Below are 72,089 nucleotides of genomic sequence, written 5' to 3'. Positions count from 1 at the left end.
AATAACACGAATCATTTCTAATTCCCATATCTTACTTTCGCCGTCTTCCAAATATTGCTTTCCTCGCCGATTATGCGGAGAACCTCCATAGTCAGTATCAGACCACCTAATTTTAAATATTCCGTCATCACATCTAAAAACTGAGATTCTATTCATATCTGATTTTACCGCTGTCTATGATTTATTTACGTTCAATACTGTGCTCCAAACGTATAGCCTTAGAAATATTTACATCTATTTATGATTGGTTTGTTACCAGTTGACTTGTTATGGCCAATAAGGCCCTGTTTTCCTGTGCTAGTCTGCTTTCTTTGCCTTCCTTGCTTCGTCCGATTTGTGTTATTTTGCTTTCATGTTAGCAGAACTACTTCCAAGTCTCCGATTTTGATGTTAACCTTCTCCCTATTCTCATGTCTGGTACCCCTCATTATTTTCGTCTTTCTCGAGTTGACTCTCAACCCATAGTGTGTTCGTATTAGACTGTTCATTCCATTTACCAAGTCCTGTAACTGTTTAGTAGTTTCACTGAGGATACAGTGTTTTAAGGTAATCTTATCATTGACATTCTCTCACCCTAAATGCTAATCCTACACCTGAGCTTTTACTTCAGTCATTGCTTCTTGAACAGTAGGAGCGGAGGACTACATTCCTGTCTTATACTCTATCTAAGCCGACCACTTCATTTAAGGGTTTTCATTCCTAATTTCCCTTCTTAATTTTTGTATATAGATAGTACCCGCATTTCCCATAGGTTACACCTATTTTTCTTATAATTTCTAATCTCTTACACAATTTTACATATATTTCCGAACACCTTTTAAAGGTCGACAAATACTACGAGCATGTCTTGGTTTTGCTTACGTCTTCTTACAATCACCAATCGAAAGTTTTATCTTTGCTCTCTTACGCCTTTCCTTTTCTAGAGCCAAAATGATATTCAAACAAGAGGTCCGCAATCTAATTTCCATTCTTTGATATCTTAATCTTATCAACAAACTAGATACATAAGATTTTATATGCTTGTGCACTTTTCTCGGAATTTGGTATCTTTGAGACATTGTTGATAATATTTCTCTGAGAGTATGAAGGCACGTTTCCGAACTCACAGATTTTACATGTCAACGGGAATAGTCTTTTTGGTTGCCATTTCCATCAGTCACTTTCGAAATTGCAGTGAAGTCTTATACGTCTACTCTGCTTTATTTCATCTCAAGTCTTCCAAAGCTCATTTATTTATGTCTCTGATACTGGATCTCCAATGCCTTTGATATCGCCTCCCATTACTTCTTGTATCACGTCAGTAGCGTCTTCTAGAGGTCTTCTAAGTATTCTTTCCACATATGCGCTTCTTCAGTTTTTTCAAGTATTTCTTTCTCTTTGGCTTCCTTGGACTTCCTATATATTGAATTCTTAAGTGACTAATATTTCTGTATTTCATACGTCTTCTAACGTTTTAGTTCTCTCTTACCTCGTCAATAAGTTCGTGTTCCTCGTAGCTCTTTGTTGTGGTACTCTGTCACACTATATATGTCCACTGAGAACTTCCAAAGTTCATCATTCCGCAGTATGAAGTATCCCAGGTCTTTTACACTGATTCCACTTTATGACTACCTTAAGCTTAGGTGTGCTCTAAATCCGTGTCTGCTCTTGGGTAAGCGTTACAATCCAATATATGATATCTGAATCTTTTTGTGATGCTATTCAGTTTCATTCATCCCATGTGCCCAGGTGATTTCCAGATACACATCATCCTCTTTTGATTTATGAACAGTGTATTCGCTACTACTAGTTGAAATTTATTGCAAAACTAAATTAGAACTTGTCCTCTCTCTTTCTTACTAAGTAGGCCGTATTCTCGCATGTAATTTTCCACTTGTACGCCTACTGCAGCGTTCCAGTCAACCATGATTACCAGATTTTCACTTTCCGTTACATACCGAATTACATTTTTATTTTCCCATATATATTCTCTGGTATTTTCAACTTATGCTTGTGAAGCATTTTTTGAAATGAGTTTTTGCCTTTGGCTTACACCATACAAACACATCATACAGAAAAAATACAGGTGTAGATTGAAAGTTAGTGTTAGAATATTTGCTTGTTTGCACACTAAAACACACGCACACACCCACCGACCAACACCCCCCCCCCTCCCCACACACACACACATTCTAACCAAAACATATCGTAAAATCAGATACTATCAAACATTTTTTGGAGTCATTGTAATGTTAGTCTTACCTTCGGTTATTCTAACCAACATTATATCTTTACATCGCATGGAAAGGCTATGATTTTGTGTTGCTGGTAAAGTATCAGCAGTTTGGTAACGGGTGATCAAGCGAGTTGCCTAGGCACTGAATTTGTATGAAATTCCGTGGAATAGAGGACTGAGGAATATATTGTTGCGCTCTTCTTGCCTTTATATCTTGTTGTCTCCTCCCATTCACTTTGTAAGTCTTCTATCATGCATCTGTGACGAACATATCGGTATTCCGTAATTGGGATCACAGTCCATTTGGTACGACCAGTTACAGAAACTTCATTGGCTAAGTGTTAGACAGCTTCATTGCCAGTGAACCCACAGAGTGATCTGATCCAACGTCAAACAGATGCTAAAATACTTAAGTATTCTCTTCTTGTTCTTATTCCTCTCTAGGATTAGGTCTTATCACCAGTTTCGGCCCCACCAGCTATTTCTCGGCCTTCCCACATTCCTCCTTACAATAGGATGGTATTGCATTACAGTAGAGTCTCGATAGTTCGGGGCGAACGGGACTGGAACCACCTCGAACTATCGAAAACTCGGACTATAGAATTTTAAATTGCAAAAAGAAATATTATGATATTGTAAGTAATACAGGTCAAAATATGAACTTTATTAAAATAAAAGTATTTACACATGCATTTGCATCGGCAGGATAACGATAATTATTTATTTAGATCTGTAATAGTGAAGCGTCCTTTGTTTGGCGTAGCTGCAACGTTTCCTAGCGGCAATGTCACGCCACCGTCTCAGGAGTAGGAGGTCAGTTGGCGTCGCCTCAGGCTGTTGTTCCACGTAGCATATGGCGGGCTTGAGAGCAGCATAGCCATCGGTGTGACTCATCATCGGTGCAGCCTCTGCCTCGTCATCCTCGTCACTCTCACACTGCGATGGAATGTTAACCGTGTCAGTTATAAAAGAGTCTGTCACTTCCAACTGTTCGTCCGAATTTAACGACTCGCCTACTTCCACCGCTTCTGCCTCTTCACACCCTGGCAATCTTCTGGTTAAATTACACAATGGTTGATCGTCCTCATCTGCTAAATCTTCAGTTTCTGTGTCTGGCATACTTTCCTGTCGAATTTTCCTCCATGACTTAGAAATTGTGTCTTACTTTATTTCGCTCCAAGATTCGCTAATCCAGTACACGACGTCCTTCAAAGTCACTTTCTTCAAAGCTCCTACAATGCTTTCGTCGTCTTCGGAATGCAGGATTGACTGTAGCAATCGTCGTCGATACTTTTCTTTTAGACATCCAGAACGCCCTGATCCATGGGCTGAACGGGACAGTTAACGTTTGGTGGGAAAAACAAGGCACGGATACCGTCGCACTACAGTTCTCCTGCACTTAGTTGTGAGAACGCATTATCCATGAGCTTTACATGGCAGTCCCCTTTCTTTTAAAAAATTCTTGCAGTCAGGTACAAATGGGTTTAAAAACCAGTTCTTGAAGATTTCGTGATTCATCCAGGCATTATTCTGATGTGTATAGACAACCGGAAGAGCTGAGAAGGATACATTCTTGAATGCTCTTGGCTTGGCAGACTTCCCAATCACAACTAGTTTTAGTTTGTGGTTTCCAGTTGCATTAGAAGCTGCCATAACTGTGAGCCGCTCTTTGCTGTTTTTGTGCCCGGGAGCACTTTTCTCTTCACAAGAAGCAAGTGTTCTCGCTGGTACCATTTTAAAGTTTAGCCCAGTTTCGTCACAGTTATATATTTGTTCATTAGACAAATTTTCGTCAGTTATGATTTTTTTAAACTCGACGAAAAATTTTGAAACGGCCTGAGCGTCACCACAGAGTTTTTCTCCACATACGTCTAGTTGACGCACTCCATACCTCTTCTTCCACTTGTCGAGCCAGGCTACACTAGCGGCGAAATCGTCATCTCCTTCCTGCGCTGGTTTCTGAAAAACAAAGCTTTTTCTTACAAGATTGGGCCGGAATTCGGAGAACCCTTCTGTCTTTGTTGGGTAAACCACATGAACAATGCCTCACTTGTTTTTTCGAAGTCTGACTTCTTTATACTTCTTCGACTGAGAGATTGGTGTGAGCATTCCTGTGAAGAAAACTGCCCCAATTTAAGTCGGTTTCTTCGCCAGTTACCAACAGTAACTTCACCGACACCAAATTCGAGAGGGAAGTTTTTTAATGTTTCTCCTTTGTCAAGTCGTCTTAGTGCTTCTAATTTTAGATGCAAAGGCACAATTTTCCTCTTTTTTGTTATAGCACTCATCTTTGTAAAGTGTTCAACGGAACACACAGTCAGCAAACAAAACGGCACACAACACTGTGCAGTGCAGGTACTGGGAACTACAGCAGCCTATGAACTCCCCACCTTTGATCGGTAGCAGCCGGCAGCAGTCGGGGTATTTCGTGCCATACTGACAACAGATGTTCGTGCAACAAGGGCAGCGAGCTAATCGTCGGTGTTGATTGCATTGTTGTCTGCTCTGTCACTGAGCTGTACTCTCCCTATCTATCTTTTGCAATGATGTTTTCATTATTTATCATGTCAGTAAAAAAAAGAAAGTAGATCGTTATCGGATTATTGCAAACTCGAATTATCAAAACTCTACTGTATTTGTGGAGGGACTTTTTGAGGCGAATCTTTCCAAGCCCGCTTTTGTTGGATTTTTTTTTCAGCTAATGGCTGTACTCCCGGTCTTTACTTATTGCTTCATATGCTATTCTGTCTTCTTATGCAGCACTTCACTGATATGAGGAACATCATTTTTGATGTTCCAAATTGTCGCATGTCTCGTCCAACATTCTCTCATTGTATACTGCATAGAACCATGACTTCACGAAAATTCATTTGGGTTTCTCGTATTAATTTGGATTTCTCGTATTAATTTTCTTATTTATGTCGTTTTCGGCTTCGTAAGTTTTGACACAATTATAGGTACTGATACTGGAAATGAGACGTTTGTTCCATTAATATGTAAGTGGCGATTATTTTGGTCGGTATGTGTACTTTCCTAAAAAGCCCGTCCGCTTTGTTTTAGTTGTCGATATCTTAAGGTTATAATTAAGGGTTACTTAGATTAATCTATGTACCGCTATGTGTAAAAATGGTTCAAATGGCTCGGAGCACTATGGGACTTAACATCTATGGTCATCAGTCCCCTAGAACTTAGAACTACTTAAACCTAACTAACCTAAGGACATCACACACATCCATGCCTGAGGCAGGATTCGAACCTGCGACTGTAGCATTCGCGTGGCTCCGGACTGAGCGCCTAGAACCGTTAGACCACCGCGGTCGGCGGTTGTTTTTAACTGCCTGATCAATCTATACGCTGTTTCCTGACTACCACGATTGTCATGTTCAACTCTACTTATTTTTATCCTTGTTTATAATACTTACCCCTAGCTTCCTCAGTCTCTATCAGCATTAACTCCCTATTAGTTTTTTTTCTTTTCTATGACTTCTTCTGTTTCTCCATTCCAAATTTTAAGTCTTTTTTTCCTATTAATTTCGAATTTTTTCAATACTACACCTCTAGTGACCTGTATTATAGTATTTGTGATGTTTGCGCATTCTGCAATATATATATATATATATATATATATATATATATATATATATATATATATATATATATATATACTGGTATGTATGTCACCCTTGATGTTAGATTTATTCTAGTATTGTGCAAGTAAAGAACAGGGGTGTTTTCTCTAACGGACTATGTGTATTTATATCTATCTGTCCTATTAAAAAAAATTATTATTTTCTTTCAGTTCATTAAAGGAACAAAAGCTCACTGTGTCATTCCATTGTCCAATGTCAATAACGGTATGTTGTCAATCAACTGGTGGAAAGTTTCTTTTGCTGTTTTGGCATTCAGGTCTGCTGTCAAGATGAGATGGTCAGTGCGGTTTATTTTTTTCAGAAATATCTGTAGTTCATCGTACTACTTATCTGTTTATTCCTTCTTTCCCTCCTTTAGCACTTAGGAACCAGTAACTGTTAGATGTCGTCTATCAGATTACAGTTGCACTCTGATGATCCATTTCATGATTCCTTCATTTCCTAGTGCATACTGTCTCATATTATTCTCCCATTTTCTTCTGTCACTACTCGCTCTGTACCATGTGCTCTTCATTCACGTGCTACTGTACCATGTAACAAGAGGAAATCTTCCACATATTTAGTACCCTTCAACTTATTTCTGGTTTCTGTATTCACTGCTATATTGGTATTATAGACGCTGAGTATTTTGTTAAGCTCAGACTCATCGTCCCCAGCCCCTGTACGTTTCATATACGAGTTTAGTCATCTAACATTACCGCTAGATATATTTCGTAAACCACATCAAATACTGACGAATCGATTCCACAGACCGAACGTGAGGAGAGGGGCTAGTGTAGTTGGTTAATACAAAACATTAAAAAAAAATGCACGGAAGTATGTTTTTTAACACAAACCTACGTTTTTTTTCAATGGAACCCCGTTAGTTTTGTTAGCACATCTGAAGATATAAACAAATACGTAATCAGTGCCTTTTTTGCATTGTAAAATGTTAATTACATCCTGAGATATTGTATCCTAAAGCTGACGCTTGAGTACCACTCCTCCGCTGTTCGATCGTGTGTATCAGAGAGCACCGAATTACGTAGGGATCCAAAGTTAACGGTGGTGGACCTTAGGTACAGAAGAGACTGGAACAGCACATTACGTCCACATGCTAACACCTTTTTATTGGTCTTTTTCACTGACGCACATGTACATTACCATGAGGGGTGAGGTTCACGTTCGACGGGCGTTTCATAGGACGTGGAGGACGCATAAATTGGCCAGCCCGTTCTCCTGATCTTACATCTCTGGACTTCTTTCTGTGGGGTACGTTAAAGGAGAATGTGTACCGTGATGTGCCTACAACCCCAGAGGATATGAAACAACGTATTGTGGCAGCCTGCGGCGTGTACGACATTCATTACGCCAGAGATTGCAATTGTGTGCAGCAAATGATGGCCACCACATTGAACATCTATTGGCCTGACATGTCGGGACACACTCTATTCCACTCCGTAATTGAAAACAGAAACCTCGTGTGTACGTGTAACTCACCCCTCATGGTAATGCATATGTGCGCCAGTGAAAAAGACCAATAAACAGGTGTTAGCATGTGGACGTAATGTGCTGTTCCAGTCTCTTCTGTACCTAAGGTCCATCACCGTTCCCTTTGGATCCCTACGTAATTCGGTGCCCTCCGATACACACGATCGAACAGCGGAGGAATGGTACTCAAGGTCAACTTTAGGTTACAATATCTCCGGATGTAATTAACATTTTACAATGCAACAAACGACACTGATTACGTATTTGTTTATATGTTCAGATGTGCTAACAAAACTAACGGGTTCCATTTAAAAAAGCCGAGGTTTGTGTTAAAAAACATACTTCCGTGCATTTTATTATCGTTTGTATTAACCAACTACACTAGCCCCTCTCCTCACGTTCGGTCTGTGGAATCGATTTGTCAGTATTTGATGTGGTTTACGAAATATATCCAGCGGTAACGTTAGATGACTCACCCTGTATATCTACACCAAACAGCAGCGTACTTGCTGTGTCAATGCGCCACTCCTGGTCACACACTCAGCTGTACCATCGTAACCCCGATGATGGAGACATCGCATTGCCTGTGCTATATATACAAAAGCATACGTCATTTTTCAAGTAACCTTGTCAAATTGCCTTCGGTATTTATGCAGCAGTTAAAAATGAAATAGGTCATCCAGGGTATTTTAGAAAGGTTTAGTAGCCCGTATAATACTCCTATTGCGGATGCAAAGAAATCTAGTGGAAACATTCGAGTTGTCTTGGGTACTGGAACAGCGGATAAAAAAAAAGAAAAAACAGAATGTGAGAGGAATTGGCTATTTGCCATGGATTAAATATTGGCTTGTTTTGATGATGAGAAATATTTAATTTCAGTTGATCTGACGGTTGGTTACCGTTAGGTCACAGTCGTATAGGAAGCTAGGAAATATGTCATCTTCTTGTTTAATGGTGAATATTATCAGTTTAAAGTTTTATTAACAGGCGTGAACAAATATGTAGCGGAAGTTATTTGAGCTTTGTATTTAGTTGAAGGAACGATTATTTTAGAGAAGGTTTTTTTGTATGTGGACGATATGTTAATGGTTTTCAAAACCTGGGGGAGTATTTTTATTTAATTGAGTAAGAGTTACAAAGATTATTTAAGAAAGGAGTAACTGTTAAATTTGCAAAGTCCCACTTTGTATGCCATGAGATTTAGTTCTCAGATCACCTGGTAAGTTAACTAGATGCTTGGTTTGATCCCAAGAAATTAAAGGCTATAAAACATTGTCCCCCCCTCCATGAGCCATGGACCTGGCCATTGGTGGCGAGGCTTGAGTGCCTCAACGATACAGATAGCTGTACCGTAGATGCTGCCACAACGGAGAGGTATCTGTTGAGAGGCCAGACAAACGTTTGGCTCCTGAAGAGAGGCAGCAGTCTTTTCAGTAGTTGCAGGGGCAACAGTCTGGATGATTGTCTGATCTGGCCTTGTAACACTAACCGAAACGGTCTTACTGGGCTGGTACTGCGAACGGCTGAAAGCAGGGGGAAACTACAGCCGTAATTTTTCCCGAGGGCATACTGCTTTACACTATGGTTAAATGACGATGGCGTAATCTTGGATAAAATATTCTGGAGGTAAAATAGTCCACCATTCGGATCGCCGGGCGGGGACGTCGTTATCAGGACAAAGAAAACTGGCGTTCTACGGATCGGAGTGTGGAATGTCAGATCCCTTAGTCGGGCAGGTAGCCTAAAAAAATTTAAAAAGATAAATGTATAGGTTAAAGGTAGATCTAGTGGGAAATAGTGAGGTTTGGAGGAAGGAGGAACAAGACTTCTGGTCAGGTAAATACATGGTTATAAAGAAAAAATCAAATATGGGTAAAGCTGGAGTAGGTTTAATAATGGATAAAAAAATAGGAATGCGGGCAAGCTACTACAAACAGCATAGAGAACGCATTATTATGGCCAAGATAGAAACGAAGCCCACGCCTACCACTATAGTACAAGTTTATATGCCACCTGCTCTGCAGATGAAGAGATTAATGAAATCTATGATTAGATAAAAGAAATTATTGAGATAATGAAGGGAGACGAAAATTTAATAATCATGGGTGACTGGAATTCGATAGTAGGAAATGGAAGAAAAGGAGACGTAGTAGGTCTATATGGAGTGGGGGTAAGAGTCAGAAATGAAAGAGGAAGCCGTCTGGTAGAATTTTGCACGAAGCATAACACTTGGTTCAAGACTCATGAAAGAAGATTGTATACATGGAAGAGGCCTGGAGACACTGGAAGGTTTCAGATAGATTATACAATGGTAAGACCGAGATTTAGGAACCAGGTTTTAAATTGCAGGACATATCCAGGGGAAGATGTGGACTCTGGCCACAATCTATTGGTTATGAACTGTAGATTAAAACTAAAGAGACTGTTAAAAGGTGGGAATTTAAGAAGATGGGACCTGGATAAACTGGCAGAACCAGAGGTTGTAGAGAGTTTCAGACAGAGCGTTAGGGAACAATTGACACGAATGTGGGAAAGAAATACAGTAGAGGAAGAATGGGTAGCTTTGAGGGACGAAGTAGTGAAGGCAGCAGAGGATCAAGTAGGTAAAAGGACGGGGGCTAATAGAAATCCTTGGGTAACAGAAGAAATATTGAATTTCATTGATGAAAGGAGAAAATATAATAATGCAGTAAGTAAAGAAGGCAAAAAGAAATACAAACGTCTCAAAAATTAGATAGACAGAAGTGCAAAAGGGCTAAGCAGGGACTGCTAGCGGACAAACGTATGGATGTAGCGGCATATATCACTAGGGGTAAGATAAATACTGTGTACAGGAAAATTAAAGAGACCTTTGGAGAATAGAGAACCACTTGTATGGATATCAAGAGCTCATATGGAAACCCATTTCTAAGCAAAGAAGAGAAAACAGAAAGGTGGAAGGAGTATGTAGAGGGTCTGTACAAGGGCTATGTTCTTGAGGACAATATTATATAAATGGAAGAGGATGTAAATGATGATGAAATAGGAGATATGATATTACGTGAAGAGTTTGACAGAGCACTGAAAGACTTGAGTCGAAACAAGTCCCCGGCAGTACACAACATTCCATTAGAACTACTGACGGCCTTGGTAGAGCCAGTCCTGACAAAACTCTACCATCTGGTGAGCAAGATATATGAGACTGGCGAAATACCCTCAGACTTCAAGAAGAATATAATAATTCCAATTCCAAAGAAAGCAGGTGTTGACAGATGTGAAAAATACCGAACTATCAGTTTAATAAACCATGGCTGCAAAATACTAACACGAATTCTTTACAGATGAATGGAAAAACTGGTAGAAGCCGACCTCAGGGAAGATCAGTTTGGATTCCGTAGAAATACTGCAAAACGTGAGGCAATACTGACCCAATGATTTACCTTAGAAGATAGATTTAGTAAAGGAAAACCTACGTTACTAGCATTTGTAGACTTAGAGAAAGCTTTCGACAATGTTGACTGGAATACTCTCTTTCAAATTCTAAAGGTGGCAGGGGTAAAATACAGGGAGCGAAAGGCTATTTACAATTAGTACATGAACCAGATGGCCGTTATAAAAGTCTAGAAGCGTGAAAAGGGAAGGTGTTGTTGGTAAGGGAGTAAGACAGGGTTGTAGCCTATCCCCGACTTTATTCAATATGTATACTGAGCAAGCAGTAAAGGAAACAGAAGAAAAATTCGGAGTAGGTTTTTTTTTTTTTTTTTTTTTTTTTTTTTTTTTTTTTTTTTTTAAGTTTGTGGTAAGGTCTTATGGGACCAAACTGCTTAGGTCATCGGTCCCAATGCTTACACCCTACTTAATCTAACTTTTACTAACTTACGCTTTGGACGACACACACACACCCATGCCCGAGGTAGGACTCGAACATCCGACGGGTGGAGCCGCTTGGACCGTGACAAGACGCCCAATTCCACGCGGCTACCCCGCAGGGCGGAGTAGGTATTAAAATCCATGGAGAAGAAATAAAAATTTTGAGGTTCGTCGATGACATTGTAATTCTGTCAGAGACAGCAAAGGACCTATACGAGCAGTTGAACGGAATGGATAGTGTCTTGAAAGGAGGATATAATATGAACATCAACAAAAGCAAAACAAGGATAATGGTATTGTAGTTGAATGAAGTCGGGTGATTGTGAGCGAATTAGTTTAGGAACTGAGATACTTAAAGTAGTAAATGACTTTTGCTATTTGGGGAGTAAAGAAACTGACGGTGGTCGAAGTGGAGACGATACAAAAGGTAGACTGGCAATGGAAAGAAAAGCGTTTCTGAAAAAGAGAAATTTGTTAACATTGAGTATAGATTTAAGTGTCAGGAAGTCGTTTCTGAAAGTACTTGCTGGAGTGTTGCCATGTATGGAAGTGAAATATGGACGGGAAATAGTTTGGACAAGAAGAGAACAGAAGCTTTCGAAATGTGGTGCAACAGAATAATGCTGAAGATTAGATGGGAATATCACATAAATAATGAGGAGGCATTGAATAGAATTGGGGATACGAGAAATTTGTGGCACAACCTGACTAGAAGAAAGGATCTGTTGGTAGGACATGTTCTGAGGAGTCAAGAGGTCACCAATTTAATATTTGAGTCCAGCGTGGAGGATAAAAATCGTAGAGGGAGACCAAAAGAGGAATACACTAACCAGATTCAGAAGGCTGTAGGTTGCAGTAGGTACTGGGAGGTGAAGAACCTTGCACAGGATAGGTTAGCATGGAGAGCTGCCTCAAACCAGTCTCTAGACTGAAGACCACAGCAACAACAAAACATTGTCCCCCATGCAGAAACCAAAAACAAATTTAACCTTTCTTTGATCTTGTGTGATTTCACTGTAGATGAATTTCATGTCAGGTTATGAATTGTGTTAATCCAAGCGAGGCTAGGTCTTCTCGGAGTAATTTCAAATCCTTGATGTTTTAAACTAATCGTCGACACACCACATTCACTGGCTATCGGCAGCTAATGCAGTGTTCCACCACACCTTCTACAAAATTTTTTTCTTAACCTGCTAGTAGTGCAACATAAACCTTCTCCATGGAGAGGACCAGTTTCCACCATGTGCCACATAAGCAACACAAAATCCCCGTGCAAATCAACTGATAGTAGTATCCGAGTATGCATTTGACTTCAAACCTTACGTGCCAAATGCTCCCTTGCACTATTTAATTCCTTGGATCTACTCCGCTTAACATTCCATATGTTGCTCTAGAGCTTTCATCACTTTGATCTTTACGCTTCTCACATTCTGTGAACACATAAGCCGTTGGCAATTATGAAACTTTCACTGCTTGTTCAATGTCGTTATAACGTCTTAAATTTTGTCTGACACAAATTGTTTCTTCCATCTTACAACACCACATTCACTTTATTCACAAGAAATCCAATCTCCAGGTTGTGTATTGCTGGTGGTTCGGTTGGCTGGGGGGTCTGCTGGTGGCCCTCCGCCTAAAATAGATGATGGCTATGCAAATCAGAGTTACAATCACTATGGCACTAGGTATCGTGACATTAAACATCGTGCTTGTTTATCTTTGCCCTTTCTGTTATTGTGTGACGTGCTGCATTAGCTGCTTTGCAGAGGTTCGCCCCTTCTGTGGTTCTGTTAATAGGTTCATACAGTGGATCACGTATAGTTTACACCTATGGTTTCATTGGGTTAGTTTCTGCTTAGGGAGCATTTAAAGGGGATTTCGCAGCTAGTACAGTAACAGCTGTGGTATTTTCACATGAGTAACTCCCGTAATCACGGGTGGTAGTTCTAACGTTGTAACTTTCAAGTCGCATGCTGTGCCCTAAACAAATAATAAATAATCCATAATCTGTCAGTTGTAACCACCTCACTCCCGTGAGCTGTCCTTGTTCATATCATCTAGTTACCACAACCACACTGTCATACACTCAATAAATCCAATGCAGACCTGCTTGCTGGAAATATCTCCTATGTTCCATGATATCCCTCAGAGAATACTGAGTTCCTGCCCTACCCATCGATAACTGCACTGCGCATGTGTTCACACCCGAATCACACGAACTGAACATACTGTGTCCCCCCCCATCCCCCTCTTTCTGGTATTGTCACAGCTCTTGTCCTGTTATCACTGGATGACTCTCTCGCTCTTTAAATATAATATCAGCAGCACTCCACTTGTCTTCACTTGCACAGGTTTTGCTGTGGCTTCCAATTTCTCTGAACTGGAGTGTATGGGGTAACATTTAAAACACATTTGTCAGCCTAACAACGGAGTCATAAGTACAGTCGTGCTTGGTCCATCCTGACTTCCACCAACTCCAAGGCTGGTTCTGCCCAGTAGGCTCCCATATCAGTCCTTGCTCTGTTGGAGGCACCCTCTACACTATTCTGAACACTGACAGAGATTGTTCTGCTGCCAACAAGACGTGATTCAACTTCCAGGCATTAAACACTAAATTCAGCGTCAACTGATGGCTGGTAATCACCACATCCTCTTCTCTGGCAAAAACAACTCCTCCCTCGATGTTTGGCTCCTCAGCTTCCCCACGCCATCCCGGGCTAAGAGGTACAGCAACGCCACAACTACAATTTTTCCCATTCTCCTTCTCGGTGTATAGCAACCTGAAGATAAGGACTTCAATTATACGCCATCCCCCATAAGAAGTCTGCAGTCAGTGGTTAGCATCTTCCATCTTCCATGAAACTGAAACCAAAAAACCCCTGCTGTAATACAAAATTCATACGTTCTCCCTTAACATACCACTCCCGTTACAACACACATAATATCCTAAACAATCTTCAATAAAAAAAAATAAAAATACCTCTGCTGCTCGCTTGATCGCCATACATTAAGACATTTCTGGCGCAGGTTCATTCACATTATCCTGTGTACTCCTTCGCGTCCTAGTCGTACTTTCCTTTGGTTTCACTCTTACTATTGCTGGGATCAACTACAGAGCATCTCTGAACGATAATAGGCGTCCAATACTCATTATTATCGACCTCGTCGACAACTATAGTCTAACGTAAAGAGGTGAAGGACCTTGGTACCTTGTCACAAATTTCCTCACCTTGCTTTTCGGGGTGTACGGGCTAGATAACATCACCAACTGCCTTACTTTGTACTGTGCTAAGTTTCCCATGCACTAGTATGCGGTCCCTGTTCTCACTTCCATGCCTCTCTCACTGTTGTTGCGAACTCAAATTTCCTGTCATTGCATCTTTATGTCTTAGAAATATCAAATTGTGACGTTATTTTTCTCCTATACACCACCTCGTACAGTGACAAAGCTGGTGTGGACCTTCGAATTGGACAGTCAGTAGCGATGAAAGATCTGTGTCCCAGGCGTTATGGTGAGAGCTCACATAGTAACTCAGAATCCTCCTGATTATCCGTTGCACCCATTCCACCCTTCCATTCGACTGAGTGTGATTTGGACTAGATATCAGTTTGTTCCAGCGTAAGAACCAAAGTAATTTATTTGTCAAGTCTGACGTGAAATTCGACCCTGATCCGTAATCAGTTATACACTATTTATTAGCAGACAGATTCTCACAGTCAATAAATTCACATTTAACATTGCATATGAATTCGTGATACTGTGTGGCATAAAATACAAGAACCACTTTCCTACATCAACTCAGGTCCAAGACTGCTCTACTGCCAACTCACAAACAAATGACATCTGTTCTATCTTTGGTGTAAATACCACTCTGCATTGATGACATCAGCGATACTGTGTACCCACAAGTAAGGGGACTGTGTCCTTACGCACCTCACAAAAATTAACATTTTTTGTATTCTAAATTTAGTGGTGACACAAAATTTGTAATAAAACTGAAGAAAAAATGTCCTAAAATTGCATACAACGCTGAGTTAATTAATAAATGAAATTAGTTAATCGCTGTCAACTAATGAGTAATTCGTACCACAGCTAATAATTAGTCAGTGTGAATGAAAATTATGCTAACTGCAGTGTAAATATTAAGGCACTAGATATTCGCTGCCTCCTCAGCGTTCCGTCTTCTGTCGTGGTACCTGTGGTGGGTCTCGCTGCAGGACAACTATGAATACTGGCAGGCCAGTGCTGTGGCAACCAAATACAGCTGTCTCTGCTGCAGAGAGTACATACAAATGCCCACAGGGGGCAGTCTACACACAACAGCGATTACAGCATACCTGTAATTTTCTTTCTTTTACGTAAATCAGGCACGATAGGGTAGACACGAAAAATTTGTATGTGTAGTTCATGTGTTTATTGCTCTATGTATTTGAGCTATGTGTGGCTCAAGTTCGTGCCATCTTTATTTAAAATTTTGTTTTCACCATACGGCCACCTCGTCATTTTAATTCCAATTACTGGTGTCACTGATTTGTTGTCTTGTAGGACCGTGAGCGACAGCAGCAGCGCTTATAGATAAGTGCACTGCCATACTATCTCTGGGCGACCGATAGCGTTTTTGGGTCGTTGTGTGTCTGGAAGTCAGTTGGAGAAGGACCAGCAGGTCGGTCAGCACGCGGCACCAGTGCAGTTGGGTACGGAGCCCCGGTGAGGTCCGCAGTACCAGTGGGGAACACCGTTGGTTGGTCGTTCGGTCGGTTGTCTCATAGACAACGTGTATTTGGGTTGGTTCCTTCCTGTGCAGAGATGTCGGTTGTGTTCCCTCTGCATCGGTGGGTCCGAGCCAGTGTCTCTGGGGCGTCGTCCATCCGGAGGAAGTCAGTGAGTGGGAGACGCACCAGCAGTGCAGTCGCGATGGATCAGCAGTCGCGGAAGATCAGCAGTCCAGCTGTTCGGTTGGCGTGGAGCAGCAAGCAAGCGCGCCCGTCCCGCGGAGTCGGGCTTGAGTCGATGGCGGCATGCACACACGGTTGGAGTGTGAGGTGCGGCATCCGAGTGCTACGAAGTTCGTCGCCCACCGATCTTGGACATGAAAGTTGAGTTCTCACACTTACTATCGAGCCTCAACTGTTTACATTTCTTCGTTTGATCCTGGTTGTCACTTTTGGGACATTCCCACCAACAACAAAGGGGGGGGGGGGGGTTAAGTCGGCTAAGATTCCAGCCATCTTTCTGCAAAATTCAACCTAATTTATTCTCTGTTATGGAAGTTCAAAAGCGGTATCTTCTGCCCTATGGCCGTTGACATTCCGGTTATCTGCCCTGGTCCTTGACGTAATTTTTAGGCAGTGTATTTTCCTCGTCGGGTTGTTGCTGTCCAGCGCGGCGTGTAGTTCGACAGGTGAGGTGTTGCTGGTCGTTGTGAGCGTAAATATTCTGTGCGTTGTGTATTGAAAGATGGTGGTCGTTTTGCTGGTTGCGTAGAGCGGAACTGATTTGGTTGATTGGTCGGTAGGCTGTCTGTCGGTTGGGTTGCTTCCAGATTAAGAAGTCGTTGGACAAGCTGCCCGTCTCACCTAAAGGGACTTATTGTTAAAATCCCAGGCCGACCCTTTGAAACTTTTGAGCACCATTCCTTGTGTGCTATGCAGTAATTTCCCTGTTCGAATTTTAGTTATTTGGTTGATGTGTGGCTTTCAGCCGGATATCAGTATCACTTAAATTAATGTTCTTGTCTTGCCCTTAAGACATGTGAAACGTCCCCTTAGAACAATTGTACATGTGAAACGTCCACTTAGAACAATTATACAAGCCTGTGCTTAACCTGACACACAATATTATTTAGCGCAACGCAATCTGACTTTCAATAACCCCTACAAAACAATGGCCCTGACTAACTTTAACCTATACCTTTTACAAATCACTTACCTCACAAAAATCTTCGCTACTCAAGCTACTGCAAAACAGCGAGCGCCACTACTGCCAGCTAAATAAAAGATTCAAACCACTGAAGGTACTAACTACTGATAGGGATAGTTAGCAAATGAAAGATATTAATAGAGAACAAACAATGTATTTACCTTAATATTCATAATTGACATTCAGTCTTACAGATTATCAAAACTCCGCCATCTCTCTCCCCACGTCCACCACTGCTGGCGGCTCACCTCCAACTGCCCAACGCTATCTGCTGTTCACATCCAGCTATAGCAGTTCATGACAACAATGGCAGGCAACAATGCAAACTAGCCACATACTGCACACAGCACAGCCAGTGATTTTCATACAGAGAGCGCTACGTAACGTTGCCAATAAGAAAACATAAACATCAAACTTACATAAAGAAAACATAAACAGCCTACTTACACATGAGATTGTTATATTTTTATATGAGGCCTTTAGCCGACTTTTACTGGAGAGGTTGTAAGATAAGGCCTTCTGCCTTTTAGATGGAAACTATTTCTAGGTCTTGTCCGCCCTCGTGGTCTCGCCGTAGCGTTCTCGCTTCGCGAGCACGGGGTTCTGGGGTCGATTCCCGGCGGGGTCAGGGATTTTTCCTGCCTCGAGATGACTAGGTGTTGTTGTGTTGTCTTCATCATCATCATTCATCCCCATTACGGTCGGAGGAAGGCAACGGGAAGCCACCTCCATTAGGACCTTGCCTAGTAAGGCGGTGCGGGTCTCCCGCATCGTTCCCCTACGCTCTGTAAAGAAGCATAGGACTTCATTTCCATTTTTTTTTTCATTTGTAGGTCTTAGGCCGTTAAACATATTTTGTTGATGTGTGGCCTTGAGCCGAGTTTTAATATCTCTTAAATTAATTTTCTTCTCTTGCCCTTAAGGCTTGTTATGCTTTTCAATGGGGCCTTCAGCCCAATTTGCATGAAATGTTTTAAGATAAGGCCTTCTGCTTTTTAATTGAAACTCCTCTCATTGCTTAATATGCTGCCTCCAGTCTAGTTCCATTAAAATTAAATTGCTAAGGCCTTCCGTCGATTAGATTGAAGATTTAGAAAATATTCTTCGGTGAAACCTCCAAAAGAAACTTGTACTTCAATTTTGCTTAAGCCTTGTGTCTTGGATTTTGAATGTGGCCTTCAGCCGATCTAAAGTTAATCAAAGGAGGTCGATTAAAGTTTTGAGTGTTTCCTTGCTGTAATATTGTGTGTTGATAAGTAAAGTTTGCATGTTGAGTGCAACTGACAGTAGCTCATCTTGGTCCCTTTCCACAACCTAGCCCAGGCATTTCAGTATTTTTCTTATAAACTGTATTAAACCAATCAACGTAGTATATCCCACACCAGCTTGGTCATCAATGATGTAATTCCGTAGACGATGGACGATGCTGACAGCACATAATCTCATCCAAAGGTGCATGAACCGTACTTCTACCGTTCTCGCCCCGTCTGCTGCCAACAGCAGGCATAATGGGTATAACATCGTATTTTATAACTTAAATTTTAGACGTTGTTTAGCTATATTTTCACTCCTCTGTGCTGGATACGTTATTTCTGTATTGTAGCTGTGAGAAGCTTGAGAATAATCTGAGGAAAGAGCCGAAATCGGTTCCTAACAAAAAAATACCATCTGTAAAAGCGATTGAGACTGTTTGTATTTATTTTTAACATTCGGAGAACTGTAACCAGTTCAGAGTCATTATCGTGAAACTGTAAATGGAGCGAAATGTAAAGGTGAACTGCAATGGACTGTAGCTTTGCAGAAGACTCATTTGGTTTATGCCTCTCGTACTTCCGAGATATCTGTTAGTGACATTTGCGTTTTGAGTTTCCACCTTCATAAGATGTTCTTTTTCTGTGGCGTATTTCATTCTTCACACTTGTTATTTCAAGAAATTTCTTAAAAATGTTTCTACGGAAAGATCGCAAGTACTTGAGGTGATCTGTATACTCTTCAGCAGACGACCGCACAGTGGCTGCAAGTTACAAGACATTCGCCTTAAACGATACTAACTTTTTCGACTATCGTATACATTATGAATGTCTCAGAAGCCTTACACTACAAGAGCTGAACACAGGATAATGGGCTTCAAGCCAAAATAAACATAAGAACCATACCTGAGTTACGTGTTTGCTTACATTTAGCATTCTTCATACTATTTAATGAAGTTCCACATATATCATGTTGTTGAAATTCTCTTAGAAACTTCTTTCAAATGCCAAAGAAACAAATAAACATGTAGTTACATTAGAAAGAAGACAGTGATGTAATTTGACGACTAAAAATTACTTCCCTAATGTATGGAAATTTGACATACTGTCCGCTGTAACTCAGAACTCGATATATTTATTAATTATATATACACTTCATATGGCCTATCTTACCTGTCTTACCTTGTAAATCCCTTTGAAATTCGTTGAGCTCTCAAAGAAATTAGCTACCGTGGCACATTGTGAACAGTCTACTCATACCATAATCTTGACAACTGTGCACATACCATTTCGTTATGATCCACTGATCATCTGACAAAAATAAATCATTTTCCACGATTATAATCAATGAACTTCACAAAATCAATGTTAACCACTGAATCAGATACACTGATGGACCTGTACACTAGTATACTGACCCGTACATCCCACGCTATTATACACTTTGGTGGCGGACTGGGCTATAATATCATTGCTGCTGAGGACTAAAGATCGCATTAAACACTGGTAAACACTTCACAGAGTACTCTGGTTTTAGAGCACTGAAGATCAGGTTTCAGTAGGCGAGTCTCCCTTATCATACAGCTCGGCGTGTTGACAAATGTAGGCAGTCGGTCGTCCGGTGACGTCAGTGTCCCACGGTTCTGCGTGGCGCCCCAGTTGCGTTCACTGTACAGCTCCCGAACATGAAAAAGCAGAAGTTAGTTACTGTAGTCTTAACAACAAAATACGGTCGCACTGCGACGTATTGCCTCGCTTTCGTAGGAACATGCACCTAAACAAAACACTCACTAAACGAGCTGCTGTTGTTAACCTGCTGCAACTACGTGCAGAGTAAAATGTTTTTAGAAACGTTACTGTAATGTTTCAGTATATAGTAACCATAATTTATCACACACAATCTATTACATTTACATTAGTCTGTTAATTAAAGTCCACAATCCTTCGACATACCGTATTTGTGTTTGAAGGCTACAACTGGTCAAACTGTAAATACTTCTCCAATGTCTCGCATTTGATAACAGTTTGCGCTACTTTTCCATGAGACTACACAAACTTGTGGCTCCGTATTTCACTGCACATCTTCTCCTCATACGTATATTGAATTAAAAATTGTCCAGCGTTTGCACACGGGAAACATAGCTATGCTTTCATATACTTCCGTACCATCTTCCTTTACTGTAATCCACAGATTAAATATATTCCTAGTTTCTTGGGACCGGTACTATCGCACACTTCAGACAAGTAAATGTTATGTGTTACACAACGATGAAATTTACCGTACTTGTTTTTAAATTGCTTGCAGCACTAGTCTGCATTCGTCGCCCACCATTTAAGCTACATCTGATGACAAAATCTTGAAAGTATTTCTCATGCAGGCATATTTTTCACGATTCATGCACGATTTTTCAAACAAACCTACGAAATAGAAGAGTTTTTACGAAATTTTCAGAACATTCCTTCGAGAGTTTGTCCACTTACGTCGATTCTGAAACCGTTTCAACATTATCTGCTTCACGTTACGTGTCCAGTTCATCATATATACTGTGTAGGTTAATTATGTTATAGCCAATCACTTTTAATGTCTTGTATTGTGTCACTTTAATACTGAGTAAGAGTTATAATTTGAAAAACCATTTACAACCAAGTACTATCAATCAGTTTGATTGTTTTTGCATGGAAAACGTTTTATGTACCTGAATATAGATTTTACAGCACAAGGAAATTGCTATACGTATAAGCACCGTTTATGTGTAACGTACCAGACTTTGTATATTTCCATAAACGTTTCCAAGTACTTAAACGAATGCTATGGTCTGCCAACAATACATAAAACGCTGTTGAGTCATCGCCTTGCTCAATGCTCAGATCTACCAATACACAATAAACAAACAGCCAAAACTATATCCGCTAAGAGTATACCACATAACAAAACATCCTCGATTCAGTTCTCTGTGAGTGTGCATCCAGAACCACTAACTTTACACTATAGAAGTGTACAGATCCCAGTTCGCTATCACCAGTCAAAATTCACAACCAAAATAATCTAGTCTTGTTCTGCATAGTCCATTTATATACCGATACAGAGCTGCAAGCCCGGCTAACTCTTAACTTGCAACCAAACGCCCCCGCATAATATGAAGTGTTAGGAAAATCCTGACATGACAGCCACAAAACTAGAAGAACACTAAATTTATCTTCGTAGGAAACTCTGAGTTACATGTATAGTCGGTAGTCTTTTCTAATTACTGCTCATCGCACAATTTAGCTTCCTCCCAACAACTGGCATACGCAAGACTGTTCCTTTAGACTCGAGGATGGGAACCATTAGTTGTGATACATGTACAGCTTCACTCTAATTTTTGAAAATTTAAAGATTGTTGCTGAAGGTCGTCGGATGCATACTTAGATGCCAGCTACGGTGGTAGTCCGTAACCTCTTTGGACCGGATGGTGACAGGTTGTGGCGCACAGTAGCTACTCTTGAACATCCACATACTGCATCACGACATTATGAAATCTACAACACAGTTACAAAACAAGTAAGAGAAAACTATTGCAAACATTTGTATTACCATTTAACTCGATATTAATCCATTAACAGATGCGAATTTCAATAAGTAAAGGCAACACAAAAAAATATGCACTTTCAACATGACAAGGACAGTTGCAACGTATCCTGTATTCTTTACAGTCCTTAGTTCATCACCGTCCGCCTCGCATCAGATGTTCATTTCAGCACAATCGTTGCTTAACTTACCTGCACTATCACTAGCCACGTTTAGTGTCTCAACATTTCGTGAATTCGTCACTGTACTTAGTTCACTAATCAGTGTTTCCATGTCTGGAATTTCAATTTTGAGTCTATTATGTGTCTTGTTACTTTCTCGTGGGTAATCATACACTACTGGCCATTAAAATTGCTACACAAAAAAAAATGCATATGATAAACGAGTATTCTTTGGAAAAATATATTATACTAGAACTGACATGTGATTACATTTTCACGCAGTTTGGGTGCATAGATCCTGAGAAATCAATACCCAGAACAACCAACTCTGGCCATAATAACGGCCTTGATAGGCCTGGGCATTGAGTCAAACAGAGCTTGGATGGCTTGTACAGGTACAGCTGCCCACGCAGATTCGACACGATACCACAGTTCATCAAGAGTAGTGACTGCATATTGTGACGAGCCAGTTGCTCGGCCACCATTGACCAGACGTTTTTAATTGGTGAGAGATCTGGAGAATGTGCTGGCCAGGGCAGCAATCAACATTTTCTGTATCCAGAAAGGCTTGTACAGGACCTGCAACATGCGGTCGTGCATTATCCTGCTGAAATGTAAGGTTTCGCAGGGGTCGAATGGAGGGTAGAGCCACGCGTCGTAACACATCTCAAATGTAACGTCCACTGTTCAAAGTGCTGTCAATGCGAACAAGAGGTGACCGAGACGTGTAACCAATGGCACCCCATACCATCACGCCGGGTGATACGCCAGTATGGCGAATGCACGCTTCCAATGTGCGTTCACCGCGGTGTCACCAAACACGGATGCGACCATCATGATGGTGTAAACAGAACCTGGATTCATCCGAAAAAATGACGTTTTGCCATTCGTGCACCCAGGTTCGTCGTTGAGTACACCATCGCAGGTGCTCCTGTCTGTGTTGCAGCGTCAAGGGTAACCGCAGCCATGGTCTCCGAGCTGATAGTGCATGCCGCTGCAAACGTCGTCGAACTGTTCGTTCAGGTGGTTGTTGTCTTGCAAACGTCCCCATCTGTTGACTCAGGGATCGAGACGTGGCTGCACGATCCGTTACAGCCATACGGATAAGATGCCTGTCATCTCGAGTGCTAGTGATACGAGTCCGTTGGGATCCAGCACGGCGTTCCGTATTACCCTCCTGAACCCACCGATTCCATAGTCTGCTAACAGTCATTGGATACCGTCCGACGTGAGCAGCAATGTCGCGATACGATAAACCGCAATCGCGGTAGGCTTCAATCCGACCTTTATCAAAGTCGGAAACGTGATGGTATACATTTCTCCTCCTTACACGACGCATCACAACAACGTTTCACCAGGCAACGCCGGTCAACTGCTGTTTGTGTATGAGAAATCGGTTGGAATCGTTCCTCATGTCAGTACGTTGTAGGTGTCGCCACCTGCGCCAGCCTTGTGTGAATGCTCTGAAACGATAATCATTTTCATATCACAGCATCTTCTTCCTGTCGGTTTAATTTCGCGTCTGTAGCACGTCATCTTCGTGGTGTAGCAATTTTAATGACCAGTAGTGTACTTCTTACGCCTAAGTGTATTAACAAGTGCTACTCGCATTATCAGTATCGTCACACAATTTGTTGCTGCTTCTTTCATCCCTTCCGATATTTCATGCCAATATTTTTCATTTTATTGATTAAGTTTTTACAATTTTTATTATTTTCTTTTATTTTTTGCAGTATCTAAACTAAAACTCCACACGAACAAGCTATGAAGGCCCACCGTGTCATTCGCAGCCATCAGGCGTCACTGAATGCGGATGTGAAGGGCATGTGGTCAGCACACCGCTCTCCCGGTCGACTGACAGTTTACGAGATCGGAGCCACTCTTCCTCGATGAAGTAGCTCCTCCGCTTGCCTTACAAGGGCTGAGTGTACTCCGCTTGCCAATAGCACTCGACTGACAAGGTGGCCACCCATCCAAGTACTAGCCCAGCGCAAACGCGCTTAACTTCGATGACCTGACGAAAAACGGGTTTTTTGTAGTATCAGCACAATTAAATCATAGATAACAATAGTACTTGTTCGCGTTTCCTGACTGCTATACGCATTGACAAACCTGAATTACAAATACCTGTGTCTTCTGTTACTCGGTTCGAGGAATTATCCACTTCAAAATGTCTTTTCTACATTAACTTAAATGTTCAACCATCATTTGTTACGAATAATAGCACGACCGTTCTGCTCTGTCTCATCCATTGTAGTTGTGTTAATATCAGTCACTGTTCTCTGCAACTATTATCTCTACGTATTTTAAAGAGTTCACTCGCGAAATTACAAATGATTAACATTTTTACAGGTTCCTTTCCTATTCACTCACTGCTCACTGTGCTGTTAAGACGTCTTCTGTGACGGACACGAAGATTGCTTTACAATCGTAGTCCGATACAAGTATCGCCAGGTGTAAATTATTTTGTTCACCCAAGCTGATAATCCTTGATGTACGGTGTGGACAACGTTAGTTCTAAGATGATTCGATATTATTTCTGCCGACTGTGATAGTGAGCTTTGTTGATCGATAATATTAATTATGATGAATCAGTTTCTCTGTCTTCCCAAACGAGCACCTCCGTAAATGTTAAACAGTGTTTACTAGTAGATACTTACTTTTAATAAAATGCACAATTTACATTACGTCTTAATCCTGTGTACCATCAATGAGGACTGCCTTGTTAAACCATGGCTGGCTTACAACCTAATAACCAGCGTACAACAGCTCTTTGTTTGCTGTCCTCACCACTGTGAATCGTTGACATCATCCGTATATTCAGTAATCAGCGTTTCCAGGTCTTGAATTTAAGGTTTGAGTCTATTATTTTGTCATCTTCCCTTCAGTACTGGCGACGAAAGGACCATGTGGCGCAGTAGTGAATCATAGGAATTGTTACCACAGATGGCCACTTGTTACGACTTACCACTTGTTAGCAGCAGACACAGTTGCTGCGCCAAAGACTGAGACGGCGTGGAGTTTTACAATTATTTATTGAACTTTCTTTACAATTTCTTCCTCGTCGTCGCTGCCCAGCCCTGTGGATCCTTCCGCCGGGCTGCTGCTGTGTAGAATCTCCGACATTGCGCGCCACATGTGCCGCTGACAGCATCCAGAGCCTCAGGCCACCAGTGCCCCGCTGAAGCCGGGATGCCCTGTGGTTGAGATGAACTCGTCGCCCCCAGTACGGGCACGTCCACGGAGCCTCGTCGCCGTGAGGTCAGCTGCCGACGCCTGCTGCACCGGCGGCTGGGAAACCGTCCGTCGCGATGTCCGCGAGGTCCCGTCATGGACGGACCACGCGCCGTGGGGCCAGCTGCCGTGAAGTCCGGGCGTCAGTCCCCGGCGGCGCCTGTGACCAAGACCTCGCTGCGGCCGGTCCTGCTGGAAGTTCTCGCTGTAGTCGGTCAGCCACGGTGCCGACCGAAATCGGGCCGACCCCCAGAGCTGAAGCTGACATCTGGCGGCAAACGGATGACTCCTGCGAGCTGGAACAGACTTCCGGAATCGTCACCTACGAAGATTGAACATTCAGACACAGACCACGTCCGTCCTTAGATCCCAACTGCTTCCTAATGTCTTCTGTCTGTTGCTGCCTGCGCTCCACTATTTATATCCTGCAGGAGGACGTCTTTTACCCTCGGTGGTAGCTTTTTGTTATTACTCCAACAGTGTATTGCAGCGTAACTTAGCGTGCTGGCCTCACTTACTCAGCACTCTCCAGGCTTCGGTCGGCGCTCGGTTTGTGTGCGTCCTTGCGTCGGCTTGTTGATAGACTGCTACTGTCAGCAAGGCTATCTGTGCCGCGCTTACCTCGCAACGCCTCGGTCGCCGGCGTGCCTCTGTTTTGCCATTCTCCACTGTGTGAAGCAACGCTTACTACATGTGACCGCAACAGATTGGTGAGAAGTGTACAGGACTTGAGAGAGAATCTTCCTTGGCGATTCATGCATGGAGTAAGCACAGGTGTTCTCGCACAATGTAGCAAACACTAGACAGTGGCTACAGTCATCAGAGCTTTAATACAACAATACAACTGTGCAGTAAATGAGTTATATCAACAGACCAATTTCGTTCAGCTACTGATGATGTATACATAGCTACGAAGTATGCAAGTGTTTTCTGTTTCGCTGGAGTATCGCCAGTCGGCGATAGGATGTACTAGCTTGTCCTGTGACAGTCGGTTTTACCATGCTCTAGAATTTTATTAACTTTTCGAGATGAATCGTTTCAGGCTATTCGGTTGTAACTTTTTATTTTATTTGCTAATTAGTGCATCAAAAGCCATCACGAGACTTATTTCAACTAAATTATCTTTGCGAACATCCAGTTATAGTTACAGGAAGCCTGCTGCCATCTTCTGCAGAATCCAGTGCTCTATAAGAACAGCTTTGAGGGAAAACAACGATTTCAAAAGCGCTGTTTGCAAGAAGTCCTATGCGCCTATTCATTAAGATAATCCAGGAAAGGGTTTGCTTAACTAGCGAAGTCTAGGGTGTGAAGCCATGACCAGTTATACTGTACATCACCTATACTACTTTGCAGCGAGTCGTAACTAAACTGACAAACTTCCATCAAGTTTCCGTAGAGGGAGCGGATCTTACAACCTTCCGATGAATTTTGAAAGTTACAATGGACCGGTTGAGATTACATTAAAGACGGATAAGAAAGTATTATTCGCTGCCTTCACTTTTTTGGTTTGTGATACCTTTCATTCATTCTTTTAAACATTGCATTATTAAAACTTCGGAAAACATATCTGTATAGGTATATGACTGCTATATGTTATATATGCACAATCTGTAGATGACTGTGCCACCCCACTAGATAAATCTCCTTGTTACATACTGGTGTTGTCTTATAATCCCTCGTCAGTTTTTCCTTCTTGGCTGATTTTGATTCTACTTGTTTTTTATGTTTCGCGTCTACTATGTCTCGTACTAAAAATTCATTTTTCCATGTCTACATTGTGATTAATGAGCTCGGTTCCGAACTGTATGTCCAAGCTGTTTAAGGGAAGATCGCACATGTAAATGGTGGTCACGATAGTTTGATTTCGCTAGGTATATTTTATGAACTTTGAAGAGTGGGAAAATGAAAAAGTTTTGAGTATAATTATTTTCACAAAACGCGTTTTCAGTGTTAATGTTCTCGATACCCTTTTGCAAGTCCCTAGACCTGACGCAGGTGCCAAACGACGCAGAGAGTCTTTGGAACATGCGTTGGTAGTAGGCGCATTATCTTTGTACCAAACTGTTTTCCCTCGAGAATACCAAAATTTAAAACATGGAACAAAAATTTTTTTGCTAATGTTTTGTCGAAGATTGATATTTTTGATACCTTGGCTGCGCACAGTAAGCAAGTTGATCCCTGCAACGAATAAGTGAACAACCAGCCACAGTTAGTGACGAAATTCATTTATACAAATACACTCCTGGAAATGGAAAAAAGTACACATTGACACCGGTGTGTCAGACCCACCATACTTGCTCCGGACACTGCGAGAGGGCTGTACAAGCAATGATCACACGCACGGCACAGTGGACACACCAGGAACCGCGGTGTTGGCCGTCGAATGGCGCTAGCTGCGCAGCATTTGTGCACCGCCGCCGTCAGTGTCAGCCAGTTTGCCGTGGCATACGGAGCTCCATCGCAGTCTTTAACACTGGTAGCATGCCGCGACAGCGTGGACGTGAACCGTATGTGCAGTTGACGGACTTTGAGCGAGGGCGTATAGTGGGCATGCGGGAGGCCGGGTGGACGTACCGCCGAATTGCTCAACACGTGGGGCGTGAGATCTCCACAGTACTTCGATGTTGTCGCCAGTGGTCGGCGGAAGGTGCACGTGCCCGTCGACCTGGGACCGGACCGCAGCGACGCACGGATGCACGCCAAGACCGTAGGATCCTACGCAGTGCCGTAGGGGACCGCACCGCCACTTCCCAGCAAATTAGGGACACTGTTGCTCCTGGGGTATCGGCGAGGACCATTCGCAACCGTCTCCATGAAGCTGGGCTACGGTCCCGCACACCGTTAGGCCGTCTTCCGCTCACGCCCCAACATCGTGCAGCCCGCCTCCAGTGGTGTCGCGACAGGCGTGAATGGAGGGACGAATGGAGACGTGTCGTCTTCAGCGATGAGAGTCGCTTCTGCCTTGGTGCCAATGATGGTCGTATGCGTGTTTGGCGCCGTGCAGGTGAGCGCCACAATCAGGACTGCATACGACCGAGGCACACAGGGCCAACACCCGGCATCATGGTGTGGGGAGCGATCTCCTACACTGGCCGTACACCACTGGTGATCGTCGAGGGGACACTGAATAGTGCACGGTACATCCAAACCGTCATCGAACCCATCGTTCTACCATTCCTAGACCGGCAAGGGAACTTGCTGTTCCAACAGGACAATGCACGTCCGCATGTATCCCGTGCCACCCAACGTGCTCTAGAAGGTTTAAGTCAACTACCCTGGCCAGCAAGATCTCCGGATCTGTCCCCCATTGAGCATGTTTGGGACTGGATGAAGCGTCGTCTCACGCGGTCTGCACGTCCAGCACGAACGCTGGTCCAACTGAGGCGCCAGGTGGAAATGGCATGGCAAGCCGTTCCACAGGACTACATCCAGCATCTCTACGATCGTCTCCATGGGAGAATAGCAGCCTGCATTGCTGCGAAAGGTGGATATACACTGTACTAGTGCCGACATTGTGCATGCTCTGTTGCCTGTGTCTATGTGCCTGTGGTTCTGTCAGTGTGATCATGTGATGTATCTGACCCCAGGAATGTGTCAATAAAGTTTCCCCTTCCTGGGACAATGAATTCACGGTGTTCTTATTTCAATTTCCAGGAGTGTAGTATTGCTATCGGTTCTGAATCGGTTGATTCAGCAGCACATGGTTGTTCACGTTTACATTAAATTTCTTGTCGTTTACATTATTTGCTGGAAAAAGTAGCAAACATTTAATCTAAATAGCTACAAATATAATATAAACGTGAACAGGTGTCTGAAGATCAACTTCTCTATCCTAAACCGGTAACCACCGTATTTGTGTATATAGATAGCATTATTAAGTGTGGCTGCTTTATGTTTCCATTTTTGCAGGAACCATCCTATTAAAATTTTCTTATTGGCACTTGGAATCAGTTAAGTTTCCTAGTATGTTCGTATTTTATAATTTGTATCATTTTTTTTTTTTTTGCGGTGATAATGTGAGCAGCATAATTGTGGTATCAGATTTTCTTCTCAGTTTTTTTTGTATGTTGCATGGGGGCTTTATTAAATATGAATGAAAATATTTTTTTTTTGTAGCTGTAAGTCCGATTACGCAAGTCTCGTAAACGGCTGGCCCTGACTAGTATTATTACGCAGTCTGACTGCTTAGAATGACAACAAAGAATGTAAGAAAATTTCTGTTAGCACAATTAATTAATTAAGTCCCCAGCAACTATAAAACCTACGAAACAACAAACACAAGTGTAGCTGTTCTGTATGTGGTAGTATGACTCAACGCACATCTGGCACGGTTCTTCTTCAACAAGACAAGAAATTTTAAATACCAATTATACTGACGTGATAAAAGAAAATTAGAAATACTATAATTGCGCAAGAAAACCAGAATTAAATTCTAATACAAGAACACACCCCAGATGCTTTGTTGACTGAACCTGTAATGACACATTATTCAGGTCACTGAAAGAATAAAAGAAAATACCTCCATATATATATTGACGAAATGCACTCTGACCATTACAATATCTCCATTAGAACAACATCTGCTATCTCTCCCATCAAACCACTGCATAAAACATGGAACAACACTCTCCACTACCACATCTCACTCTGACTTCACGACAAGCAGTTTCCACCACAACTTCTCGGTAAGAACTGCCTGCCGCTAACTCTCAATAAGCACTGCCAGTGGAGGCGGCGGAACAATACTCTCTGGCGCGATCTTTGGCGCTGTGGCTCAGTGTAGCCACCTTTCATATGCCCTTCCTCCACGGGCTAGAATTTGATGGTATTTTTGCCAGCATTGGTGGTGAAAATACCACCAAATTCGTCAAAAAAATTCAGACAAAATTAAGATAATATTAATACGTAAATATCATATAACTAGATAAAATTTTGGCTTTGCACTGACCTTTCAATAGCCTAATATATAAAATACACTAAGCAATACAAATTCTTTCATACATGTGACTTTACATAATAGTTTACACAAGTATTCTGTGGTTAAACAGTTCAATCAATAGCGTCAGCAATGACGAATATGTACAGGTTAGAGTCTCATAACTTTTCACAAACAGTAATACACATTAAAATCAGTTTATACAAATATTCACATAAAATGTTTTCACAACAAGTGGTTGACAGTTCCAGCAGTAGCACCGAGCATTGAGGAACAGGTGCAGACTCCAACAGGTGACATCATTTCAGTAGAAGCAGTTCATCAGTGGCACCCAGCAATGTTGAGTAGGTGCAGACACCATCAGGTGACATTATTTCAATAGAAGCAGTCCATCAGTGGCACCCAGCATTGTGGAACAGGTGCAGACTCCAACAGGTGACATCATTTCAGTAGAAGCAGTCCATCAGTGGCACCCAGCATTGTGGAACAGGTGCAGACTCCATCAGGTGACATCATTTCAGTAGAAGCAGTCCATCAGTGGCACCCAGCATTGTGGAACAGGTGCAGACTCCAACAGGTGACATCATTTCAGTAGAAGCAGTCCATCAGTGGCACCCAGCATTGTGGAACAGGTGCAGACTCCATCAGGTGACATCATTTCAGTAGAAGCAGTCCATCTGTGGCACCCAGCAATGTTGAGTAGGTGCAGACAGCAGTCCATAATATTCACTATCACTGATCACACAGTTCATCAGCAGAAATTAAACATTTCTAAGTGTCACACATCATGTTGAAAAGTGCAGGTAACAGTTCATAATATTCACCATCACTACTCACACAGTTCAAGCATGAATAATAGTTTGAATACACATACAAATCATAACAAACACACAAATGATGTCAGATAATTGTCATATTAACTATTACAAGTACATAAACATCAGTAAACCTATAATATTTAAGGGTGTCAGTGCAACCCACTATAAATAAATAAAATAATATTTAGGAAATAGGTGAGTAGGATTAGGAAAGGAAAACACACAAAACACACTCACTCATCTTTCACCCACATTGAGTACTACTGTGTAATTGAATAGTGTTACTGTGTAATTGCAATTCTGTCAAAATTTGATGTTCATCATGTGTATCAAGTGGTAGTGGCAGCAATGTATAACAGTCAATAACAGTTAAGTCAACGTCATAGTCATCATGTCAAGACCAATGTTGTCCAAGCCAGATCAAAATGTACGGTTGCTGAACAACTGTCAGTGTGCCAAGATATGCAATACTTCCTCTCTCCAAAAAAAAGTACATACTGCATAGTGATTTAACAAAGTGTGTGTAGACAATCTTCCTTCCACTTTAGTGTTCTAGTCTGCTATCTTCATCCTCCTTGTTCCATATAGACCAAAAAAAAAAAAAAAATATGCACCTCACTTATTTTACCTCTTGTACACCAAAACTCCAATCAACTTCATATAATCTCAATACCTCAATAATACCTCTTCAATACCTCGATACATATAAACCTTATTGCCAGTATCATTTCACTTCCATAACAACTCTTTCCTCTAGTCAGTTTCCTCGAACAAGTACAGATAAAATCCTAATGCAAACCTCCTCATCCCATACAATCCGAAGACACACTGTCAACACACAACCTCTGTGTAATCCATCTGACCAAAATCTTCTACTCATTATGAATTATAAACAAAGAATGCATACATGACCTCTAACAGACTGAGTTCGAATAACTCTCAGTAATTAAGTACGATTACGGAGTGTGAATGATCCTAATATTTCACAGTGTGTACACCACTTCAAGAATTATGGCAAACAGAAGCAAACATGTGGAGTATTTCTGTGTCAAGTGTCACTTCCTATTTCAATTGCTCACGAAAAATGCAGTGTAATAACTGTCAATGGTCTAAACCTAGTTTTGGTATGTCATGTCGTTAGCTTCCTTCCTATTAGCATACATTTATACAGCTTCCATAAAACCTCCAGCTCATGTGACTTCTATGACGTTTCTTGTACTAAAGTCGCTCGTCGAATTACTGCAGTTCATTTTCTTATGTTAAAATATAAAGCACTGAGCGTAAGCAAAACAAGCAATAGCGAGTAAATATACCAGTAGTGAACAGAATGTCAACAAGTGGATGCAGCACAATTCTTACAACGAGGCTCTGCCAAGCGAACAATCTGTAATTAATACAATAGTGTGACCTAAACTCTATGTTCATACACAGTATATCAGCATTTCTATATACCAAATTAAAGTATAGTTATGACAACAAGCAGAAATGTGTAAATGTGCAATCCATACGCATAGCAGTAAACATATATCTTACGTACTAAACAGGTCATTAGCATCATATCATCATAAGCAAATAATGTTCATATGTTATCTTAATAAGTAAACATGAAGGCGCAAGCAGATAAATCACAAAGTATAACTTACATATCTAACCACATCAGCACAATTAATCAGGTGACAATTATAATTTTAATAGACACAGCAAGCACATAATTAAAAAATATGACATCAGTGAAAAAGCAGTGCAGCCCAGCGATGCATAATATACACAAGTTACAACTCAGTTCATTAATAATCATTGTCAAAATCAGTTAACGTATGCAAGCACGTCGCTTCACAAGTAAATTCATAGAACATGAAATTAGCACAAAGTATGAATCACGTAATCGCGAGCAGCAAATTACGTCTAAAGTACGTACCTAAGTGGAAATATGTTACCTGAAAAATAAACTCAATTAATAGTTACCTTTTTTAATTTATTAGTTTCTTCTTCGAAATTACATTCTTTCTGAAATTTTCGCGATAGCAAGTCCTCTTAACGTCGGAGACACACAGAATTTACCTGAAGTTCTTAAATATTTTATACAACCGTATCCTGAAAAATACTGAACGTTAATAACATAATTCATCAAGTCACTATAGCTTTATACTGAATTTATTCGGAGAAAGACTGTGTATTTGTTTACGGCTGTCAGTGCATTCGCACCGAGCGCTCGATCAGCTGTAGGCGCGTGACGTAGAAAGCAACTGTTTGCGGTCGACTGCCCTGTGCGGCGCGCAGACTTGACTGTTGCTTTGAGTATATGCCGCCGCCAAAACACAGCGCGGTATCCTTTGTACTCTCCGCATGTTTACATCTAGCTGTTAGTTTCTCACAAGTATGTCATTCCACAAAAATTTTAACGTTTGATATATGATGTATTCCCTTAGAGCGTCGAGATTTAAGAGTTTCTACTTCAACAGTGTTATCATGAATAATTTTGCGAATTCTATATGGACCGTTATAAAGCAGAAAAAATTTGCGACACAAGCCTTTTCCTTTGTGAGACAAACGATGGGACTTAATTAACATCTTCTGACCAACTGACAAGATTTCTAAACGACCAGGACGCTTAGCTGATTTCTCTCTTCTAGCGGCCGCAGATGCAATATTTTGTAGAGCCAGATTCACAACTTCAGAATGCCGCAGTTTCCGTGAAGGTGGAAAAGGAACGATTTCAGAAATGCGATTTGTCGGTGCTTTATTTTTTAATATCAGTATAGGTGGTATAGAAGTTGCGTCATTAGGAAGTTCATTCAGAATGTTTTGAAAAATATGAAGATACTGATCCCAAGTTCTGTGATTCTGATGACAATAAAGACGACACAATTTATTGATTTCCTTCATCCATCTCTCTGAAGCGTTAGATTGGGGGTGAAAAAGTGAAATGAAAATTGGTTTAATTTTACGACGCCGTAGAGTACGAAGCCAAATTTTAGAACGAAACTGTGATCCATTATCTGATATAACCTTATCAACATGACCCACTTCTTTAAGAAAATGTTTGATGAAAGCGTTAGATACTGAACGAGCTGTTGCTTTGCGTAACGGTGTATAACACACATATTTTGATGTCAACTCCACTGCTACGAAAATGTACGCAAAACCATTAGTAGAACGAACCACTGGACCGAACAAATCAACTGCAGCCATGTCCTTTAATTTCGCTGGAATGACAGGAAACAACGGTGCTCTGTGAGATTGTTGGCGGCTTAGCCTTTTGACATAATTTGCATTTGGCCAGAACAGATCGAATACGTTTTTCCATATTACTGAAGTAGCAATTTTCCTGTAATTTATGGAAGCATTTTCTGGGACCAAAGTGTGCATAACTGAAATGCGTATACCAAATCAGCTTATTAACCCACTCATCAGGAATACAAACTAACCAAACAGAGTTGTCGACCGATTTTCGTTTGAAAAGAACTTTCCAGATAGATCGCAAAAACGAGGTGTGACCAAATTGTCCAATCTAACAAAGCATCTAAGAAAATTACAGACACTAATGAAACTACGAACATCACGTTTTGTGGTAGGAACAGAATAGTTACGAATAGCGTCTAGTTTCTCTGGATCAGGAAGAATACCTTCTGTAGAAATAATGTGACCGAGAAATTTCACCTGTGAACGACCAAATTCAGATTTCTCCAAGTTCACAGTAATGCCAACTCTTGCAAAGATACGTAATAATGAATTCAAAATTTTGTTGTGCTCAATCCAAGAACGTTTAGCAATAAGAATATCGTCAACATATGAGGTAATATTGTCACGAAGATAAACAGGTAAAATTTCGTTTAAACTACGAATGAATGCTGCTGAAAATATAGTAAGTCCAAACGGTAATTTCTGAAGTCACTTTTGGGTAAAACAGTCATATCCGGTTATTGTTTATCTACTCTCTAGATAGATTGATAGTAGAAGAGTTGTTTCGATAGATGCAAAGAATAGTAAAAGAGTAGGCAGCGGTACAGAAAACTAAAAGAGAAATAGCACCACTACAGCTCGGGGCCCTATGCTCGCTACGGCACATATTCACTTAGAGTAGTGAATCCCCTGAGGACTTTAATAGCCGCACATTAATTTTCAGTTTGTGACTTAGTGGCAATTTTAGCGGAAGTGCGTACGTAAATTGATCTAACCATGAACATGGATGTATGTCATTCTTAGAATTGCGGAAAATCTTAAATTTCCGAACAGTCAAAAAGTGTTTATAGTCAAAGTTTTCGCCTCGTGGCGACAAAGACCTACCGCGTCTGTCCCAGACCGAATTTCGATTATTGTAAAGTTCGCGCGCCTGGCGCTCTCTTGTTGCTTCTCGTAAATGAAATAAATTACTATCTTCAAAACCCGCTGCTATCGGTGATTCCAAATTTCTTCTACCGTCCTTTCCTACGATTTTGCTTTCAATTCGTTTGACTTGCTTTCCTAGTGCCTCAGACTCCCTTTTAACGCGTTCATTAATTTTTCCCTGATTTTCAACATGCTTATTTATGTTCTGGTACTCTTCGGTTTCTGAAAATGGCAATGGAGCTGTGTCATCCGAATCTCTGTCCCCATATAAACTAAGACTTGTCAGTTTATCTGAGATCTCCTCAACTCTTTCCGATGAGTCACCTATTTTTTCTTTCTGTTTATTTACGTTTTCCGTAAGTGTCGCGACTCGGGTTTCGGTATTGTCACATTTAGTAGTTAACTGTTCACACTGTTGCGTTAAGTTATTTATTCTGTCATTTGGTACGGATTCCTCGATTCCTTCAATTATTTCTTCCTTATCGTGTGCACGTTGTAAATTTAATTCTGAAAATTTTTGTACTGTCACGCGATCTTTTTCTTCCTGTTCCCTGTCCTGTTCCTCTTGTCTAATTCCTGTTGAAACTAAACTATTATTGTGAGCATTCAAAATCGGTTGTACCTCTTCTCTAAATTCTTTCTTTGATTCATCATTCAAGTTTTTGAAACATGTCCTTATTCGTGAGCCTAACTGTGTTTCCATTGTTCCCATATCAGTTTCTAATTCAGATCGTAACTGTGATCCCACTGCTTTCATCTCGGTTTTAATTGTTCCTATTTCTGTTTTAAATTCAGATCCTAGCCGAGTTTCCATTGTTCCTATTTTTGAGCATAACCGTGTTGTCATTGCTTCTATCCGTGATCCTAAATTTAATATTGCACTCATTAACTGCTCCATTTCTTCTGTCGTTAACCATGCAACCTGAGAATTTTTTGATTGTGAAAAATTTTGAACTGTTTCCGGACTATTTTCCCTACTTATTAAATTGTTTTCCACTACATTATTTATGACACTGTTTTCCTCTGTTGGCGAGTTCGCCATGTTAACAATTTCGTTATTCTGATTATTCATCATTTTTGCCTATTTCATTGACCGCGTAATCATTTACAAAACATAAAAAATTCGTCACTGTACGAAAATTACACACAATGACTCCTCATCTTCAACAATACCATTCACACGAAATATTTCCCTCAAACACGATTAATCGAACAATTGAAATAATTGCACCAAATCGTCAAACGTGTATACAAGGCAATAAAATTTAAATTTTGAAAAATACCATTAGAAGAATTCCAATTACCAAATCTACACATGCAAAATAGACTACAATTACTAAACTACAAATTACTACAACAATACTACTGTCTACTATTTTTACAATCAGAAGAATTCCAAGGGACGATCCGAAGCTGTGGTCGCCACGTGCATGGGGGCTTTATTAAATATGAATGAAAATATTTTTTTTGTAGGTGTAAGTCCGATTACGCAAGTCTCGTAAACGGCTGGCCCTGACTAGTATTATTACGCAATCTGACTGCTTAGAATGACAACAAAGAATGTAAGAAAATTTCTGTTAGCACAATTAATTAATTAATTAAGTCCCCAGCAACTATAAAACCTACGAAACAACAAACACAAGTGTAGCTGTTCTGTATGTGGTAGTATGACTCAACGCACATCTGGCATGGTTCTTCTTCAACAAGACAAGAATTTCTAAATACCAATTATACTGACGTGATAAAAGAAAATTAGAAATACTATAATTGCGCAAGAAAACCAGAATTACACTCTAATACAAGAACACACCCCAGATGCTTTGTTGACTGAACCTGTAATGACACATTATTCAGGTCACTGAAAGAATAAAAGAATAAAAGAAAATACCTCCATATATATATTGACGAAATGCACTATGACCATTACAATATCTCCATTAGAACATCATCTGCTATCTCTCCCATCAAACCACTGCATAAAACATGGAACAACACTCTCCACTACCACATCTCACTCTGACTTCATGACAAGCAGTGTCCACCACAACTTCTCGGTAAGAACTGCCTGCCGCTAACTCTCAATAAGCACTGCCAGTGGAGGCGGCGGAACAATACTCTCTGGCGCGATCTTTGGCGCTGTGGCTCAGTGTAGCCACCTTTCAATGTATCACTCGTGTACAGAGATACAGCGCCTTCTTATTCTACAGATGAATGTCAGATTTGGCACTTAGAAAGCTTTCCATTTCCACTCTTCTTCCCATTAGAATTTCTGCACTAATTCAGTTTTCTTTCGCAGCTACTACGTAAATATTCACTTTATTGTTTCTTTTAGGCGCTATCGCAGTGCCGTGCCGCAAGAAACATCATTTCGCAATTTCTGAAATTAGCCAATGTATGGATGAAACCGATCACACATAGTAATTTTACAAATATCTTGTAGTGCGAGTCCACAACTTCTACGAATTACTTAAAAGACGTTATTTTCGGTGTTACTTTCGTTCTTTTTCATTTCTTTTCTTTTTTTACGGTTCAATTGCAATATCTCTGTTATACCATTGTTTGGCATACAATTTGATATATTATGAAATAAAATTAGGACAAAAACAACATTCTTTTAGGGCTCTGTCACTTTTGATGGCAGTAGCCTCATTGGCAACGATCATTGAGTCTATTACCGTCAAGAGTGATACAGCAATGTTTCCAAGCCGTAATGTGACATCAAATCGTGTTAGACCTTAAAATTACAGAGAAACAGAAACTGTAATATCTCAACAGAAACAATTATAGCTAAAAACGGAAATGACATTTAATAAGTACTTACTGTCTTTCACGTTACCCTATTGAAAGAAATTCGTTTTCCTTAAAAATATTCATTTTCACGAAAACATTTACTAATGACATGCGCATTGATGTTGTACACTTCACATAGTTAACTCTTTCCTCTGGTTGTCTTCAAGAACTCTTTCCAAAATTTAGTTTTAAGAACTAACTACTTTCTTTTTTCCTGACGGGCTTTTTCTGCCGTGTGACGGGTTTATATTATTGCTTCTGCCACCAGGTGGTGAACAGTTAATCAAATTACGAGTACTGCGCCAGCTGTAACGGGCAACATCACACCTGATTCGTTCGGTGCTCTCTGATTAATTAATATCCCCGGCATGATTTCAAATGAGTATTATGTCCTGCGGTGGCCACCGCTGCCCACACCTGCATTAACACGACACGAAAATCATTTTCTATTTCAATTAACATTTACCAGGAGATACAAAGGCTCTGACAGGAACAGGCAGACCAAATTCCTAACGGTGTTTCTGCTCATTAATATATGCATAGCCAAAATTATGCATGTCTGTAATTTTAAGCAAATTAATGAAGATATCAGGCACTGAAGCGTTATTTCAGTTCGATATGCAGAATGTTAGTCCATAGCAACACGAAATGAATAGGCTTCTCATTATCACAGAGTAGTTACATCGAGGTATCGAAAACCTTTTGTTAGACATGTTTCATTTTATGATAACGTTTTACAAAATTTAAGAAATGACGTATTTGCTGTATTACCGGATGAGAAGCTGCAAATGCGATGACAATGAGTAATAGAAAATTATCAAATAACAGTTTTCATGTCGAGAACAATCTTTCCGTGCATCCAGCGGATTGGTGACTCCATTTATTTGCACATTTCAATAACTGTCCTTGTCATATTTTTGACGATCTATGATGGATAGTCGGCTGCCTGGTTTTTAATCAAACTTCACAGAAATTGAGGAATCACGTGCATCATTTGACAAAATATTGTGGAACTAGATGGAATATTTAGCGCCGTTACGAGGAAGGCAGTATACCAGCAACACCAGCAGCATCTCAGAAGACACAATCATAGAAGTTATATATGAGAGAGTAAATAGTTGATGGAGCATAAAGGACGCACCTAATATAACATACAGCCACTGTATGGTTTACTAGAACCGCCCGATTTTTCGAATCCATCAGAACCAGATTTGAGACAAAAATTTCCAGTCTACTGACGATATGTTAACTACTTATTCTTTTTTTTTATTTTAGGGGATGAGTTTTTCTGTAACAGATAGTCGCTGCAATGGTGTATTATTTGGTTTTACCTCTAAACATTGAGTATTATCACATTTTTTTACAAATCATGTTAGAAATGCAAATACTTGGAAACCGCCGCGCGGAGTGGCCGCATGGTTTGAGGCGCCTTGTGACGGATTGCGCGGTCCCTCCACCGGAGGTTCGAGTCCTCCCTCGGGCATGGGTGAGTGTGTTTTTCTTAGCATAAGCTAGTTTTATTTAGTTTAAGTACTATGTAAGACTAGGGACTGATGACCTCAGCAGTTTGGTCCCTTAGTAATTCACACACATTTTGAGACTGTTCATAATGTCATCTTGTATTATTTACAGATACACGGCCAAGTCAAAATATTGTAAACAAAAAACGATATTTGCTGCAAATAAGCAAGAATCTGCTACACAGTGTTAATATATTACCATAATCTAACAGAGGTCTGCACTCTGTTATACATTATCCAAAGTTTAACATGTCTAAGTAAATATGTTCTTTTTAGATATCTACAGATCATCATTGACTGGAGAGTAAACTTTTCACTGCGCACTGGAATACGAAACTGTAACAAACCATTTCTTGTAGACTGGCCCTGGCTTCTGTAGATCGTTTGACAAGTTTCACCGTGAGCTTCTGAAGATCTCGTCTTGTTACTTTCAACTTTGTTCATCTCTGTTAACGGCCCAAGCATTGATGCCTGCTAATTATGCTTATTACAGAATATTATTAAAAAAATGAGCAGGCCTCATTCTTCCACGTCTTTCACTGAGTACTGGTCAACAACATTGATTTCGTATGTAGTTTCATTGTAATGTGGCACTGACAGGCTTTGAGTTCGAGTCAGTTTCTATTTGTAAATCTATCAGTTCTTATTTGTAAATCTGAGAGTTATTACAATTGTTCCTGGCTTTCCTTGGCACCGTGAGAGTCATATCGCCATTTTTGAAAGCTGCGGTTTTGCATAGATTCTTGTGAGCTTTCTTCAAGTAGAGGGGCACTTGCCTCCTAATTTTGTTTGTTGTACCAACCAAGCTTGTCTGGTTTGTTTTCGGATATCATGCTAATGAAAGTGAGGTGAAGAAATTCCTCGAACTTGAAGTCTCTTTCTTCCTTCAGGTACGGCGTACAAGTTCCTTCACTACAAAACCACTAAGACGTTCACAACCACAACAAGTTTCATCTTTTCCAAGATACGAGAAAGCTTTTAGCATATATTTAAATCTTTACCGAGAACCATGCAGTATTTCTGCCCATACTGCCTAGTTCTGATGCCATGAAATGAGTGACTCGAGATATACACTCAGGCGGGAACTACCGCTCATCAGCACAAATATATGGACGATAAACGTAGATGTCTTGACAGTTTGCTACGACTTTCTTCCACACGTCCGACATGAGAGCAAGGTTATTATTGTTTTGCCTCTCACACACTGCCGGCGACAAATTAAACCTAAGGGCCCCAAGATCTTCATGAAGAGATTACGTGACATCACAGATGTATTCCTCATTTATGTGACCAAAGAAGTTACTCTTCAGTGCATTCAGATGCAGCGGCATCAGTACCATACAGAATAGTGAGAAATGGATCAAGCTTTCCTAACGGTGATGGCAATTCTTCACCTCCCAAGGCTGTACGTAGTTCTGTTTTCAGTGCATTTGTGAATATATTTGAGAACATATTCATCAATAAACAAACAACATAAAATATTACATTCTTTTGCATCATAATGAAAATGAGTCAAAATACTGTCTGTATCTTAACTTTTTCAGTATTATTTATCAAATGCAATATCTAGTCATCTGTGAGACCACGAAGATGAGCTATGCTGTTCTCCTTGACAGTACCTGTTTCTTTTATTTATATCAAGTTTTAGTCTGTAAGTGATACCGTACTTAGGAGAATGAGATTTTCATTCTGCAGCGGAGTGTGCGTTGATATGAAACTTCCTGGCAGATTAAAACTGTGTGCCGGACCGAGACTCGAACTCGGGACCTTTGCCTTTCGCGGGCAAGTGTTCTACCAGCTGAGCTACCCAAGCACGACTCACGCCCCGTCCTCACAGCTTCACTTCTGCCAGTATCTCGTCTCCTACCTTCCAAACTTTACAGAAGCTCTCCTGCTTCTGCAGGGTTAGCAGTTACCGTACTTAGTTTAATATCTTCATTGCAGCAACAGAAACAATAAAGTTCATTTAGCGGGACAAAAACGTCACACTGGTCGTCGACTTTCATTTCAAAATTGACTAGATCAAGATCACTTCCGAAATCAATTAGAAGTAGGTGAGGGTCTATTTTTTGTTATGGGACAAAAATATCCCGTCGTTGGTTTTATTTTACATATTGCACTGTGATGATACGGAATTTGTGTCAATTACTAAGAAACAATGTTGCTATGCAGCTATAAGTTATCAAACCTCAAATATCCAATGTCGAAATATCATAATTTTAAATGCTTTTCCTTTATCGCTTTCTCTAAACTGCGGCACCCTTCTGATAATGTCCGAATTCCCTCGTCTCTCCGTGGTTCGATGCCCTGTAACAGCCTAGGTAAGAAAATAAGCACAGCGAGATTCTAACATTCAGACTGCGAATGCCTTTACTTAAGGAATTAGTTAGGGACCTGAACAAGGGGTAAAACATATAATTCCTTAGGATTGTTCTCAGTTAATGTGTGACACGGTTTAACAAATCCAAAACAGTATAAATTTCTATTAATTCGATTGCATTTAGTTTTATGCTGTATGTAGTATCGGTGAAATTTCTGTAATGTTGAATTTAAGAGCTAGGCAATAAGTGTACCACTTCTCATTGTGCGTCGGCCTTCACAGCTAATTAATTACCACCTGGATAAAAATAACGATGAAGTATTTTCCTATAGGAAAAGCAATGCTCAAATTTAAGTAATTTCTTGTATGTACTTTTTGGGCACTTAGTCTTCTTCCTTCTGCAGTGAGTGTGTTGGTTTATTTGGCGTTGCCGTATTGATGATAGCCGTGTTGCTGTATCTTCTGCATACCGCGTCGCACACACACCACATACACACAAGGTGACAGAACAACCACTAGCAGCTCAGCATGAGTATCTCACCAGTGCTACCCGATGGTCAGGGCCGGCCTTAGCCATCCTGGTGCCCCGGGCGAGTCGTCCAGTTGGCGCCCTTTATTGTATAAATAGCGAACCTGGCAGTGCTTTGCAACACGGTATTTGACTGTTTTCTAGAAATCGTCTTTAGTGGTTAATGGCGTCATCTTATGATCATAACATGGTTTTTTCCATCGTAAATTTGAGTATTTTATTTTTTTAAATGGAAATGAAATCCAAATAATCTGAAAGCCCGCTAAGACGCTCCATGTGAGTCTTGTGTAGCCTGTGACGTCAGTCCAGCATGCTGCTGTCGCTGCCGTAACAGTCAGTATAGCAGTGATATATTGTTTAGGCATTCACGTTTTGGGAAATTGTCTAAAAATATTGCGTAGTACTGCACTGAACATCTACAAAAACTCCAGAAAATTGTTTTTGCGTGTTCCAAACAAAGAAAAGATGCGTAAAATGTGGTTGAAACAGGCTCGTATATCCCAAATATTTCTTTTCTTTTCTGAGGCACCCCTGTACTAAAAGCGAACAAAACAAAACAAAAATTATTCAAATTGGTCAAGCCATTTCTTTGTTTTGGTGAGACTAACACACAAAAATTGATTTTTATATATAGGAGGTGATATGTATAACGAAAAAACACTAATTTTGAATTGGGTACCATATTTTTATTGAATTTAATATAACTGTAAGCCATAAACCTATATTTTCTGTCAGTCATCTGTAATGTATATTTCACAGTCTGTATTTTCTTTTATTTGGAGCGACCGGTAGTTTCTGTTGTGAACGAGAGATGGTGCGGCTGCCTGGGCTCTTCCTTGTTGCAGTTCTTGAAACAAATAAGAGAGGCGCTTTGGTAGAGCCCGTGCTAGCCCGCATCAAACATGAATGGCTGCAGACAATACGAAGATTGCATTCAGCATGATCTCTCTTCTGCTACCCCGAATTCATCGCGCATTCGTGAGATTAGCGACGTATGTTGAATGAGACTGAATAATATTTTAGTTTCGCGAAATGGGTGATTGTAAATTGTAATTTTTTTTTTACATGCTTTTAGTATGTGGCGCCCCTTGGGCCCCGGCGCCCTGGGCGACCGCCCGGTTCGCCCCACCCTAAAGCCGGCGCTGCCGGTGGTAACCCAATACATCACATGCACAAGTAACCGAAAGTGAGCCTTGGTGGCGATAAATTTCATCTGTTTTTAGGAAATGTAGTAGAGCACACCTCCACACAGGCGGCCGAACTTCCCGCTTGTCTAGTCATTGTGAAACCTCAAACATCCTGCCTTTCTGTGTAAACAGTTACAGCCTTACCGTAAGTAGCATATGCCAGATAAGCAAAAGTTGTGTGTCGATTATCTAAGTTCTGACGCTTGTTAGTCCAGTCACTGCAATTCGTGCTGTACGAGCAAGTAATTTATATTACTGACAGGCTTCTTACGACTGCGAGAGATAAATTATCTCTGATTCTTGATGTAAGGACTCTGTCGATATAGTGTGGAACATTATGTGTACAGTGGTCTGACAACTCCTGATTGAGAACTGCGGAGAGTAGGATGGCATTGGAATGGTGGAACGGTAATTAGCGCCATTGTAGGAAGCTGCCATTGTGAATGAAATTTGATTAACTGTGATAAAATTTCTTCGCATACAAGAGTATGATGCATACTGGAATTTAGCTAGGAAAATCGTTTATGGAAAATTATAATATCATGAATGGAAAAGGTACGTTAAATTATTTGGTTATTTTAACTTCTGTCTAGTTTGTGGCTCGGAACTCATAGGGAACTTCGTGTCCTATGAAATTAGTAGAGCCTGCACCACGGTCGTTTATGTTCTATTTTAAGAGATTGAATTCTGGACTTTACTGAAACTGATACATAACTTGGACCCCGAGTCCAAGTACATCATAGAACTCAAGACGGCTTGCTCACGGCGTACGACTGTGCCTCTGATTATTTTAAGAATTTTCAGTGTCGACTATCGCCGGAATTCTGCAAAGCAACAGAGATTTTATTCCAGGTTCATACTTCCAAGATAAAAGTCAGACTGAGTATATTTATAAAATGTAACTTCCAATCACTCTATTTTCTAGCTTTATGGATTTAAAATAGCAACAAAATTTCTATCTCTAGGTGTGGGAGACAGGTGTGTAAAAAATAATGGGAAGCGACTTCTCTGGCCCAAAAATTTTCGTTCAACTAACTACATACTGCTCGTTCATAATAATTTAGCTTTAATTTTGTGAGGAGGAAGATGAAAACTCAACACCACCGATTTCATCCAAATTTGTGGTACGGTACATGCAGGGCCCGGCCAGAAAGGAAAGTGAGAGATCTTCACATGACGAAGCGTTCAGAAAGAACAGCATTTTCGACGCGGGTAGTGTGAGGCGCGAGACATCCATGTTAAGGCAGGTGCCAGGCTCCCGTTGGGGCAACAAAAAAGTACATAGGCTGGCAACCCGAAGGTCTAGGGTTCGAGTCGCTATGAGGAAGCTTTATTCAGTTTTTACGTTACGTACATTGCAAATAAATAAAAATGAATCTCAATATGTTGTATTTATTAATATTTTAATAAAAGTAATGAAAACAAAAGGCAAAGAAGAATTTAGTATTGAAAATAAATTTCCATGAAAGGATTGTACTTAAAGCATCCAAGAGCATGTTGCGGATAACTTTCCATGAAGTGATTCTAATTCATGTGGACAGTACTTAATATTGCGATAGTTTCATTTTAACCTTCGAGCAGCCCTCGGCAGCCGCACGTGAACAGTAGATTTTCGGTACGGGTAAAATCGGTCCACCGAGAAAGGGACAGAAATCCCATCCTGGGAAGACGGCACCAAAGTACATTCCTTTGTATCAAGTGGTGATTATTGAACTGACAGTGTTTCGAGTGCTCCGGCGTAGGCTTTAGACACCGCACGGCGCTAAAATATTGTAATTATGTTCATTAATCAGTGCGATCACGGAGTAGCGAAGTGAAAATACGGTGCTACAAGTAGTCACGTGAAATGTTTCCCTTTTGGATATCAGTGTGCTTTTTGTTGGTCGGTGATGCGTGTTGATATCTTGTTTGAAGTGACTGTTGGCGTAAGTCTTTAAGAAGGGCAGTGTTTCCGTACGAAATACAGTTGAAGTTGAAAAGAAATACCGTGCACTGTTGGTAAAGTTGTTCTTATCAGAACAGCAGCAATAGCATCGCAGCGCTGATGGAATACCGCCGACATCTGCAAAGAGGCTCCACGTTAATACAAGAGCTAAAAAATTGAAAAAGGTGAATTAAGTGGCGCAGGAGAGAAAGTGAGGCGCGCCGTTCCCATGGCAGTTGATGAAGTTGCTGGAACTATAGCCGACCGTGCAGCACATGCCCAAAACTCTGCAGCCAGTTCTCAAGCTGTGTCACAGGAACTCTCTCTCCCTTGGTCAACAGTTCAAAACATGTTGTGGCGCATTTAACATTTCTATCTCTACAAGATTTAATATGTGTACCGAATGAAGTCGGAAGATCAGCTACAACGCCATTCGTTTTTTGTACGCTTGAAAATGGATGACATATGGCTGGGAAATATTCTTTCGAAGAAGGAGGTATACACTCCTGGAAATTGACATAAGAACACCGTGAATTCCTTGTCCCAGGAAGGGGAAACTTTATTGACACATTCCTGGGGTCAGATACATCACATGATCACACTGACAGAACCACAGGCACATAGACACAGGCAACAGAGCATGCACAATGTCGGCACTAGTACAGTGTATATCCACCTTTCGCAGCAATGCAGGCTGCTATTCTCCCATGGAGACGATCGTAGAGATGCTGGATGTAGTCCTGTGGAACGGCTTGCCATGCCATTTCCACCTGGCGCCTCAGTTGGACCAGCGTTCGTGCTGGACACGCAGATCGCGTGAGACGACGCTTCATCCAGTCCCAAACATGCTCAATGGGGGACAGATCCGGAGATCTTGCTGGCCAGGGTAGTTGACTTACACCTTCTAGAGCACGTTGGGTGGCACGGGATACATGCGGACGTGCATTGTCCTGTTGGGACAGCAAGTTCCCTTGCCGGTCTAGGAATGGTAGAACGATGGGTTCGATGACGGTTTGGATGTACCGTGCACTATTCAGTGTCCCCTCGACGATCACCAGTGGTGTACGGCCAGTGTAGGAGATCGCTCCCCACACCATGATGCCGGGTGTTGGCCCTGTGTGCCTCGGTCGTATGCAGTCCTGATTGTGGCGCTCACCTGCACGGCGCCAAACACGCATACGACCATCATTGGCACCAAGGCAGAAGCGACTCTCATCGCTGAAGACGACACGTCTCCATTCGTCCCTCCATTCACGCCTGTCGCGACACCACTGGAGGCGGGCTGCACGATGTTGGGGCGTGAGCGGAAGACGGCCTAACGGTGTGCGGGACCGTAGCCCAGCTTCATGGAGACGGTTGCGAATGGTCCTCGCCGATACCCCAGGAGCAACAGTGTCCCTAATTTGCTGGGAAGTGGCGGTGCGGTCCCCTACGGCACTGCGTAGGATCCTACGGTCTTGGCGTGCATCCGTGCGTCGCTGCGGTCCGGTCCCAGGTCGACGGGCACGTGCACCTTCCGCCGACCACTGGCGACAACATCGATGTACTGTGGAGACCTCACGCCCCACGTGTTGAGCAATTCGGCGGTACGTCCACCCGGCCTCCCGCATGCCCACTATACGCCCTCGCTCAAAGTCCGTCAACTGCACATACGGTTCACGTCCACGCTGTCGCGGCATGCTACCAGTGTTAAAGACTGCGATGGAGCTCCGTATGCCACGGCCAACTGGCTGACACTGACGGCGGCGGTGCACAAATGCTGCGCAGCTAGCGCCATTCGACCTCCAACACCGCGGTTCCTGGTGTGTCCGCTGTGCCGTGCGTGTGATCATTGCTTGTACAGCCCTCTCGCAGTGTCCGGAGCAAGTATGGTGGGTCTGACACACCGGTGTTTATGTGTTCTTTTTTCCATTTCCAGGAGTGTATTTTACTCTGCACGTGCCGTGAATGCACTGAACTGTCGCGGTATAGAGGTCTACACTGCCACAGGTAATGCGTGAACAACCACTGCACTCTGGTAATGTGACTGTGTGTGTAGTTTCACAAGCCCCATGATTTTTCGGTCCATTTTTCAGGAGATGACACCTCGTGGGCTTGTTAGTGTATGGTGACATCTGCACGTTAAAAGAAACTCACTTTGCATCGCGTGATTCCAGCTTTCCAAGAACGCAACTTTGTCCACACCACTATTGTCACGCAAGATGAGGTGACACCACATGTCGCTTAAAAGGTGAAAGATTTACTTCGAGTAATCTTCGACAACGAGCGCATCACCTCTAAGCAATTTCAAAATGCGCGGACTTGTCGATCACCCGACTTAAATCCATGGGAATTCTGGTTGTGGGTATATATGGAAGATTTTGTATAACAGGGATATACCCAGAGTCTTCCTGATCTTAATAATAGCGTATAACGAGGTATCACTCTGATTATACTGGATAGACTGCGAACAACTGTCGACCATGTAGTGTTACGGATGCAGCATGCTGCTGAGCATGTTGGAGGCATGATGTGACCGGATGCTAACAAACGTGGCAGAACGACCGTTATCGTGTGTTTGACCGTTCCTCCCGTTTTGCTGCACCCACACAACACTCTGACTGCCTTATTTTCACTTGATGGCAGAAAGTGGAACTATGAATTTTTTGCGGACTGTGCGAGAGCACCGATTAATGAACATACCTTCGATATTTCGATATCCTGTGATGTATACAGCCCGCAATGCATCGCTTTTAACACCGTCAATGTAATTATAACCATCCGGCACGTCATCTATACCCGCCGTTATTTGGCGGAATGATGCGTTACGCGTGGTTTGTTGCCAACCTCTACGATGAGTGAGAACGTTTTATATATGTACACTAAACGTTTTCCTATAGAAACTTGAAAACGTCCATGCAATTGTAAAAATGTAAAAAATACTTTGTGTTTCCCCTTTTTTTACGATGAATATTACTTCAGTGTGTATAAATCGTCGACTGTAAAATAATAAAAGCATTTAATTGTATGTACTAAGTTCTTGTGTGTGCCTTTCAATCCTTCCTGCAAATTTACTTGCTATCCCAAATTTTTCTTTACATTTCCTTTTCACACATCTTATTGAAAATTTTAATAAACACTGAACCTAAACACTGAGCCTTTTTCGTTTTATTTGCAGTGTAAGTAAAAAAAATGAAAATAAAAAGGAGTTTCCGCATAAGGACTCGACCCAACGACACGCTCTCTTTCTGCTGCGCCAACCATTACTGCCTGGCAACTACCCTGATGTAAGTGGCTCAGGCTTCTCCAAATCCGCGCCAAAAATGCTATTTTTCCTGAACACTTTGTCATTTGTAGCAAATGTTTCTCACGTCTTTAGCCAAGCTCTAGATATACCATAAATTCGAAGAAAATCGATGACGATGAGCAGGTTTGATCTCTTCATCAGTCAATAAAAGCGTTTTCTGTGAAATGCAAGGTGGCAGATTCCTGTCCGGCATACAGTTTCAGCCGCTTAGAAAGAACAATACTGCTGCACAGTGAAAGATACATGCCAATGACAACGTACACAAGCAATATTAAATACTGAATTAGACTGTGAACTATAGAATGAGGGTTTCACTACAGCAGAACCGTTCACCGATGCATAAATTCAGTAATGTGTAATAATGAAATAAACGCCGTCAGTATCGGAAAACGATCATAACTGTTCAAAGCGGGTAGCGCACCTGACGCTGATGGAATTCGTGGTGTATTTCACGTGGAATAGGTTGCAGAATTAGCACCTATCCTCAAATGCTGCTTATCCACAAAGCACACGTATTGCAAATTACGAGCCTCGTGCCATCAACTGCTCATCACAGGTTTCGGAGGAAAAGTAACCGTTCGCAGATTCGAACTGAAAATAAAACGATCTGAGATTATGTGCACATGCTTGCGTAATATTTTCAAAGCACTGCGAACTATAAATCGTTCACCTAAAAATATTTGTATTTTGTAGCATCTTTAGGACATTTTAGATGTATATTTACTTTAATAGGCCACACTTTAAAGGTTACAAGTGGGATCAAGAAATGTATTATCATCTATGTTCCTTTATAGTCCACAGGGCGTTATTACAAAAAACATTGTCGGTAGAGGTGGTTTGCCTCTCGTTCTCATGAAGGCCTAAAAATTGTCAGTTCATGTGCCGGTGCACCATACGACATAAGGCAAGAGGCGAAACAATTGGACAACCAGATCACTCCCTCTTCGTATGATTCAATGTTAGTGATACTCAAGGCCCTTGGGTATTTCTTGCTGTTTTTTCTTATTCTGTTTTACGTGACTTTAATTACTCATAATTTTATGTCGTTACAATATCTGTTAACAGTTATGTAGTCTACTATGTTCGACGCATCTCTGTTACGCTTTCTTGTTTTAATATTTAGCCCGTCGAGATTCACCAGTGTGCTCGTTGTCACCCGCGTAATGTCGATCGCTCCTTCAAAATACAGGACAACCCAAAAGGTATGATCAGGTTTTCCAGTCGTTTCGTTTCCTGCCTTATGTCGTATGGTGCACCGGTACATGAACAGACAATGAACAGACATCAGTGTCATGGAACCCGACCTGTATTTAACTTAGACCAAAAAAGTAATGTTTTCCCTATGCAACAACTCAAAAAGTTTTTATGTAAGATAATGAATAAATGTTTTCCCTTTCCAGCTAACAACAGCGACATCAACAAAGTTTCTTCTTTATTGTTGCAGATTGTTAAGAGCAACATAAATAACTCACAATGTACAGTTTGCATAGGAAAAGGCACAGTGTGCGGCTTGGTTTACGGAAACGAAGGACGTGATATCGGGAAGGTCCATCGTCTCAGCCATCCATAAGAAAATGACACACGGATTTCATGGACGCAGATGGTGTGTATATGATGCACCATGTAGACATTCCGAAGAGAAATGATGAAGAGAATCCGAAAAGTTCTCCAGTGTTCACGACACAAATCTGTTTGTGAAGCATCAAAGACAGTGCACCGGGCACTCCGAAAGCGTCTTCATCTGTTTCTCTGAACGTGGGTGTCTTCACTTTAATAAACTAAGCCACACACTGCGCCTTTTGCTATGCAGCTTCCATTCTTCGATTGATCTACAGGGTTCCATCCTCCATGCAACAGAAAAGAAAAAACTGTTTTTCTGTTATAATGCTCGTGTCACGTGGAAAGGTAAAACATTTGTCCATTACCTTACAAAAAATCTGTGTTGTTGATGTGGTCTTCAGTCCAAAGACTGGTTTGATGTAACTCTCCATGCTACTGTAACCCGTGCAAACCTCTTCACCTCCAAATAGCTGCTGCAACCTACACCCTTCTGAATCTGCTTAATGTATTCTTCTCTGGGTCTCCCTCTACGATTTAATCCCCCCCCCCCCCCTCCCTGCGATTCTCTCCAGTACAAATTTCTGGGCTCCCCAATTCTTTTCATTAGCTTCACATTAGTTACATGATCTACCCTTCTAATCTTCAATAGTTTTGTCTAGCACCGCATTTAAAAATCTTCTATTCTCTTCCTGTCTAAGATGTTTATCGCTTATGTTTCACTTCCATTCATGGCTGCACTCCATACAAATAGTTTCAGAAAGGACTTCCTGACACTTAAATCTATAGTCGATGTTAACAACTTTCTCTTCTTCAGAAACGCTTTCCTTACCATTGCCAGTCTACATTTTATATCCTCCCTACTTAGAACATTATCGGTTATTTTGCTTCCCAAGTAGCAAAACTCATCTATTACCTTAAGGTCTCGTTTCCTAATCTGATTCCCTCAACATCATCTGATTTAATTCGACTACATTCCATTATCCTCGTTTTACTTTTGTTGATGTTCGTCTTATATCCTACTTTCTAGACACTGTCCATTTTGTGCAACTTCTTTACCAAGCACTTTGCTGTCTCTGACCGATTTACAGTGCCGTCGGCAAACCTCAAGGTTTCTATTTCTTCTCCCTGGACTTTAATTCCCAGTCCAAATTTTTCTTCCCTACAATTTATAGAAAAATTAGAGAGGGCTTTTAAGTTCAAACCGGGTGGTAGTTATCAAAATTGGAATGCAAATAATCACCACCAAGATAGTAATCGTGAGAGAAAACAAAGGAATTCTTCGTGAGATAGTAGCTAGATTGAGCAGAATGGTCGGAGAACGAAGAGGAGTGATGACTTCCGTGAACGGGATCCAAGTAAAGAACACAGATTTGATGGGGAAATTCGCGCGAAGTGCTATCGCGTAACAACCGGTCGGGAAACTGATGTTTGCCACATCTCAGGTCAGGGGATGTCGATCCGAACAGGCGATGAAAAGAACTGGAGGTATTGGTAATGGTAGAAATGTGGATAGGTTTGGAGAAAGGCAACATAATATGTAATATGGAATATGTTAAAGTGGAAGGCTGTGTAGGTGGCTCTTTCAATAAAAGCAAGCGCGAACGGCGGAAGCAGAGATTTGTGAGAGTTTTAAGTAAAAGTAAGGGGAATAAATTTGCGGGGAATGATGTAAGTCATGAGTGTGTAATGAATTGTTGTGTGAATGTTGATGAATGGAAAGATTCAATGATTCAAAAAGAAGTTAAAGAGGAGATGGATTTTGTGAAAGCAAATTGTGTGGAGAGTTCTGAAGAAGTGTTAGCAAATAGTAGCAATTGCAGTAAGGAAGGTGTTGTAGTAACACGGATTGGTGAGTCGGCGAAAACCGTCGACGTTAGTGAAGGTGGCGTAGCTTTGGTCTCAAAAGCTGCGAGTGAGAGTGATTGTGCTTCAACGGAAAGTGCCAATGTTACTAAGGGAGGCTTAGCATTGATCTCGCCAGCAGGTGAAGTTAAAAATGTATCTGCGGAGGTAGATGATATCTGTTTAAAGTAACAGTGTATTCTAATTGATGTAATAATCTAAAAACTACTGGTATTGATACTTCAGAGGAAGGAATTTACGTGTTTCTAGTCACGAATGAAGGCGAAACCAAACTTACTGAAAAATGTCTGAATCTAAAACCTTTGTCAGAGAGCGAAAGTGAGAATGTATGTAAAGTAGGGTCGGGGGTTAATCTGGATGAAAGGTGTGTAGAAATGGCAGTGTGTGCTGATTTTTGTCCGATCACATCGGAATGTAGCAAGTCTGGAAGTCCCAAAATTGTACAAGGTGCCAGCTATTTATGTGATGTAGCAGCAGCGGACAAAATTCTGTAGGATTCACGTGAAGTTATGTTGTCGATGGAGGAAAGTAAGGTTTCTGATGTAAATTTTTGTAGTGATTTAAATGATGTATCCGCAGATAAGGTTATTGAGATGGATATTTATGGTGATGATGGCTTAGGCATCGATATATTATTTCAGGAAGATAAAGTGTTTAACAGTGAACTCATGTGTAATTTTGTTGAAGCTGCAAGTGTCGATGTTTTGAAGGGGAAAAACAGGAAAGCTGTGAATGCTGTGGGTAGTGAATCGGCGAAATGTGTGGGAGAACTAACAGAAAATTTAGAGACACCTGCGGTAGGTAATATGGATGGGGACAGTTTGTGTAACGAAGTTCGTACGGTATTGGTATATGAAGAAGGAGTGTGATTTTAGTGTGATTGATTGGCGTTCGTATTGTTGAACGTTACTGTCATTTCTGCCGCATATGTGGAAACGAGAGAAGTTTAAAATTGCTAAGGGTATGCAGAGAAAGGGCAGAAGTGGAAAGCTGCTCTAATCTGTAATTAGTGGTTGTAATTTTGAAGGTATTATTTATATGTTTATTTGGGGATTCATTAGTAATTTGTTTGTTTATTATGTGTGCAAAAGGAGGAAGGTTAAGCAATTAGAGTGAGTGGAGGTCAGTGACCTCGTGGATTAAAGTAAAATGTGAAGTGATTTATGTTTTGTAAAAGAGTGTGGCATAGAATTTAGTGTTGAATGTGAAGGGTATTTAAATTGTAATTGTTTGTGCACGCAATTTTTGGTGCGTGGAGGTAGGAAGGATTGATTAAAGTCAAATAAATAGAACTGATGGGAATCTGAGCTGACTGTGATTCAGCCGTTTGCCTTGTGACTTCGTTCCTAAAGTATCGTTTCCCGATGAGGGGAATATTTAGCGAGGATCCTGTTTGGTTTTGGGAAATGGTTTGTCGAGGGGGTTTCTACCTTTGGTTTTTGTTATAGACAGATTTGTCACGATAGACGTTTAAACTCGGAATTCAGTGGCACACAAGATTTCTGCAAGGCACTTGGTCAAAAGGCTAAGTCACTTGATCAATACTTTGTGCTAAAATCCATGTGAGGGTGTGTAGTGCGACGGGAAAAAGTTAGTGCATGTCAGAGTCTTAGCTCTTAGTGAGTGGCACAAGAAGTGCTTACAAAATCGCACATAAGTGAAAGTCCATTTAAAAGTTATTTTTTTCTTGTCCAAAAAATTGTTTATGCATAACTGAAATGCAGGCATCTACACTCCCGGAAATTGAAATAAGAACACCGGGAATTCATTGTCCCAGGAAGGGGAAACTTTATTGACACATTCCTGGGGTCAGATACATCACATGATCACACTGACAGAACCACAGGCACATAGACACAGGCAACAGAGCATGCACAATGTCGGCACTATTACAGTGTATATCCACCTTTCGCAGCAATGCAGGCTGCTATTCTCCCATGGAGACGATCGTAGTGATGCTGGATGTAGTCCTGTGGAACGGCTTGCCATGCCATTTCCACCTGGCGCCTCAGTTGGACCAGCGTTCGTGCTGGACGTGCAGACCGCGTGAGACGACGCTTCATCCAGTCCCAAACATGCTCAATGGGGGACAGATCCGGAGATCTTGCTGGCCAGGGTAGTTGACTTACACATTCTAGAGCACGTTGGGTGGCACGGGATACATGCAGACGTGCATTGTCCTGTTGGAACAGCAAGTTCCCTTGCCGGTCTAGGAATGGTAGAACGATGCGTTCGATGATGGTTTGGATGTACCGTGCACTATTCAGTGTCCCCTCGACGATCACCAGTGGTGTACGGCCAGTGTAGGAGATCGCTCCCCACACCATGATGCCGGGTGTTGGCCCTGTGTGCCTCGGTCGTATGCAGTCCTGATTGTGGCGCTCACCTGCACGGCGCCAAACACGCATACGACCATCATTGGCACCAAGGCAGAAGCGACTCTCATCGCTGAAGACGACACGTCTCCATTCGTCCCTCCATTCACGCCTGTCGCGACACCACTGGAGGCGGGCTGCACGATGTTGGGACGTGAGGGGAAGACGGCCTAACGGTGTGCGGGACCGTAACCCAGCTTCATGGAGACGGTTGCGAATGGTCCTCTCCGATACCCCAGGAGCAACAGTGTCCCTAATTTGCTGGGAAGTGGCGGTGCGGTCCCCTACGGCACTGCGTAGGATCCTGCGGTCTTGGCGTGCATCCGTGCGTCGCTGCGGTCCGGTCCCAGGTCGACGGGCACGTGCACCTTCCGCCGACCACTGGCGACAACATTGATGTACTGTGGAGACCTCACGCCCCACGTGTAGAGCAATTCGGCGGTACGTCCACCCGGCCTCCCGCATGCCCACTATACGCCCTCGCTCAAAGTCCGTCAACTGCACATACGGTTCACGTCCACGCTGTCGCGGCATGCTACCAGTGTTAAAGACTGCGATGGAGCTCCGTATGCCACGGCCAACTGGCTGACACTGACGGCGGCGGTGCACAAATGCTGCGCAGCTAGCGCCATTCGACGGCCAACACCGCGGTTCCTGGTGTGTCCGCTGTGCCGTGCGTGTGATCATTGCTTGTACAGCCCTCTCGCAGTGTCCGGAGCAAGTATGGTGGGTCTGACACACCGGTGTCAATGTGTTGTTTTTTCCATTTCCAGGAGTGTATTTAATATGCCGTTTCGTTCATAACTTGTGTTAGTTTAAGTTATTTCGAAATTCATGGTGCTCACACACCACTACAAGGATCTCGTAAACACTATTGGCTTTGAGTTTTAATCATTAAATTCTGTTCTTTGAAATTAGTTTTATATGTACTTGTGTGAACTGAATGGTGCTACTTCTGAACATTCTGCAAGCCAGGATGTTAGTAAGTGGAGGTGTGTGAGGCCACGGGTGAGTTGTGGAGCCCTGAAAATGTTCTTAGTTCTGAGTGGGCGTGGCCACACAGGGCCACTTGACGGGCGCGGGCCGCTCGGCAGGCCGACCACGTGGTGCCGAACATTGGTCGAAGCAAGACGGGTCCAGTGGCCGCATGGTTGGGAATTCCTTGGTGACGCTGTGTGCGAGGAGGGCCAAAGATGGCGTACTTTGTGAAACCTTAATGGCAGACATTTCACAGTTCGTTGAGAAATTAATAGTAGCCAGATGAATCATGATACCTTAAAAAGAAACATGAATATTACTATTTTTCGCATGACTATTGTGATGGTGTAATCAGACTTGCAATATCTTTATTAGTTTAAAGTTTAGTATCTGACAGTAAATTATACAAGTAACACCCAGCAACGGATTACCAAAATACAAACGCTTCATTCGATTTTGTCGATGGCCATGTCCTTAGAAAGTTATTAGTGCTAACCTAAATTGGTATGAATTACAGGCATGTGAGTCGAGTAGTACATGAGTTATTGGAGGTCAATGTGGCCAATTATTATCGATCACGCCAGGTCATAAGTACTTCACAGTTACACGAAAACAAACGGTAGCAGCATTCTTATAAATATATTTATTCATCTATGTCTTTGTTTATATCCGATATATACTATTCTTGAAGAAATTGGTTAAATATTTACTGTGTTTTAGAAAGCACAGAGACATTAGGCGACTGGCCTATCTTTTGTTCTATTCCTCTGATATATGTTTATTTAATTTGTTTATGTATTTATTAATGTGTGTTAGAGCATGTTTATGGTCCAACCGTAGTAATATTTATTTAACTTCAAGGTTTTTAAACGTAAATCCAGTATTTGGTATGTATTTAAATATGTTTGTGAATGCACGTTGGGTCGAAGACATGGAGGGAGCGCTCTAGCCAATCACAGCGCTCGTTACTAAGAGAGATGTATGGAGGTTTGGGAGGGGCATTGTTTCCGGAGAGGACACGAGGTAGTTCCGGGAAGTGCGGCAGTTCTGGAGAGTGTGGCGCGAGAGTGAGTACGGCAGAGGACACGGAAAGTGCAGGACGCAACAGTCTGCTGAAGGACTTGGATGGTGGAGCAGTTGGCGCGTGGTCGCGGAGGATAGAAATATTTAGGAGTGCCGACCTGTGGTCTTTTGTGTTTTCTGTGGCTTCTGTAGTGAAGTCACAGTATGCATTCAGAAGTAAGTATCTCGTGAGCTACGTTGTTGTTCATAACAAATTACATGAAATAGGAATCAATTGGTTCCCTATTATACAACTTACCTTTTATTTAATTGCTGGACCATCGACACCAATAAGTGTTTTGCAGAAATATACCGCATTCTCAAAAGTACTTCTACTACCGTATTCATCATTTAAAGTCGTTATGATAGTACCTGCAGATTTTATTTAATTGCATTCTTTCATTTCTAAATTTATGTTACTTTCATAATTCGCAGTTGCCGGGTGATAGAAACCTTCGACCATTCTTATCGCATACTGTAGACTCAGCAGTATTTGGCCTGTAATGCGGCCACTACGAATCCCTGCTCCTAGGCAGAGAAATCCGCCAAAAATTTAAATGTTTCAACGTTGAGTCGGAAAATACGTAGTTGACGGCCATCTCATTTATATTGTTTGATAGCTTGCAAGGTGGGTACCGCGACCTCTTTGGTTTACTAAGGGGTGTGCCTTCCTGTCGTGGAAATGGAGCTCCTCACGGTAGTCAATGATCTGCGGTCCCATCATTAATTGCAGTGCGGTGCTTTGAGTCGAATAATCCCCCCTCCCCACCGAAAGTTGAGTATGGTGTTGAAGAGAGACTACTCTTCATTATCTTTGGAGGGAAACTGGCGTGAAAACGCGGAGCACGTCAATCACCGATCGGTTTTGCAAATCCACCTTGAGTGCTATACTCGCCCGGTTTTCCGAGATGATGGACGTCAGAGGTTCAGCTAAAGCCGAATACTACACATGGACATCCTACACATGTCTGTGATCTGGTAAATGGAGAGTCAAGCTATATTACACTCCCTAAAGATATAGCTAACAAACAGGATTGTATTATTATCGAAAACCGAGAGGATAAGGCTTATTTTGTATGGTCAGTCCTGGCTTGCAAAGAAAGTACAATCGAAGGGGTCATCCTGAGCACCCAAGTACATACCACGTAGGTGATAACATTCATGGGTTTTATAACTTTGATGGTATCGATTTCCCTATCAAGATCCAGGACATACCTAAATTTGAGGCACAGAATACAAGACTATCGGTTCATGTTTTTTTCCTGGAGAAGAAAAGCAAGTCAGACAAGCAACACAAGCATATTGTCGTTGGCCCCCTCCATTTCTCAAAATATGCCGGTGAGCGTGAGTTGCATGTAAACATGTTGCTCTTCTCTGAATTATCTCTATGTATGGATCAAAGACATGTCCTGACTTCTTTCAAGCAAGATGAATAAACATGAACATAAGCAGTATATTTGCTTATGGTGCTTGAATTATTTCTCCTCAGACAAGTTATAGGCGGCACATCTAGTAGGCTGCGCTTCCAAGGACGCAGTTCGCGTTATTATACCTACTGAGCAAAACAAATTCTTAAAGTTCAAGAATGATCACCACCAGAGGCGATGCCTGTTTGTAGTGTACACCGACTTTGAACGCCTCCTCGCTTCCATGACCCGCTGTGAAGGTGACCCTACAGACTCACACACCGCCTTTATAGAAAAACACGTTCCATATGTGGCAGCCGGCCAAATTGTATCGTTCTATGATTCCAGTCTTAACCACTACAAATCTTATGTTGGGGATAATCCTGCGGTTAGCTGCTCACTGAGCTCGAAAAATTTTCACGGGAGCTTCATAAGCTTTACAGCAGCAACGTGCTCACGATCAAAATGATGAAGAATGGAGACTTGTGTAATACCATGGTTGATTGTCATATTTGAGGGCTACCATTAGATAGAAAAGCGGAAACTCCCCTTAGGGACCACTGTAATCTTACAGGGAAGTCCATGGCACACCTCATAATGGTTGCAATTTGAAGTACCAGCTACCAAGACCCATACACATTTTCTCCCCCAATGGGCACGATGCTCACTTTCTGGTTGAGCACTTCACTGATTTTGGTTTGAAGAATGATCAGGTCAGTGTCGTAACTGAGAGCATCGAGAAATATATTTCATTCTCCAAATGAATGACACCAAGCATTACACACCACTTCCTTGATACGCTACATTTTATTCAGGTGCCACTCCAGAAACTTGTTGAAACTCAACCTAGGGAGGGTATTCATACCAATCGAGCTGCGTTTCCTGATGAGAAAGAGTTACAACTTGTCACTAGGAAGGGGGATTTCCCATACGAGTACCGAGCGAGGTGGCGTAGTGGTTAGCACACTGGACTCGCATTCGAGAGGGCAACGGTTCAATCCCGCGTCCGGCCATCCTGATTTAGGTTTTCCGTGCGCTTCCAGGCAAATGCCGGGATGGTTCCTTTCAAAGGGCACGGTCGGCTTCTTTCCCCGTCCTTCCCTAATCCGATGAGACCTATGACCTCGCTGTTTGGTCTCTTTCCCCAAACAACCCAACCCAACCCAACCCAACCTCCCATACGAGTATTTGGATAGTGTGGTGAAACTACGAACCAACATAAGTGCATTCTGCAACAACCTTACAGGCGATGCCATAATGAATGCAGAGTACGAACATGTCATGAATGTCTGGTGGGAATTCAGTACTTCTACTTTAAGAGAGTACGCATGGCTTTACATGGACACATATTTGCGCTTGCTTGTGGACGATTTCGAGAAATTATGGAGTCTATGCATTGCCACATATTCTCTGGATACCATCTTTTATTGAATGGCACCTGGGTTGTCTTGGGACACAATGCTCAAGGAAATGAAGTGCAGCATTGACCATTGTTGACATGCTTCTTTGAGCAAGGTAAGCATGGGGGACTTTGCCAATGTGTCCATAGGCATGCGAAGGCAAATAACCTATGTTGACAGGTTCAATGCATCCCTTGATTCTAGTTACATAATGTACCTCTACGTAAATAACTTGCATGGTCATGCCATGCGGTAATCACTGCTGATTGATGAGTTTCGATGGGTGTCCAAAGACGAATTTAAGGGATTAGTTGGAAAAATCCTAGGGGGTATGTCATCTGATTCAGATGTGGGGTATGTAGTGGAGGCAGAACTCACATTATCTATTAGTTTTCATGATGCGCACGCCGACATGCCGCTGTTTCCTGAGCAACTAGTTCCGCAAGGCGGAGCCACGCTAAAACTGGTGACAACATTTAGTTTTCATGATGCGCAAGCGGACTTGCCGCAACATTGTTGTCATCAGTTTTAGTGTGGAACCGCCTTGCGGACCTTGTTGCTCAGGAAACAGCGGCAAGTCGGCGTGCGCATCATGAAAACTAATAGACAATGTGAGTTCTGACTCCGCCACATAAATGGAGATACATTATTCAGTTTGGTAATCTCCAGCAGTGTCTCAGCTTGAGTATGGTGCTGGTTAGAATCATCTGGGCTAAGTATCTCACTAAGATACTATCACACGGAGTAATTCGGAACCGTGGGATTCGATCGATGAATGTTTGATCTATTGGAAACTAGTATGCTTTAATGAAGAAACGAAAGTAACCAAGGTGTGCTTCAAGGAAGCATAATGTGTGCTTCCGCCTTAAATTGTAACATAGTAGTTTCCAATGGATCAAATATTAATTGATCCCATCCCATAGCTCCGAATTACTCCGTGTGATAGTATTAATGTTCTCAGTATACATAAAAGTTTTATGAAATCGGATCAGTAGCATTAAAAAGTTGTTCAGTGACGACGCTGTTGGCCACAAAAAATTGTCTTCATTGGTCGTCCTAAATGAATGAAGGATTATTTGGGCAAAATTTTTACTTTGGTACAATGATTGCCAGCTCCCTTTAAGTGAGATTACATTGAAGAAATGACTACAATAAACAAAAAGATTCCAGTAATATCCTGTTACAAGTTTAACTGCGGAAATCTCGGACAAGTTAGGTCGCACATAAATATTTAGGAGTAATAATAAGAAGCGATACGAAATGGGACGATCTCGTGAAATCAGCAAAAGGCAAGGCGAATGGATGACCAAAATTCATTGAATAGTTTGCGGAATAGTGCAGTGCGCTTGCTAAGGAAATCTCATACAAGATGCTGGGACGAGCAGTTCCAATCGTTCCACACTTTGGAGTCCTCATCAAGTAGACATAGCAACAGACATCGAACAAACCCAGGAAATACAGGTACATTCGTAACGGATTGGGGCAGCACATACGAATGCAGAGGAGAAATTCTGGGAGAAATGGAGAGCCTTGGAAGGAGGAGGTCTTGGTTCTCGTGAGACTCTGTTGCTTAAATATACAGAACTTACATGCGAAGGAGACTGTGCATGGATTCTATTGTCACGACTGATTAGGGCGAGTACAGAGGCACATAGACAGCGGTTAATTTTCTCTCACTCACAAGGGAAACTCCCCATCGCACCCCCCTCAGATTTAGTTATAAGTTGGCACAGTGGATAGGCTTTGAAAAACAGAACACAGATCAATCGAGAAAACAGGAAGAAGTTGTGTGGAACTATGAAAAGAAAAGCAAAATATACAAACTGAGTACTCCATGTGCAAGATAAGCAACATCAAGGATAATCTCAGCTTAGGAGCGCCGTGGTCCCGTGGTTAGTGTGAGCGCCTGCGAAACGAGAGGTCGCTGGTTCAAGTCATACCTCAAGTGAAAATTTTAATTCTTTATTTTCGTAAAGTTATGATCTGTCCGTTCGTTCATTGACGTCTCTGTTCACTGTAATAACTATAGTGTCTGTGTTTAGCGACCGCACCGCAAAACCGTGCGATTAGTAGACGAAAGGACGTGCCACTCCAATGGGAACCGAAAACATTTGATCCAGGAAAACACGTCTGATATATTCTATACGACACTGGTGACGGCATGTGCGTCACATGACAGGAATATGTTGTCGACCCACTTAACTTGTACACTTGGCGAATGGGTAAAAAGATTCATCTACCTTGCCCGATTTAGGTTTTCTTGTGGATGTGATAATCACTCCCAAAAAGTGATGAAAACATAAGAGTTTGTCTCATAAACTGCAACAAATGAATGCAACAGTTTCACAGTCACAGTTGCCGGCCAGAGTGGCCGAGCGGTTAAAGGCGCTACAGTAAAATTAATTGTTGGTAAGGCGGGTACCAGGTTGAGATTCGTTGGGAGAGTCCTTAGAAAATGTAGTCCATCAACAAAGGAGGTGGCTTACAAAACACTCGTTCGACCTATACTTGAGTATTGCTCATCAGTGTGGGATCCGCACCAGATCGGGTTGACGGAGGAGATAGAGAAGATCCAAAGAAGAGCGGCGCGTTTCGTCACAGGGTTAGTTGGTAACCGTGATAGCGTTACGGCAAGTGGCAGACTCTGCAAGAGAGGCGCTCTGCATCGCGGTGTAGCTTGCTCGCCAGGTTTCGAGAGGGTGCGTTTCTGGATGAGGTATCGAATATATTGCTTCCCCCTACTTATACCTTCCGAGGAGATCACGAATGTGAAATTAGAGAGATTAGAGCGCGCACAGAGGCTTTCAGACAGTCGTTCTTCCCGCGAACCATACGCGACTGGAACAGGAAAGGGAGGTAATGACAGTGGCACGTAAAGTGCCCTCCGCCACACACCGTTGGGTGGCTTGCGGAATATAAATGTAGATGTAGATGTAGATGTACAGTCCTGAACCGCACGACCGCTGCGGTTGCAGGTTCGAATCCTGCCTCGGGCATGGATGTGTGTGCTGTCCTTAGGTTAGTTAGGTTTAAGTAGTTCTCAGTGCTAGGGGACTTACGACCACAGCAGTTGAGTCCGATAGTGCTCAGCGCCATTTGAACAGTAACAGTTTTCCCTGTGCTCTGTCAAAACATATGTTTATAACGTATTCAAATTTTTCCGTGTGTAGACCGTCAAATCCTGCATATGTGCAAGCAAATCTGAACATGTCCTGGAATTTTGGAGAGCGAAGTTGATTATGTGTGAGTGCCTCAACTTTGATAATTATCTGAAAACAAAAAAATTAAACTTTTCACTCGAGATTAGACTTGAACCAAGTACCTCTCGATCCGCAGGTGCTCACGCTAACCACGGGACCACGGCGCTCCTAAGCTGACATTATCCTTGATGTTGCATATCTTGCGCATGGACTACTCAGTTTGTATATTTTGCTTTTCTTTTATAGTTCCACACAACTTCTTCCTGTTTTCTCGATTGATCTGTGTTCGGTTTTTCGAGGCCTGTCCACTGTGCCAACTTATAACTAAATCTGAGGGGGGTGCGATATGGAGGTTCCCTTGTCAGTAAGCAAATGGAATAGTACAGAGAGGCGCCAACGTTGGAACGAAGTAGGCTCCTTTTAGAATACGCTGCGCAGTGGCTTAGTGAGTATGTATGTAGTTGGAGAGGTCGAGCAGTAAGTAAATTAAATGAAAATTGACACACTTCAGCATTTCTGAGATCATGCTTGCATGTCATAAATATAATTGGGGTTGGGATTGATTTGGTGGTTGAAACCAAACAGCAAGGTGATCGTTCTCATTGGATTATAGGAAGGACGGGGAAAGAAGTCAGCCGTGCCCTTTCAAAGGAACGATCCCGGCATTTGCCTCAAGCGATTTCGTAGTAAAGATGGCGATTAATGTATGCAGTACGCTAACAATGTAAGTCTTTATGTTTTCTTGGTCATTGTCATGGACGGTAAAATATTTAGAGCAGTTAGCTGGTGACATATTCTTCAAACTTCTCCAATAGACGCTTGGAGCCCCCGAAGCACGCTGGAACATCAGCGCGCTCCGCTCTGTTTCATATTTCGGAAGAGCACGCGCCGTGCGAGTCGTTTCTTTTTCAAAAGCATCGGCTGGTTGTCGCCTCCGATCGGCCAGGGCGTCTTACCTTTGTGCCACCTAGCTTGACACGTGTCGGTTCGTTCAGGGACTTCGACCTGAGGGACCCAATTAGAGCTCTGCCCGCCAAAATCCAGTGGGAAATCATATATTCGGAAGAGAAAGGATCAGCCTGGTGCTCTTTCTTATGTTGTGTCTCATCATGTGCTTCACATAACCAGAGAGAATACTACCCGCCATAGAATTTAGCAGTGCATTTGATTCACGTTCTTATTACATTTTTTACAGTTCACTGATATTTTCTGCAATCAGATTAAATTTTCGCTTTCTGAGTTTGCTCGATTTGCAGCTGTATTCAGTGCATTTTGTGATCCAGGCCACATCCACATTCATATCTGGGTGGTAGTGTCCATTTGAAATTAACTCATCCGTGAACATCATCGGCTAGCAACATCTCCGTCTCTCTCTCTCTCTCTCTTCTCTCTCTCTCTCTCTCTCTCTCTCTCTTTCTCTCTCTCTTAAAAGCTGGAGAAACACTCGATAGCACTTATTTTGTGTCTCATGAACTGATCGTGTAATTTGTGAACATCTAAAACTCTTTTACAGACGAGTTGAATTTGCCTTTGTAGGATTACTTACTCTGTACGATTGTTTTTGTTTATAATATTCAGATATAATGGAATAACTTCTAAGGTATTAAAGGAGCTGCAGAGAGTAATAATTACATAGGAAAACAGAGACTGGAATACATCCAGCAAATAATTGAAGATGCTTGTTGCAAGTGGTACTCTGAAATGAAAAGATCGGCACAGGAGATGAATTCGTGGCGGGCTGCATCAAACCATCCGCAAGACTGTTTATCATATTTTATGTATGCAAACTCTTTGCATTAGAGTATTCCTTTTGTCCATACGTACAGCCACTTACCCCTGCCCACTAACATTAACACTAGGTTGCCTTAAGCAGTCTGGTTCCATTTTCCTGTACGGTTTGTTTCTATAGAAACACACCTATACAGTTTTGTAACGCTTGCGCCAGCTATCTTTCTCAGTATTTTTCAGAGATGAGGTAAAGCAGTGAGATGAACTCCAGGAGGTACAGCTTGGGACAATAACTTGACCGAATTGAGTTCCACTACAACAGCTCATTGTTCCTTAGGTTCTCATGTTATAAGTAGCACGACTGCCATTCACATTCCCTCGCATGAGCTTAGTCTGTACCACGAAGTTCATTACATTTTTAGTCTTTGATTACAGAGTATGGATACTTAGTATTTTAATATGTGTCCATTGGAAATATTTCACAAAAACGTCTTTTGTGCTTGCAAAGGTTCTGCCATCGTCAGTAAATATTTTTGCGAATCAGACTGCACAGGCAGAGATATATGTTCCTAAATTTGGGATATAAATTGTGGTAAGACCAGTTCAGAATTTTTCTGGACATTCACTTAAAAAATCTAATGATGCCGTAGGCTTTCACCCTCACTTCGTATCTTCTTTAAGAGTCTTGTGGTATCCACAGATGACTGAAGAGTACTCGAGAGATTTTACCATCAATGCTTGCAATGCGGCCGTGTTCCGTAGCAAGCCCATCCACGTGTGTTCATGACGACTAACGATTACAGCTGCACATACGTTAGTCGAAATGTATACGCATATTAGTGTTTAAGTACAGATGTGTTTTGCAGTATCCTTCCTGTTCCCGTAAAGCGCAACTGGGGTGAAAACTCTTATCCAGACAACCAGTGCTTAAGGTGAGCGCGGGTAACAGTTTGAAATCCACTCTGAGGCACACTGCAGTAGCAGCATTGACTAGAAATATAACGTGGCGCCTTATCGAGATAGTACTCAGCTTCACAGTCTTGCTGTTTTCTCACGTCACATTACATTAACATGTTAACAGTGGTGTTATGGTGAAGGGACGTTTATGTACTTGGGCAAAAAGTGGTTCTTTCGTGCCGGGTGAGTCCGCAGCTCGTGGTCGTGCGGTAGGTTAGTTAGGTTTAAGTAGTTCTAAGTTCTAGGGGACTGATGACCAAAGCTGTTAATTCCCATAGTGCTCAGAGCCATTTGAACCATCTTGCCGGGTGAATGGATCTAATAAACGTGAACTGAGCCAGGTTTTATTTGTATTTTCCTAATATTTCTAATCTATTTGAGACAAAGGTTGGAAAATGATTTTTACTGCTTAAACTAGTGAAATAATGTTTTAATCGACGGTTCATTCACATTACGGTAAAAAAGCTGTGACAACAAAATGATGAACAGCAGTCCAGCTATTTACCAGTGCTGCAGCCATGAAACCAGCTCTACCTATTCTAGCTCATAATTCTAGAGCATGTGAAGCACAGTGATCGTTGCGCATTATTCGAAAGGAGAGGTCGTGTCTGACTGTTAAAAGTATAAAGCAAATAATGGTTGGTCAGAGGTGTCCCAGGAGGAATAAATTTTATCCTGTGACATATCATGCAATTTTGGTGATAAACTGTGGAGATTACTCTTACAGGTGATATAACTACACTCCTGGAAATGGAAAAAAGAACACATTGACACCGGTGTGTCAGACCCACCATACTTGCTCCGGACACTGCGAGAGGGCTGTACAAGCAATGATCACACGCACGGCACAGCGGACACACCAGGAACCGCGGTGTTGGCCGTCGTATGGCGCTAGCTGCGCAGCATTTGTGCACCGCCGCCGTCAGTGTCAGCCAGTTTGCCGTGGCATACGGAGCTCCATCGCAGTCTTGAACACTGGTAGCATTCCGCGACAGCGTGGACGTGAACCGTATGTGCAGTTGACGGACTTTGAGCGAGGGCGTATAGTGGGCAGGCGGGAGGCCGGGTGGACGTACCGCCGAATTGCTCAACACGTGGGGCTTGAGGTCTCCACAGTACATCGATGTTGTCGCCAGTGGTCGGCGGAAGGTGCACGTGCCCGTCGACCTGGGACCGGACCGCAGCGACGCACGGATGCACGCCAAGACCGTAGGATCCTACGCAGTGCCGTAGGGGACCGCACCGCCACTTCCCAGCAAATTAGGGACACTGTTGCTCCTGGGGTATCGGCGAGGACCATTCGCAACCGTCTCCATGAAGCTGGGCTACGGTCCCGCACACCGTTAGGCCGTCTTCCGCTCACGCCCCAACATCGTGCAGCCCGCCTCCAGTGGTGTCGCGACAGGCGTGAATGGAGGGACGAATGGAGACGTGTCGTCTTCAGCGATGAGAGTCGCTTCTGCCTTGGTGCCAATGATGGTCGTATGCGTGTTTGGCGCCGTGCAGGTGAGCGCCACAATCAGGACTGCATACGACCGAGGCACACAGGGCCAACACCCGGCATCATGGTGTGGGGAGCGATCTCCTACACTGGCCGTACACCACTGGTGATGGTCGAGGGGACACTGAATAGTGCACGGTACATCCAAACCGTCATCGAACCCATCGTTCTACCATTCCTAGACCGGCAAGGGAACTTGCTGTTCCAACAGGACAATGCACGTCCGCATGTATCCCGTGCCACCCAACGTGCTCTAGAAAGTGTAAGTCGACTACCCTGGCCAGCAAGATTTCCGGATCTGTCCCCCATTGAGCATGTTTGGGACTGGATGAAGCGTCGTCTCACGCGGTCTGCACGTCCAGCACGAACGCTGGTCCAACTGAGGCGCCAGGTGGAAATGGCATGGCAAGCCGTTCCACAGGACTACATCTAGCATCTCTACGATCGTCTCCATGGGAGAATAGCAGCCTGCATTGCTGCGAAAGGTGTATATACACTGTACTAGTGCCGACATTGTGCATGCTCTGTTGCCTGTGTCTATGTGCCTGTGGTTCTGTCAGTGTGATCATGTGATGTATCTGACCCCAGGAATGTGTCAATAAAGTTTCCCCTTCCTGGGACAATGAATTCACGGTGTTCTTATTTCAATTTCCAGGAGTGTATATCTGAAGATGGTTGACACAAAACAGAAACCAGCCATTTTAAATGGGGAAGCAATGTATGTGGATGGTATAATGTGTTTTAAACGTTGAGAATTTCTATTCAGGACTCATTATACTCCCTCAAGGCGGGAATGGTAAATATTTCTCAGAACTGGTATTTATGTCAAATTTCTATTAAATGATAGAGCACGGCAATCAGTTGTTCCTTTCTTTCACGTTTCATTAGGCAAATCAAGATTTCGACTAGTGCCCAGCCATTATCAATGCACTAGTTCATGGTATCAATATATGTCCTAGTACGTCATTCCCCTGTTGTTCGGGATTCTGTCATAGTTCATTCAAGTCTCTTGAAGAGGACACGCATTGATACCATGAAATTGTGGACTGATAATGGCTAGGCACTAGCCGAAATCTAGATATGTCTAATAAAGCCTGAAAGAAGAGGACGACTGATCGCTGTGCTCCATCATTTGGAAGTCATATCACAGTCGTTGAGTGCACCCACATTCCTAATGGAAGGTAACTTCATAACATTTTTTTGTTTAAATGCCTAAATTACAAAACACAAGAGAGGTAGAATAGAAATCAGAAGAAGAACTGCAATACCTCCACCTTGTTTCAGTGAATTGTGAGAGCTACTAGCGGACAAGTCATACGCTTTGGAAAAGAAAGGAGTGTCAGGAATGTTTATGTGGAGAGTATTCCCACTTATCTGAACACTGAAAACTGTCGAAGACAGACCTAAAACACTGGTAAGCGATTTGATCAGAGAAACTTCATAGTAACTGTCGTAAACATGAAATCTAAACTTCTTTGAACATTTGTTTAGACACAATAACTTTTCAACAAATATGTCTGCAGGAAATGGGTTTTGGGGACAAAACCAATGGAACTTAAAGAAATAAAATTGTCACAGATATTCTCTAGAGCAAATGAAATAGCCTCATCTACGGTTCGCAGTAGCACTTCGGCAGTTGTGTGACTTTGCTGTTGGGAAGCCTGAGCACGCTATCGACAGCTGTAGACGATTCCCTGATGGCGCTGCATTTTTAGCCCAGCGTAATGTTTGAAACATTGATGCACTGAGGTAGTTTAGTGAATCTAACAGATTTTTTTTTATTCGGAAGCCAAATACACAAACTTTTTGCATAATTTTTATGTGTCGTTTAAAAAATTATGCGGTCATCTCCAACGTGAAAACGGATTGGTGGGTCTGCAACCTTGAACAACCAGAGCTCAACAAAAATTTAAAATACTGAAGTTGTTGATTTAGGGAATCTAAGTTGTAAGTGAGAACTAGAATCAATGGTATTAAAAAAAATAAAGCATAGGTAGATTTCGGTAAATAAAATGCCTAAAATGTCAAGAAATGATTAAGATAACATAAAATAGTGTTGCAGAGAGATGGTATCACTTTTAGATCATGACGATGTTGAACAAAAATGAGGATAAACACTCATGTGTTGGTGTGTTGGTCAGAATCTTACTGCCTTTTCTTCTAGAGCCCTTGTGACCTTTCAGACCACTTGATGAAGCATTTCGGGCGTGGCTCTGAATGAAGTTATCGTCTACCCACTATTTTTATTGAGGAATCTGAGTACTCTCTCTCTGTATTATTTGCAAACGATTATCATGACACAATCGACGAAGGGAATGTACGGCTTAATGGACAGTACTGGCCCAGCGGAACTGTTGTGTTGCGGCGGTAGTGAGTTAATTGACGAGAAGGGCCGTCCTAGCGGAACGGCTCAGCCCGACTCGTCGCCGTGTGGGTCACAGCGTTAACCCGCTTATCGCTTACCAGTCCATGGGGTGCCCCATGGGCAGCGAGTCTGCACGCCCCGCTGAACACACATTCAGTTCGGAAACCGCTTGTGCGTGGTTTCGTGCGTGTGTATATATACGCACATCGGTATGATCGATAACCGATTCGACATAGAACCCAAGGACAGAGAGACAATCTGAAACAAGCTTAAATAATTTTTATTACTCTTCGTTGCACTGTAGTAGACGGAATTCAGAAACACTAAGCTGACACCTGTAGCAGTATCACTGAGAAAAACACTTTGAAAAAAGATGAATAAAGAATAAGTAAAATATGCAATGCACACCACATTCCATAATCTTTTGGATCCGTAAGTTACAATTAGAATGTCATTTACATGTGGGTAGATGCATGTCTCTATCCCCACTACTCCCTCTCATCTGGCTCTGCCATTAATATACCATTTACACTGCTCTTCTTCTTGCCACACCCATCTAAATTAATTTTTTGTGCATTGTTTGTAACTTCTTTTCACTTCTTCCTCATTCCCTTTTCTTTCTTGATTATGGAGCCATAATGAACAGAATGATGCCACAAAGGCATCAGTTTATGCAGTTTAATTCTCTTATTTGGTGAGTAAAAAAAAATCTCTACCATCCTATTAATTCATGACCTAAAGGACCTGTTAATAATTTTATTAAATTTTTCATTACTCGTTAATAATTTTAATGATTTCCTTAATTACAATTCTACAATGTACGTATTCACATGTAAATCCTCGAACTTAAAATATTTATGGAACAATTTATGTATGCCTCACAGCTCCACACGTTAGCACTATTGACACCTTATCAATGAAATGTTGACTAATAAGGGTTATGTATGTAACACTGCAATATATAATCTTGTAAACAGTGTAGTACACCAATATGTCAACTAGTTTATGGAACAAACTGTGTGTGCTTCAATTGTCCTCTAGATGAAAATGAATGGATGTATATGTATTACTGCAATGCGTACTTAAGTACATAGAGTAGTATACCCAGCATAGTAGTATACCATCCCCTCCGGCTCCCCCCCCCCCCCACACACACCCATCTGGCCTTCTCCACCAACTACAACTACCCCTCCCCCATGTCGAAAATCTAATGTTCTTTCTTAGGCAGCTACATTATATACCTATGAGTTGAAACATAATGACGACTTGTATAAGGGGAGGTTTACCATCTTTGGCCCGAAAAAAGCATGTTCTTTGAGAATTTTTTTTATGTCGAATTTGGTCAAAACGTTTATTGGTATTTCCTCTACAAACTGGAATGTTTTCGACCAGCAATGTCGGAGAGCAAAGGCGGAAGTACAGTCGGAACGAAACAAAATTTCTTTGTAGAACTCCAAGCGCGGTATGTCACAGGTCAGCCGGCTCGTCAGAAATCAAAACTGAGTTGACGTTAGCGAAGTATATAAGATTCTTTAGGAGTTGTACCTCGCTTAAGTTATTTGGACCGTAGGTAACAAAATGGCGGCCATTTGAAAAAAGGGGTTTTTCATCGATTTTCCGACTTCGTCGGCCAAGTAAAAATATTTATAGTTGATGGATCGCAATACCAGTGGTACAACTCTTATACAATTTAGTTAGCGTCGTCAAAAACAAAGAAACATGCCAATCGGTTCAGCAGATTCGAAGGTACCATACCACGCGATAAAAAAATGTCATTTCGAGAAAAACGCGTCTGATGTTTTCACTACATATAAACGCAATATTATGCAACTTACGTTCAATCTACTTTCCGAGTCTATAAAGTACTCCTTCCTCTTCCTCACAGAGGGCGTTCTTCTCGATCTGGGTCATCCTGCTTTGCTCCAGAGCCGCTCGTACGGCCGGTGACAACCGCTTTTCGGCCGCTTGGCGAACTGCGTCGAATACAGTCCCAGGGTGACGTCCATCGTTATCATGGTCTTCAGAATTACTGAATACCCTTCGCTGAAGTTGCTCACTGCCAGGAAAGTCGCAATCTCCACAGTCTTCGCACCACAATACAAATGCTTGGGGGCTAACTTCGAAACACACGCGTTCAAACTTTCATTTGAATTTGTGTCTTTCCTCCCATGCACCGGTACAATAACTCGTCCTCCGAAAGGGCCTCGTAGATTGGTTGTATCGCTTTTTGAACTTGTTTGGAGAGCTGCTGGTCGTGTTGATATTCATCCAGATATCCGGTAGCCTCTGCAATACGCCACTTGCGCCAACAAGTTTCCCCAGCCGGACAATTTTGGTGTTGTGGGTGGTCATCCGTCGAACACTTGTGGAAATATGTTGCCCAAATTGCCTTCTTCATCTGTTCCACCGAACTGGAATGCCGTCGGATTGCCAAGCCGTAGTACGTCGTAAGCTCCTTGATCACTTTAAAAATCGTTTCAGGGGTGGATTCTAAACACTTTTATGGATCCAAAAATGCAATGTTTTGAACCACATGATAGTAAACCTCCCCTTAATAGAGTGTTGGTCCACTTTTCAAACACAATACTGGAATGGTTCTTCTTGGCACAGATTCTACAAGTCCTTGATATGGTTCTGGAAGTAAGTGACTCCAGATGTCTGCGTACAGGTTACGAAATTACAGCAATTTACGGGAAGGTAATTTGTAGCCACACGGCTGGCGCCCGATATGTGTTCTAGTG

This window comes from Schistocerca cancellata, chromosome 6 (genome assembly GCF_023864275.1).
Source record: "Schistocerca cancellata isolate TAMUIC-IGC-003103 chromosome 6, iqSchCanc2.1, whole genome shotgun sequence".
Lineage (NCBI taxonomy): Eukaryota > Metazoa > Arthropoda > Insecta > Orthoptera > Acrididae > Schistocerca > Schistocerca cancellata.
This window is presented reverse-complemented; position numbering follows the sequence as displayed.